The sequence below is a fragment of the Pelecanus crispus genome, chromosome 1 (genome assembly GCF_030463565.1).
Source record: "Pelecanus crispus isolate bPelCri1 chromosome 1, bPelCri1.pri, whole genome shotgun sequence".
NCBI classification, from domain to species: Eukaryota; Metazoa; Chordata; class Aves; order Pelecaniformes; family Pelecanidae; genus Pelecanus; species Pelecanus crispus.
In genome coordinates, this window is record NC_134643.1 from 207999884 (window position 1) to 208071972 (window position 72089).

Below are 72089 nucleotides of genomic sequence, written 5' to 3' on the forward strand. Positions count from 1 at the left end.
TCCAGCCTTCATCACTGGCTTAGGAAAGGGAAGTAACAATACCTGGGAAGTCAAAATACCTGAGCACAGTGGTTTCATTCTGATATTGCTCCAGACTTTCTGGATGGTCCCTATAGCTTGGCAGAAAGCTAAAAGCTGGTACTCTTCAGGCACAGAGAGGGGAGAAAAACAGCAGTGTCAATGCATGCTCCCAAGAGAAAGCAGCTGAAAAAGATTTATTTTTGTCTTCTTGAAAGATATAGCTCATGGTGTGCAACTACCCAGTAAACTGTGTTAGGCTGGGCCTTGGTTGCCTTTCACAGCTGTGGCTCCAAGCTTAACCAGAGCTATTTTTTTTTCTAGCCCATATTATACTGTATCTGGCATTAAGGGGTGCCAAATCCCAGCTCATGTGCACCATGCTAATACACCTGTTTACAGGCTTAAAAACCTGTCTCGTGTATGTTGCTCATTCATGGGTGAAACAGCAGGAAAAGTCTCTACAAGTTTCTCAAGTCCTGCTGGCTATACCTACTCTGAGGGTGGGAGACAATCTACCCAAGACCTATTCCAATGTTTCAGAGATCATTCCAATGTCTCAGAGATCTCTACCCTCCCCCCCAAACCCTAAAGATGACCACGAAGATGGAGATGACTGAGACTCACCACTGTGAGCTTGTGTCAGGGCCCTGAGGGCACTAATAGGCCTTAACAGCCCTGAGCAGCCTAACCTGGGGACTCTACCTCACCCCTTCCCCATGGGCCCAGGAGTCACTTGTAAGCTCAGGCCAGTGCCTGAGTTGTAAGCAGCCCTGTCTCCTCTCATAGCTTATTGACTGGACTTCCTAGACTCCTCCTAGACTTATTACCTTGCCTTGTGTTATGATCACTGACCTGTTGACAGACCCTGGCTCTATCACTACACTGGCCTTGCCCCAATACTGTGGGACTGCACCCTGGTTGCTGCCTGGTCTGTGCTGTGGTCATTCTTAGCTCCTGGCTCATCTTCCCTCATGGAGCGGTCTTGTGTTTGCTGCTCCCTCACAGCTTGCAACAGAAAACACAGGTCCTGCTATAACATCAGAGCAGAGCACGTGGGTGTTGAAGAGTGGTAGAGGCCAGTTTACTGGGATTGGAATAGGTCCATGCCATACCTGAAATTTCATGTTGGTCTAGGAACTGTTGTACGGAGTATGTTTCCCATCCATGGCTGTTCTGGAAGAAGTGGATCAAGGCTTTCTGCAGACTGAAAATGTCAGGCAGGTGTTGGACATGCTGAATGTTTTGGAGCTGGAGGGGAAAATTTAGCATGACACTGCTATCCACGCACTTACGTAAGGAACCAGGTTTGTGTCTGGCATTGTGTGGTACTCAGGAGAAGGGCACTGTACTGGGAAACACAGGGAAATGAATCAACTTAGTGCCCCACTGACACCAACAATGGTGAAGCCACATGATGCCTGTCTCTGCTTTGAAGGAGGAGGAATGTTTCTACAACAAACCTTAGACATGAGCTCCAGAAGAACAGGGTAGCAGTTTCTTTCAACTTGTCTGTGTTCTTGATGAAGAAGATGCACCAGGGTCTGGATGGACGTCTTCTGTTCAAATCTCCACATGTAAGACAGGCCAGCCGGTCCAAGCTTTGGCTGGTCTTTGAAAGGAGTCATCTGGCCATAAGCTATTTGTAAGAGCAGGTTGGAGCCCTGAGGATCTCTCATCTTCTGCTGCTTGACAGAAGTAAGGCTATTCTCCAAAGCCTGTGGAATTTGAAGGGTTGTAGGAGCTGCCTTTTGTCACAAAAGGGTTTGGGAGGACTTACAAATCTTCTCATGAGGGAAGACAATGGTGGCATACCTGGAAGAATGGCTGAGTCAGAGTTTTAAAGCAGGTTTCCCACTGCCTTCGGTCTTCTTGCCTAAGCAAAATGTTCAAGGCCATGTTTTGTCCTGTAGGAAATGCAAGGCAAAATAAGGACCCTCTACCAGTAGACACTAGAATCTGTGCAGAACAGCTGCAGTCATGGGGTGAGAGCCACCAGCTCCAGTGACCATGTGAAAATCAACCTGATGTAAGCCTGCTGGTACCCTCCCAATGCGTGGAATGTACCTTTACAATGTACTGTTGTTCAAGTGCTGGAGAAACAGATGGACAGTCACTGTGGCATCCTCTGTGTTTCTGCTAAGTGCCTTTGCCAGGCATTCAATACCTTTTTCAAGGTGATCCCAGAAGAATTTTGCCACATCCTTTGGCTTCTCTGTCATCAGACTCAGAATCACCTGGAAGACAGGGTGGTTTCTTAATTTAGCTCTCAAGAAAGCTTCCTCCCAGAGTAGGGCAGAAACTATTAATCATAGAGTCATAGAATCATAGAATGCTTTGGGTTGGAAGGGACCTTTAGAGGTCATCTAGCCCAACCCCCCTGCAGTGAGCAGGGACAGCTTTAACTAGATCAGGTTGCTCAGAGCCCCATCCAACCTGACCTTGAATGTTGCCAGGGATGGGGCCTCTGCCACCTCTCTGGGCAACCTCTTCCAGTGCTTCACCACCCTCATTGTAAAACATTTCTACCTTATGTCTAGTCTAAATCTATTCTTCTTTAGTTTAAATCCATTATTCCTTGTCCTGTCACAACAGGCCTTGTTAAAAAGATTCTCCCCATCTTTCCTGTAGGCCCCCTTTAAGTACTGAAAGGCTGCACTAGTGTATCCTTGCAGCCTTCTCTTCTCCAGGCTGAACAACCCCAATTCTTTCAGCCTGGCCTCATAGGAGAGGTGCTCCAGCCCTCGGATCATTTTGGTGGCCCTCCTCTGGACCCACTCCAACAGGTCCATGTCCTTCTTGTGCTGAGGACTCCAGAGCTGGATGCAGTACTCCAGATAAGGTCTTACCAGAGCAGAGTAGAGAGGCAGAATCACCTCCCTTGACCTGCTGGCCACGCTTCTTTTGATGCAGCCCAGGGTACGGTTGGCTTTCTGGGCTGCAAGCGCACATTGCCAGCTCACGTGCAGCTTTTCATCTACCAGTACCCCCAAGTCCTTCTCTGCAGGGCTGCTCTCAATCTTTTCATCCTCCAACCTGTACTGATATTGGAGGTTACCCCATCCCAGGTGCAGGACCTTGCACTTGGCCTTGTTGAACCTCATGAAGTTCACACAGGCCCACCTCTCCAGCTTGTTTAGGTCCTTCTGGATAACATCTCATCCTCCTGGCGTGTCAACCGCACCACTCAGCTTCGTGTTGTCTGCAAACTTGCTGAGGGTGCACTCGATCCCACTGTCTATGTCATTGATGAAGGTGTTAAATAGCACCGGTCCCAGTACAGACCCCTGAGGGACTCCACTTGTCACCGGTCTCCATGTGGACATCGAGCCATTGACTACAACCCTCTGGATGTGACCATCCAGCCAATTCCTTATCCATCCAACAGTCCGCCCATCAAACCCATATCTCTCCAATTTAGAGAGAAGGATGTCATGCTCAGTTGGTTAGAACATGGTGCTAATAACGCCAAGTTCACAGGTTCAATCCCTGCTTACTGCAGGGGGGGTTGGGCTCGATGATCTCTCAAGGTCCCTTCCAACCCAAAGCATTCTATGATTCTATGATTCTATGGGGGACTGTGTCGAACTCTTTACAGAAATCCAAGTAGATGACATCCATTGCTTTTCCCTTGTCCACTGATGCAGTTACTCCTTCATAGAAAGCCACTAGGTTGGTCAGGCAGGACTTGCCCTTGGTGAATCTGTGCTGGCTGTCTCAAATCACCTCCCTGTCCTCCATGTGCCTGAGCATATCTTCTAGGAGTAGGATGTTATAGTTTCTGTGGAGAGGATTATGCAAGACAGTGTTAGATGAGACTTTCCTAAAACACAGGGCACTGTATTCACTTTCTTCTGCATGTGGCACCTAATGGGTCTCTTCCATTTGCCCTCACATAGGGCACCTTTTTTAAGGTGTCCCAGCTGATTTCTCATAGGTCTTACATCATATCTGCTACGCCAGCTTGGATGTTTTGACTCCCCCTAGGGCATGGCACCAGACTTTGGCAATTCAATCTTCTAGTACAAGTCCAAGTAATTTTGGAACATGGGATTTATAGACTCACCAACTTCTTGGGCAGATTATTGCCTCTTGCAGTGTCTTTGCTGATGAATGACAGGGCTGCAGAGGACTGTTCAAATCCAGATGTCGGACTCAGGTCATATATAATGAGTGCTGAAGCAGCCATGGCATCACAGAAGAACCGCACTTTGTCAGTATCTATGTCATTTTCACCTGCAGAAATTGTTGCCAGCTCCACAAATACAGAGATTTCCATTTTGCCTGGAAAAGAAAACAAAACACCAAATAAAAAATCCAAAAATGAAACACATAGTTGAGGAGTTTCATAGCTGAGTCATAGCTGAGGAGTTCACATAGTTGATTCATACAATGCCTCTGGCTGTTGTGACAAGTAGGAACTAACTGATCCCTTTCTATTGCCTCTCTTATCTGATGACTCTATTACATCCCAGTACAACTCACCTTTTATTATGGTTTTGATCCAGGAGATAAAGCCTTTCCTTGTGCATTCAAGAAGTTCCCTCAAAAAGTCCAGTGTCTCTTCTGGAAGGTTGCTCAAACTATTTTTCACCTTCATTAAGTCCTGGGTAATATAATCAAGTCTCTTATTCTTGAATTCCAGCTCTTCCTGCAAAAAAACCCCAAGACATACTGATGTGTGTCCCTTGGTAAGGGAAGAGGGAAGGTAAGCTCTGCCTCTGCCCTTGCACATCAAATTTTCGTCAACCACTCAGGGTCTTTTCCAAAGAGCCACCTCCCCAGAGACTGCTATTCCTTTCATCCAATGTATTTCATAAACCCAGTCTGCCAGTCTGGTTGTTTCAGTACAAGTCCCTGCAGCAGAGTCACAGAGTCATGCTGTAAAACTTATCTGACATCTGCATTGAAGTCCTGATCACTAAAAGGACCTTTCCACAAAATTTACAGGGTCTGCTACAATTTTAAATTTCTAGGGAAACCTGTCCAAAACATGGAAAGCTCTCTGAAGTACAAAAAGTTACATAACATCCAGCTGCTCCTTGGGAGCCACCCATGCAGTGCCCCATCATCGCTACCATAATGGAAAGTATATGACAACTTTTACAGGATTGGAGCAATAAGGCTTGGAGATCTGCAAAGAAGAACATGTGGAAGCCAAATGAAGAGTTTCTGGAGTTGGTAGAGAATATTAGGTTGGGATCTGTTATTTAACTCCTGGAGTTTTTAACTCCTGGTTCTGCCAGAAACTTTCCATGGAGGTTGGGGAAGATAATACTTCCCTGTCTATTCCAAATCACTTGATATGGAATTTGGTTGCTGACACACAGAGATGCCTGCATCCATCAGCCTCACATAGTTGCCTCAGAAGCCCTTGGACATCTCTAATGGCACTGGAGCTTATTTGCAGACAACCAGGAATCTGATTAAGGGTGGGCTGAATCATATTCCTGACTCCACTTACTCCACTATAAAGGTGCCAGGCTAAAAGAGAGACTGTTACTACACTGAAATTTATATTCCAGAAATAAAATTTCATCCACTGTGTCCAGTATGATTTAGTTAAAGGTTAACACACACAAAAGCAGAGGTTCCCCATTCAGACCTGCCAACACAGAAGCCACAAGAGTACTCAGTATAAGCCAGATATCCATGTGTATCCTACATACATATTTTGTTAGGTCATTGAGAATCTGAAAATTTCCATTAAGCTCAAGTGTCTTCCGCAGTTCATCAATCATCTTGGCAGCGTTCACCACTGTAGACAGGGTCAGGTAGTTTTTAATCTTCTCCACTGCGGCATCTACCCAGGCAGCTTTTCCATTCCCTTTCCCTTCGCTCATCTCCATAATTTTAAACTCCTTTGTCAGTTGACTCTCATTTGCTAACTGCTCCTCAAAAAGGCTCTGCACAGTCCCAAGGGTGATGGAAAAGTCTTTGAGGGCCAGGTAGGTACACTGGAAGTCAGCAATGACTGGCTTATAAATGTTTTCTTGCACATCTTTTATCAAGAGAATTGTCTTTTCAGGGATTGTGGCTTTCATTTGCTTTGCTTTTTCCTTCCACAGTGTCTGAAAATAATTGCTTTCCTCTAAGATATAAATTTTTTTCATCATGTTACTGTATCTAGCAAGTAGGTGCAATTTAGGAATTTTCTTCTCGCCATTCACAGAAAATTCATTTACAGACATCTGATCCTTAAAACTTCCTCTTTGTCTGATGCTTTTCTTCAGAGCACTGCTATCCACAAAACAAGGTGGAAACAAAAAAATTAATGCATTTCTCCGTCTAGAAAGACACTTACCCTCTAAGCATGGAAATATTCTGAACCTGAATGCAACACCAAAGAGGGGTGTGCGTGTGTGTGTTTGTGGCAAAATTCTTGGGGATCAACACCAAAACAAATGGTGGGCAAAATCAATTCCTCTATGATTAGGAAAGGAGCTTTCAAACCATGGCCTTGAAACTGTGGTAGTGTGTATACCGTTAGAAAACAACTTGGACCCGAAGAAGAGGTTGAGGAGACTTACCCCACCATTTGGCCCACCCCAGCAGGAGAATCACTTCTATTGATTCTTGCACCCAATCTGAGAACTTCAACATTGGGACATGTATGTTCCACTGTCCAGCCGAAAGAGCTCACTGGGTGAGTCTCCCCAACCAATATACATTTCTGCTCCCTTTTGCTAGCTCTGTCCTTCTCTTCTCAGGTCCTAGATCCTGTCTGAAATGCACTTTCCCCCTACAAACATTTGTCAAAGTAGGTAATCCAACCTTATGTGTCTCTTAGAAAAATGAAATACCTGGCACTGTTTAATCTTCCCCCTTGAGACACATTTTCCCATTATTCTGAACTCCTTCCATATATAAAACCCTACCAGACTTTCCTCATTCCTTTTTTCTTCAAGAGCTCTCTGCTTACTCTCTCCTCGCAGCTATTGCTTGCCACTACAGAGTCATGCAGCACCATTTCCTGGAGGATATGCTACCAGCTTTTTTTTTAGGAGGCAGCTCCCCATTCAAGAACCACATAGTCAGTCCCATCCTCTCAAACAGAATGGGATGATACCTCTTATCACATCCTCTATGCTGCTGCATAGACACAGAAGTGAGCATCTCTGCTGCTTCTGCTCTTCCAATTGCTCAAATTCCTCCCTTTGTACTTTCAGCACTGTTGCTATACAGCTGGAGACAGAGGAATCTGGGGAAAGAAACAAACAAAAAAACCCATGCCCAGACCTCAGATAAAAAGGATTTTTGAGAAAATTATTTGGAGAGAGAGAAGAGCTACCGGAAACATAACCACAGCTATTAAAAAACACATGCTTGAATTTGCACAAAGGCTGTGTGACTTGATCTAAAAGCAGCAGTATCAACCCAGAGCCATTCTGAAATGGTCACTGCCAAAGTCTAAAATACTCTGAGGCACATGTAGGAAGTTTATTATTGCAGAAGAATTTGAAAGAAATTTCTTCCAGGTTTTTGTAAATTTAAGCAGATTTTGAAACTGGCCTGTGATCTTGAAGGTTATACTGTAACCAGCATAAATAGCAACAGGAAAAAAAACCTAAAGCTGCTAAACTAAACTAATCTGAGTGGTGCGGTTGACAGGCCTGAGGGACAGGATGCCATTCAGAAGGACCTGGAGAAGCTCAAGAAGTGGGCCCATATGAACCTCATGAGGTTCAACAAGGCCAAGTGCAAGGTCCTGCACCTGGGACAGGGCAACCCCCGATATCAATACAGGCTGGGGGATGAAGGGATTGAGAGCAGCCCTGAGGAGAAGGACTTGGGGGTACTGGTGGATGAAAAGCTGGATATGAGCCAGTAATATGCACTTGCAGCCCAGAAAGCCAAAGCTTCAAAAGAAGCGTGGCCAGCAGGTTGAGGGAGGTGATTCTCCCCTCTGCTCCACTCCAGTGAGACCCAACCTGTAGTACTGCATCCAACTCTGGAGCACTCAGTACAGGAATGACATGGACCTTTTAGAGCAGGTCCAGAGGAGGGCCACAAAAATGGTCAGAGGGCTGGAGCACCTCTCCTATGAGGCCACGCTGAGAGAGTTGGGGTTGTTCAGCCTGGAGAAGAGAAGGCTGCGAGGAGACCTTATTGCAGCCTTTCAGTGCTTCAAAAGGACTTATAAGAAAGATGGGGACAGACTTTTTAGTAGGGTCTGTAGCACTAGGACAAGGGGTAATGGTTTTAAACTAAAAGAGGGTAGATTCAGGCTAGGTATAAGGAAGAAATTTTTTACAATGAGGGTGGTGAAACACTGGACAGGTTGCCCAGAGAGGTCGTAGATGCCCCATCCCTGGCAACATTCAAGGTCGGGTTGGATGGGGCTCTGAGCAACCTGATCTGGTTGAAGATGTCCCTGCTCATTGCAGGGGCAGTGGACTAGATCACCTTTAATGGTCCCTTCCAACCCAAACCTTTCTATGAGTCTAACAACACAAATACAATTCTATAAATAAATCATAAGAACACTGCAATATTTTAATTGCTATCCATTGTAGAGAAGAAGAGTATTGTTTTCTGTCCTTCATAGAGTTAACAGGGCTTAAAAACATTGCCTGTATTCAAGTTTTATATTTTTTGTCTTCGTGTTTGTTGTCTTACAGAGAATTTTTTGTTTTCTTTGTATTTTAGGTATCTTTCCAATAGAGACATTTTGTATTTGCCTCATTGCATAGGAAAACACACCACATGGAACTACTGTTTTGGGAAATAAGTTTGGGAACTGTGAGCTTACCACAGATGCACAGTATATTCTGAAATAGCACTTCATGTTGCAAGATGATGGACAGTACATTGCAGGGGATGTCTCCTGAGAAAACTCGATGCCTCAAAAAGCAGAAGAAATTGGAAAATTGGGAGATCAGGATTTTTCCTTTTTCATTGATCTGATTTTGAAGCTTGTGCTCTGATTTTTCTGTAAAACAGACGAAATCTAGTGATAGGGCAGTGCTTTCAAAAGAAGCAGTTTCCCCACTGGATTTCTTTTTAACATACATCCTCAGGAAGAGTTAGCAGCTTTGCAGCACCCTGCCTCCAAGCCATGAATTACAAGGGCATCTGTTACAGCCACCTTTGTAGACTGCACAGATTTAGTAATTTTCCAATTAAGTGGCCAACACCAGCATATAGGAAAAATGTTGCTTTGTTCCCATTCAATGCAAAATAGCATTTTTCAATTGTTTCAGGTACATGAAAAACAAAATGTATCTTTAGAGGACCCTGACCTAGCTTTGGTTAGAATCCTCCTTCACACAGGAGACACCTCCGGGGTGCTTAACAACTAGCATTTCTGTTATTTTTTTCATTTTCAGAGAGTAACTTGTTTTAAATATCCTTCATTTAAAAAAATGAAACAGCTCCCATGAATGTGCAACAAAACACCATTTCAACTGCAAAAAGAAATTGACATGCTGCTTAGTTTCTGAAATGAAACATAATTTTTCCAGGATATGTGAATATTTTGTCTCTTCCATTTTGTGTTGGCAACATCTTGGCAGATCTTTGAACAGAGCTGGTGAAACCTCATATTCCCTTCCAGCAAAAGAAAGGACTTGATCGCAAACTTCGCCCAGCTCCATGGCTAAACTTTTGTTTGGTGTGGGATTTTAGTGATACATGCATCAGATGTTGCTTGGCTTTCAGAGCCCCAAACAAGAATTTTAAAAAAGCCACTCTGTGGGAAACTCACTGACAGGAGAGGAGATCATAGATCACAGAAGAGCTGAGCACCTCTGCGAGAATTGGGCCTGTGCTGTCAACAAATCTGTCTACTTTTTCCAACAAGCTCATCTTGTCTGAGAATATTTTCTCAACAGCAGCAGAAAGCACTTTCTGGACACTTGATCTCTCTGTCTTGAGGACTTTGGAAACCATTTTTCCTAACACAGGCTCCTGTAAGGACAAGAAATTTCTCCTCTTAGTTGTAAATCGGCTTTGCAAGACCTGTACCTTTACAGAAAATTCCTCTTCCACTCCATTAACCCACTGCAGGCCAAATAAGCACAGCTAGCAAAGTGGGTCAGCTTGGTGTGGCAGGAGGCAGAAATTCCCAGCTGTGCAAGAAGGGATGGTGGCATTTAGACAGAAACTCTGTACCTCACTTTTCTCAAAGTATTTAATTCTTTGAATGACACAATCTGTAAAGCAGCTCTCCAGATTTGTATTCCAACACTTGTCCTTCTTAATGAATTCCAAATAGAAGTCCAGAAGTTTTCTGCCATCTACCTGCAGGAAAGAAATGCTTAAGCTGCAGTTGCTTTCTGGGGCCTTGCCAAATATCATTGGGTTCTTACAGTGGTTGGAGGAGTTACGCCCCTCTGCACCAGCAAGGAGCTGGCTGCTTCAGTTCCCATCATCCAAACACTGACTGGGACAAAACAGAGCATCCTGGGGTCAGGGAGAAGTCTGAGCATTGCCCCCCTACTTGGAGTTAAGTAACCATAACTTACTTTCTCCAGCCACCTTTCAACCATGCTGTATATCAGGCTTTGCCATTTCTGGGTCCATTCGACACAGAGGATCTCAAACAAGAACAGCTCGTGCCACACCTGTGGCAGAAAAGCAAAGCTGGTCAACTGGGCCTCAAGGTATAGACCTTCCAGGGGGAGTGGTTATCCCCTGTGTGGGTTCTTGCTACTCACATTGATGTTTTCCAGGAACTGCCTATTTTCCATGGGTAGCCTGGGCAAGGATTTTTCCAGCCACTTCTTGATGTAACCTGCAAACTCATTGAACCTTTCTGAGATAAACTGCTGAAATTCCTTGGGAAATAAAAAAAGGAGAGAATTGGCAAGGAGAGCCAGATTTTCACTCTGGCTTTTTATACTTAATTGCTGTGTACGGAGTCAAAAGAAAGTCCTTCCTACAACTATCAAGGCCCTCCAAGAAGAGAAACGGCTGGCACTCTCTGAGATGCTACCAGCTTTGTTGGCACCTCTCTGTCCATGCAAACCCTCCTTATCCACCCCAGCACAAATTCTGACAATGTTAGAATAAGTAACTGAGAAATGTAGCCACATGCTCTGCTGTCACTCCTATAGTTGGCCACATTTGAATGAAGCAAACCTGAACTCCTGCCCCTTCTCAGCTAAAAAGACATGGGTATATGTCTTCATAAAAGCTATGGGTGTTGTTTTTACCTGATTTGCTTGCAATGCATCTGATTTTGCAGCAAACATGGCAAGTATCCATAGCAGTGACATTATCAAGCTAAATGGCACTGTAGGCCAATGCTTTAAGGAAAATGAAAGCAACACATATGTTGACATAAGACATGGAAAGGCATCCTCCTTATTTGTGGGCTTTGTCAGTGGCTCCATACCCCCTGGCAGGCACCTGTGGACACAGAAAAGCACTGTACACCTCTTGTGCTAATTCTAACAATAGCATTTAAAAAACAGTCAACACAACCTTGAGTTTACATGTCCTTCATTTGCTTGACAATGCTATGCAATCTCAGCCAACCAGAGCCACTTGTGTGTCTGAATTTGGAGCTGAATCCCACAACATGAGATAGACATAGACTGACTGACAGGACAGATTCCCCTGTGGACCTCCTTCCCACATGATAGTCCTCAGCCCTAGAGGGGCTTAAAAGATTATGACATACAATGGACAACAAAAATTACTACAACCGCCTTGTTCTGCTCAACCACGAGTCTAACCATTCCTTCCCACCTCCTCCACAGAGCTGTCCTAGTATTTCTCCTCTCAAAAGGTTAGCACTTACAAATCCTTGAATCAGAATGCCATCCTTTCAGCAATGTTGTTCAAAATTCCATTCAAATCCTTTTCCTGAATAGAGAGTAAAAACATACACTGAAAACAACTGTGAAAACACATCCACTCCTAGAGCTGAGGTGGTCTCCTATGAAAACCAATATGTGTGAAACCTTCAGAGAATTTTTTTTCTGCCAATCTTTGATTAAAAAAACCCCCAGCACTTCCAGATGGAAAAGCAGACCTAGCTCCTATTAAAACAATCACTTCAAAACTCACAGAAGCCAGCTGTCTCCAAGATCTTTGGAGTTCAGAGGATGATGTGGGAGGGCTTAACTCAGATTTTTTCAAGTACAAATCAGAGTGTGTTGGGGGCAAATGCTATTATAAGCACCAAGAAGTAGATTTTAAGTGGAATTCCAGGGCCTCAGGGGATATTACAACAGTCTAGTAAAAATGTAAGTGAGAATGACAGAAAGTAAGTTCCCCAAAACAAGTCCAATTTTGATTTAAAAATAATCACTCCCCCAAAAATGCAAGTTAGAACTTCAACTTCCTTCTTTCATCCTTTCCAGCTTTAAAAAAAGTTCCAATTGCTTGATCCCCACAGTGTTCATTTTGGGTACTGCTTTTGGGGACAGGATATAAAAATTGGTTAAAGATTCTGATTAAAAGTCACTCGATACAGCATTTGCTAGCCATTTTCCAACCAGGCCAAAAAACAATGAGATCCCCTTGCCCTTTCTTTTTTGCCACTTCTCTCAAAACATGGGTATTGAGTTCTCACTCCAGATTCCTATGATTCAACTCCTTTGGATTTGTTGAAAACTTCTTCAGGAGCCAGGGAATCTTTCTGGCTTACCTGTACAAAATTGTACAATTTTCCATTGTTATGTTATTGCTAGGAAAGAAATACTAACAAGAAGTTGATCTATTACTGTGTGTATTTTCTGATTGCCTTACATGCACTTGGGATGGTTTACAGACAACTTTAACAATGTGTTGGCACACAGTATACAGCAGGAGCTGAGGTGGAAGCTTGATTTGGAGCAGGGAGTCCTTGGTGAAACTCTTCAGCGCCAACATCTCCAAGACTGTCTTTGCCAGTGGAGAGCAGTTTTCAATGAATGACTTGTGAATCTCTATCATTGCCAGGACTTTCCTGTGAAAATGAACCATCAACAGCAGATGCACTTTGGAGCATCAGGAGGCACTTTGTGCCATCTTATGTGCTCCTGTGGCTGACAAACATGGCACTGGACTTAAAGAAGAGGTGGCTGGACACTGAATGGGATATCTGGGATTTTATAGCAAGTGAATTTACACAGTAAGATGGCGGGTTTTTTGAGGCTTTTAAAGAAGAAATTCTGCTTTTGAGACTTTCAGTCCAGGGGACATCATCTTGTGGGAGTGCACATACATGCCTTTTCTCCCTGTCCAGTTTGCCTGCAGACAGGATATTTTTGAGTGAGTCCACCTTTCTCCCTGTGAAACAAAGACCAAATGAGGATCTAGGGGTAGTTCTCTCCCTAAGGCCACTCCCAACAGTCTGTCTGAATGAGACTGCACAGTCCTCAGGTCAGTCTTCCCCTTCCTCTAATTCACCTTCAAAGACTCTCCTCTTCTCCTAGTTAGAACCCAGGGCAGGAGTAGGATGTATGAGAAAGGCAATGGCTTGCATCCCAGGGAAGAAACGCAAGGTTTCTGGTAGTTGAAAGTCCACAAGCAAAAGCAAAGAAAAATTATTCTAACAGTACAACAGCTTATTTCCCTGACCCAGCCTTGATGCTCTCTCCCTTTCAAACCTACCTCTGCTTCTCTTCATCATTTCTCAGCTGCAACAAGAGTTCTAAGGGAATGGTTTGTGGAAAAGAGGGGTCCTCTGTCTTCTCTGCGATTGCATACAGCAATGGAATCAGCCAAATCCACAAGGTGTTGCCTTTATTACTTAAGCAAATTTCCTTCACAGCTGAAACGTAATTGCTGAAAAGAAAGAGAACCACCAAAAATCATCATCAGTGCTCAGAGCTCCCATAACCACCTCCTAGGATGGCAGTGGGAGCTGTGTGCTTTCCCCTCAACCCAATGGCATTCATCTTGCCAACACGTAGATGCATGAAGGTGTGTGAGAGAGAGTAAGAGCTTGCTTCTAGAGACCTGCAGTCATTCATGTACAACAAATGAATCCCACCCAAGCTTTCCCAAAACAGTCTCCCTCCATAATTTTAGGCAGCAAAGGAAAATCAAAATAAAAATAACTCATATGCTATAGGTTATATCAAAACAGCATGACCAAAAACAGTAAGCTGACTTTGTGGTCTAATATATCCATTTTTGTAGGGCTCAGTTCAGCTATCTAATTCACTTTGAGATGTCTGGGACATCCAAGACAGACCTGAAGGATTTTGAGATATGAACCAGAACTTCTGGGAGATATTAATCCTTCTAAATTGTCAACAGGAGTCTTGGTGAGATAGCACATGGCATCTAAAATGACACCTTTGCCCAGCTGAGTCTTGGATATCCAAAGATTGTAACAGAAGCCCAGACACCTACAGATGTGCAAAAATGTAAGGGACTGAATCTCAAACCAACCCCTGCCAAAAATAAGACCTGTGGCTCTCCTTCCATTGGAGACCTGGCAGAGGCGACAGGCTGCACAGGTTATGGCAGCCAGTGGCAGAAATACAGCTAGGAAGCACTGAAGTGAAGGGGAAAGATTCTTGGGGGACCACATTCTACCTCTATCTTCACGTAATTACTCCATAGAGAAAATGGCCTAATGAACTGAATGACTACAGAAGGATCTGTAACTCAAGAAAGCAGGATGACACTTCTAATTATCTCTTTCCTCTCAGGTGCTTGAATTTGCCTTGAAATGGGCCGATGTCCTGGAAGAGTTTTTCAGCCTTGACAATTACCTCTTTGCTTAGTGGGATGTTATAACAACATGCTGTGTGTAAGGCAAAAAGCAGCCCATCGTCTTTATGCTCCTCTGCCTCCAGGTATCCAATGATCTTGTCCATGAACTGTATCATGTTATCATGTAACTGGACAATGAGAATAAGGAAGGGGAGTTCCACCAAGATAGACAAGACAATTTTACTTGAGATGGGAAGGGTTCAGGAAGGAGGATGGAAGATGGAAGTTGCTAAGAATCATTATTTGGAGGCAAAAGCCTTGCAGTTAGACCACTTAAAGACAGGTTCCTGTCTTTGCAACAACTAACAAATTTCTTAGCTTCCATTGTGTCTCACTGCCCTGGCACTACCCCAGGGACAATGTTTTCCTGGCTGTCACAAGTTTACCAAACAGTTCTTATGTGCTGAATCCACACCAGCACCAGGAACCCACTAGCCACCCATTCTAGGATGCTCAAGCCCCCTCACAGGTGAAGTATAGGTAAACAGATCTTCAGTCTTCCAGCTGAGCTGGGAAATCAAAGGGAATCAAAAGGAATAGTGGAGATTCTGTCAGAGGCATAGCTTAGTATAGGAGTATGACTCCATGACTGAGAAAACCAAAGGGAAGATGAACAACTTTCACCTAAACAGAGGTGCATCACCTATCACTCAACTCCTCTCATTGGGATTTCCCTACAGGTGACTTGCAAGGCATTACTCTGCATCCTGTGCAGCCCAGGTATATTTCAGGCTTCCCACTATGTGTGACCTTCTAGGATACATCCACAATGTAAGACAACATCCCCGCCTAGCTGTTTGTAACCTAGGTACCCAGTCCTCTTCTGGATATACCCTGCTGACTCCCTCTGAGGCAAACCCCAGACCATGCCAGGTTGATGTGGCAGCTCAAACAGGGCTTCCATTAAACAGCACTGGTGGGTTGAGCCTCGCCAACAGCCAAACGCCCACCAAGCTTCTCACTTAATCTCTTCTCCTGTGGGCCAGGATGAAAAAAGAAGGAAGGTGAGAAGACTCATGAACTGAGATAATGACAGTTAAATAGGGAAAGCAAAAGCTGTGCACGTAAATAAAGCAAAAAGAAGAATTCACACAGACTCTTTCCTGGGTGGCAGGGCCTCAGCATGCATAACAGTTGCTTGGGAACACAAATGCCATAACTGTGAACATCCCTCCTTCCTCCTCATTTCTCTGAGCTGTTATTGCTGAGGACAACATCATACGGTATGGAATATCCCTTTGGTCAATTTGGGTCAGCTGTCTTGGCTATGTCCCCTCCCAATCTCTTGTCCACCACCAGCATACTCACTGTGGGGAGCGGCAGGAGAGAGAAAGCCTTGATGCTGTACAAGCACTCTTCAGCAATAGCCAAAATATTCATTTGTTGTCAACACTGTTTTAGCCACAAATGCCAGACACAGCACCATATGCTATGAAGAAAGTTAACTCCATCCCAGTCAAACCTAGTACCATCTCAGACAGAAGCCATGTTGGGATGGGAGTGGACATCAGTGGTCTCCTTTAGCCATGGAGATTTTGCCTTTTTATTGCATTTTCAGGATAGGGATTCACTTCCATGAACGATGAGAATATTGGCTCAAGCTGCACCAGGGGAAGTTTAGGTTGGATATTAGGAAAAATTTCTTCATGGAAAGGGTAGTCAAGCATTGGAACAGGCTGCCCAGAGAGGTGGTGGAGTCACCATCCCTGGAAGTGTTCAAAAAACAGGTAGATGTGGCACTTTGGGACATGGTTTAGTCTAGTCTACCCTTGATTGGTTTAGTGTGGACTTGGTAGTGTAGGTTAATGGTTGGACTGGATGATCTTAAAGGTCTTTTCCAACCTAAACGATTCTATGATTCTATGACTTAAACTTTTCTTCCAGGATCATTGCTTAATCCATGGCAAGAGATGGATGTGTCCAGGGCAAATTTCCACCTGTCCAGCTTAGAAGACAAACCCCTTGTGCCTTGCAGATGGATCTCTGTTGGTAATAAAGGGAGTTGGGGGCGGGGGGGGGGGCTTGCTCAGGTGGACCTGTTCACAGTGAAAGTAGTACTCAGCTCAGGAAAGTAAACACCTGAAAGAAGCAAATTCATCCCAGAGAGGATCCACCATCACAGTTGATAAGGACTGGTAAGTCGTTCCTCTGACTAAACATCAGTGCCTACTGAATGGCTGACTCTCCAATCATTCAGTGACTCTGTTGACTACTTCTCAGCACCTACAACAGGAGCTAGGACATTCAGCATGTATGCACCCAGTTATTTTTCAGTATGCCAATTTTATTTTAGGTGTCTGTGACCTTAAACTGCATCCTACCTTTGGTTCATATCTCTGAGAAATAAGTCAAATGGGAATCTAATTTGAGACTTTAAAATGAGACATGAAAGACAGAACATAATTGCATGTGAAATTCTTCTTTTCCATGCAGGATTCTCAAAAACAGGGTAGTCTGTCCATGACCCAGCCTCAAAGCTAGTTCTACAAATGACACCATCTGGGTCTGATTCCAGCAGAAGATCTCCTTTGACCTTGTCAGGCTTTGGGTCCAACCCAGAAATTGGAAAAAGAAGTGAAAATAAGGTCCAGATTTTTGATGTTCTCTGGCTGTGGTTCAGAACCCTACATGGAATTAGAGGTAGCTGCAGAAATTTCTCTTCAGGGATCTATCTACCTGGGAGCTGCTTGCTACTTTGGCTTGGTGTATACTTACCACTTCCTCAGTAAGATTAGTTGGAGAATAGGGTTCGCCTTTTGCAGCGCCCCCGAGACAGATTTTGAAGCTCTCCCTGTAGATCTTCAGTTTCCTTTCTATATTCTTAAAGCCCTTCTGGAGCTTGATGGGCTGGAGAAATTCATCTGCAAGGTGGTCTATGATACCACAGTTGACTGACTTTTGGGGCATTGTTGTTGAAGACCAAAATTTGAAGGAAGGCAGGTTTTGAAAGTAATCTTTTTTTTTTTTTCATGAAAATAGCACTTCATGTTTTCAAAAATGGTCCATGTTCCTGGGGAGGAATCAGGGTTTGTGAATGAACCTTCAAACCTATAAAGGATGAGTCTTAATCTGGCCCAGAGCTAATGATACCAATTCCTTTATATGAATGCCAAGCCCAACTGAGCCATAACTGAGCCACTAATGCACAAAACTCACCATGCATATTTAAATGTCCAGAGAGGTGGTGCCCAGAGAGGTGGTGGAGTCACCATCCCTGGAAGTGTTCAAACAATGGGTAGATGTGGCACTTCGGGACATGGTTTAGTGGGTACGGTGGTGTTGGGTTGGTGGTTGGACTGATGATCTTAGAGATCCTTTCCAACCTTAATGATTCCTACTTTTTACTTTCATTAAAAAATAATCCAGCCACCAAGCCAGGAAACATGAAATTATTACTCTACCCTTAACTGGTTTAGTGGTGGACTTGGTAGTGTTACGTTAATGGTTGGACTGGATGATCTTAAAGGTTTTTTCCAACCTAAATGATTCTATGATCCTATGATTCTATGATTCTATGAAATTCAGCCCTAGATATCTCACCTGCATGTTAGATGGGCCTGGTGTGCATAGCCCATAGTTAATTCAATTATCCCAACAGTAAGTGTCTACTACTTTTTGAGTCATCCTGGCATATTCAAAACATCTATACAGGGTAGCAGATCTGACACTGCACCTCCAGCTTGCCTGTACCATTCTGGAATGGCAACTGAAGGCCTGATGGCAGATGCAAAGGTGATTCAAGGCTTCATTACACACAATCTCTTGCCCAACAATGAAAAGTCTGAGTTTATTCTGGGGAAAAAGCAAAATAACTTAAACACTCCATCCAGAATAGTTTGTGTTTGTTTTATATAAAGAATTTGTATTAAATAAATAGCCCTTAAGCCTATGTGTCAAAAATCCCCACAATAACAATGCTTTTGTTGTAGGAAGCAGGTGTTGCCCCATTGCAAAGCAAAACAAGGGAGAGTTTATATTCATCTGCTGCATGCAAGGATTTGTTGGTCATACTTCATCCCAGTCCTACCTTTGAAGAAAGTACAACACTTACCATCTGCTTTGATCTCTTCCTTGGGAACGTTTATGACTCGATGTAATTGACTCCCTATATTCTTGGAGTCCATTCCATAAATATGCTCTAAATCATATGATCTCTTTTCACAGTCAGTTGAGACCACATTGATAAGGATAGCATATTTATAAAAAATTGGTCCTCTCTGTAGGTCAGAAATGGGGATCATTGCATGGCCCACAAGCACTTTTTGTCTAGAATAAAGATGATGATGAATTAGGTACTACACCATAAGGAGCTTCCATCAGGTTCAACCCCAGATGGACTTTGGCTGCACAGATGAGTTCACGCAGCAAGAATGAACAACCAACATTCACATTCAAAATGCAGAATTCAACAAAATGCCTCTGGCCTTTACAATGGCACACAAAAACTTAATAATCTGACCTGAGCTTGAAGGTTTATCAGACAGGAGAGAAATAAAAATAACTGGTAAGAAGTCTTGATGTGAACAACCCTGGTCCTAGCCAAAGTTGCAGCTGCCTTGTAAAAAGAATGGGAAATACATCTAGGGATATTCCTGCTGAGTGCTGCAACTGTACCAGAACTGAGGTAACTCTGTTCACTCCGTCTTCTCTTATGCAAGGCATCCGGTGACATTTTAGAAGCTCCATAATGTTTTAGACCTCTGTGCAGATCTGGCAGATCTGACGCAGGACCTACAGAAGTTAGACTTAACACTGTAACTCACCTCTGCAGACACTTACATTTAGCTGAAGCTGAAGCCCAGGCTGGGACCCTAAAGTTGGGGTGAGCTATATGCTTTCCAAAAATGTGACATCAACACAGATTTAGGTATGATATTTACCTTTTTTTCAGAACAGCAAATTTCTGGTATTGTCCAGGTTGCTTGTAAAAAGCAACACAGATCTTGGATGACTCAGAAAACCTGGATTTTTTTGACATCACAGCAACAAACTCTACAGTCATTGTTTCTTCTGTTCAAAGTCTTTCATTGGACAGATATGGATTCTCCAGGCAGCTATTAGAAAAGAAAGAAATAATGTAAGGTCAACACCAAGCCCCCTTCCACCACTGTGTAGCCACTTTCACCTGATGAGCCTCAGGACTTCAGGGCAGCATTCAGACACTCACATGTATTTCTCCCAGCCTCTGGCTGCATCTTCTGGAAGAGGAGTATCTTCTGCATCATTTCTTTCACTCCTGTACAAATATCCTGATTACCATAAAGCATTTTTTATGGTAGGGAAAAGACAGGGAGGTGATTCGAGACAGCCAGCATGGATTCACCAAGGGCAAGTCCTGCCTGACCAACCTAGTGGCTTTCTATGAAGGAGTGACTGCATCAGTGGACAAGGCAAAAGCAATGGATGTCATCTGTTTGGACTTCTGTAAAGCCTTTGACACAGTCCCCCACAACATCCTTCTCTCTAAATTGGGGAGATATGGGTTTGATGGGTGGACTGTTTGGCGGATAAGGAATTGGTTGGATGGTCACATCCAGAGGGTAGTGGTCAACAGCTTGATGTCCAATTGGAGACTGGTGGAGTCCCTCAGGGGTCTGTAGTGGGACCAGTGCTGTTTAATACCTTCATCGATGACACAGACAGTAGGATCGACTGCACCCTCAGCAAGTTTGCAGACGACACGAAGCTGAGTGGTGTGGTTGACATGCCAGAAGGATGAGATGTCATCCAAAGGGACCTGGACAAGCCGGAGAGGTGGGCTTGTGTGAACTTCATGAGGTTCAACAAGGCCAAGTGCAAGGTCCTGCACCTGGGATGGGGCAACCCCTGATATCAGTACAGGCTGGGGGATGAAGGGATTGAGAGCAGCCCTGCAGAGAAGGACTTGGGGGTACTGGTAGATGAAAAGCTGCACATGAGCCGGCAATATGCACTTGCAGCCCAGAAAGCCAACCGTACCCTGGGCTGCATCAAAAGAAGTGTGGCCAGCAGGTCGAGGGAGGTGATTCTGCCTCTCTACTCTGCTCTGGTGAGACCCAACCTGTAGTACTGCATCCAACTCTGGAGCACTCAGTACAGGAATGACATGGACCTGTTGGAGTGGGTCCAGAGGTCTGAGGGCTGGAGCAACTCTCTTATGAGGCCAGGCTGAGAGAGCTGGGGTTGTTCAGCCTGGAGAAGAGAAGGCTGCGAGGAGACCTTATTGTGGTCTTTCAGTACTTAAAGGGGGCCTATAGGAAGGATGGGGAGAATCTTTTTAGTAAGGCCTGTTATAACAGGACAAGGAATAATGGATTTAAACTAAAGAAGAATAGATTTAGACTAGACATAAGGTAGAAATGTTTTACAATGAGGGTGGTGAAGCACTGGAAGAGGTTGCCCAGAGAGGTGGCAGAGGCCCCATCCCTGGCAACATTCAAGGTTGGGTTGGATGGGGCTCTGAGCAACCTGATCTAGTTAAAGCTGTCCCTGCTCACTGCAGGGGGGTTGGGCTAGATGACCTCTAAAGGTCCCTTCCAACCCAAAGCATTCTAAGTTTCTATGATTCTATGATTTACAGTGGTGCCAGCTGCCTACATGCAAGTATCAAGCCACTGTGAATAACTCAGGTACAGACAGCATGCTGTCGACCAGGGCACATTGCAAGGAGACCAGCTCCTGTCCTGGAGAGTCTCTGCCTGTCTCCATCTCCATCTGCTGGTGGAGGAAGGATTTTAAGGGTGGAGTAGCATTACAGTACTAAAGCTACACCTCCTCCCAAAGACAGCTCTTTTCCCAGCAAGCTCCTCGAAGGCGGATGGGAGATCCCACAGCATATATCTCCACATCAACAAACCTGCTATTGGGTCCCAGGTTTTCTTTGCTTTCACGGTCATCTGCAAGTGAGGAGAATGCTTGGGTTAACATCAGCAGAAGATGCACCAAGCCAAGAAAAACTAGAAGACAGTTACATACTGGGGATGGGAGAAAAGCTCTTGAAGTTAAAATCCTCAAAGCTTGGGTATGGTTCTCTGGGTCTTTGAACGAAGAATCCCAGCCCACTTGTTGTGTGACCTCCTACCTATCTTGCCAAGCTCCATCAATGCTTGGTACAGCTTTCCTGGGGATAGGGAGGTGAAGCAATCTGTGCTGCTGGGAGCAAGGGTGGGGGCAGGGAATGAGCCTAAGGACAATAGCACACCCCACATTGGTGGAGTTATGGATGGGGGGACAATGGGTGGAAGGACGACATGTACAGTTATGCTGAACAATCAACTTTGAGGCTTCTCTTACCTATTGTCTTTCTCCTCCATGGTAGGAGGAGGTTCATGGTAGCAAGCCAAGTACCTCTAGGTATTCAAACATTTTACATGTGGCGTTGCCAGAAGCCTCTGACTCCCAGGCAGACCCTGCACACTCAGGCCCGCTCTTCACAACAATCAGCATCAGATTTGCATTAGAACAGAGATGGGAATGCTAAAATTTACTCATCAGTTACCTCTTCTATTACAGTTTATTTGCTCCACTGGTTCCTCTGTCCTCTGGTGACCCCGGATCTTTTTCTTGGAAAATAAAGTTTCAAAGTTAACACTCCTGCCCCCCCCCACCCCGCCCCCGCCCCCAGCAATGATTCAAACCCAAAAGGCCAAATGACACAGGAGGCACAGGGCCAGGGAGGGTCCAGAGCTGAAGAAGCCATTCAGCCTTTCTTCCAAGATTTCTTTTCATAGCTTCTGCTTTGCACACAGCAAATTATGAGTGCAAAGAGCAGAGCTGCATCTCAGCATAACTGCAAGTGAACTCAGGGAGTCACCTTGCAAACTCCATGCTAGTGACCCCCCATATCCAAATTAACAATGCTATCCTGCATGTTATAGGGATAGAAAATACAGCCCTCATCCATTGTCCTCAGGGGTCCCCAAGGAGTTCAGCCATGACTGAGTTTGATCTTTGACAGTTACAGTGTGATTCCACTCAGAAGGTGTTCCTTGAATGCTGGGAGTCCTGGGTTTCTGGGTTTCAAGCCCCACTTGACTGGAACCAGCACTCAGACAATGCTCCCTCTCCGCTGATGCAGCAGACTGCTGTTGGTATGCTGGAACTTGTTGGGTATGGGTCTCCTCCTCGGGTGGGACTGCTGAGCCACAGAAAGAAGAATATGTGTGCTAATAGCCATAATTAGTTTCCCTCCTGTGTGCTGCATCAGCCCAGGTCTCCATCAGTGCAAAAGGGCTTTTGGAGAAACTCCAGCATCTGAGACTATGTCAAAACAAAGCATGGCTGTGGCCAGGCCAGGAAATAACTCCAACTGCAGCAGGCAAGAAAAAGAGATAAACAGTGTAGGGCCTAATATTGTTTGTCTCAGAGCAGGAATGCTGGCAGTACAGAGATCCCAGGTTTTTAGGATATTTTAGCCCAATCCAGTAATGCCCAAATGTTCACAAGAGGTTCTGAAATTTGAAAGCATACTTGCACTCACTGTTTTTACCCTGCTCCTAGACTGTAATACATCAATACAGTCTGTTAGACCAGAACTTTTATAGTTTGACAGTGGGGTTGATCACAAGCAGAAAGACGACAAATTCAGTGGGAAGTCTTGAATTTTCAAGCAAAGATTTTACTTTTTATGTGAACAAAATCAAATGGTCTTTTGCAGTATTTGGCTTTCTCCAAACTGTTTTCTCACAATAGATTTATTCCATGGGAAAGAAACAGGTCAGACCTCCAATTCTACGTTTTTGTTTGTTTTATATGGATGAAAAAAAGAAGCAAGACGCCTGATTTCATTTGCTGTGATGATGGTGATAAAGAAGGCAAAGTCAAAGAAAAAGTTCCCAGAACTATGCTGAAGACATAAAACAACTGGATATTGAGTGGATGTGGGCACATGGAAATCTCTTTAGAGTACAAGCTGCTCCGTGGTATTGTCAGAGCCACCCTTTTATTTCTGCCTCTTCTACCCCAAAAACATTTCCAGAGCCCAGTGCTGGGGCACAGCATCCCTTTGGGATTACCAGCTTGGAAGAGCAAGCAAGAACCATACTCAGGCTTCTTAATGGGGCCTTTTGAGTGAGACAGGAAGAGGCAAATCTTTTTGTTAGCATTAAATATCTCAGTTTAAGGGTGTCAATCACCAATAATAGGAAAGTGGCCTAGGTAAAGCCTGTGTGACTTCTGTCACAAGTTTTTTGGCCTGAGTATGTTCATTTGACATCAGTGATAATCAATTAAAAACTCTCACCTTATTAGCTCTGGCAGAGGTGTCATCTCTGGACTTGGGGGATGATTTCTGTCCAGCAGGGTGATCTCCCAAGAGTTCTGCACTTGTTGCGTGTGCCTGGAGTTTCTCTTTCTCTAACAGCATTCAGAGCTGAGCATGAAGTGAGATCAAGGTTTCCACCTGATTCCATCACTGGTGCCTGCCCTCCCCTCGGTGATCCAAAGCCACTGGCTGGCCAGCAGAGAGGCACACAGGAAGCCTTGGGGCCCATGACACTGATTGCAGGAAGCTGCAGACTAACCTGTCAGAGAACTGGGTAGAGCAAAGATTGTCCAGGAGGGGTCTCAACCAGGCCACTTTTTAGGGGTGCTCCCTGAAAAGGACAAATCCCAGGGCTGGCCCCATCTTTTGTCTCACAGGCTCTCTTGTTGGGAGCTAGGAAGTGAATTAATGATGTTGTAACACAGGCAGTGAGGGGAGCAAGCAGCAGGGTAATATATAGGAAAGAGCAGATTGAACTCCTCAAGATTGAATACTGACCTTCTTTTTGCCTGGGTTTTCCTAACCATTTCTGCTTCATCAAGATATTCCTCAGTCACTCTGTACCTGAATTGCTGGACTGTATCTCCCAGGAGTTGCTGTCATATGCAGTTGAGGGGTCACTTCTCACCCATCCCAGGGATGAACTGGTATCACAGCCTACCTTTGGGAATATTTCAGAAATCAGGATACACTCTTCAGAGAGGGTCATGGGGGAGCAGGTTCCACAGGGAGGGACTATGAATTCCAGCTCTGGGGATGTAATGAATGTGGTTGTATTGTTCCCAACCACTTTGCCCCACCATTAACCCCTTTCCACACAGCTGTGGTTAAGATATTCTACAACCTGCAAGCATCCACTCATTTTTCCAGCTTCTCTGTGGGACACCAAATAGGGTAAAGCTCAGGTCTTACAGGGTGTGTCCCTGGATTCCCCTGCAGCTCCAGATCCTGGCTAAGTGATGCTCAGAAATCATGTAACTTGACCACCCTGAACCTAGAGAAACAAGGTTCCCACCTCAATATTCAGTCCTACAACTTATACCTGGGATGCAAGCACAGTGTCTGTCGGATGGTTTGTGCAGAGAGGTTGCTGCTTGTTGATTTTCAGTGCTGCAGATTTCGCTCCTGGTGCAAGAAAATGGATGTATTGAGCACATTGTCTATCTTCACTGTATCTGCTACAATGATGCTAAGCCCTCTCACTTTGCTCCTAATAACGAAGGAGCATCAATTGCTTTTAAAATGCTCCCCTTTTCCAGTTAGAATCTGCTGAAAGGTCTGAGTTGGGCCAGCAGTCGCAAAGCCCAAGTTTCCACCCTAGTGGGTGGACTCATCTGAGCCAGCTAAAAGCTGGCATATCTAATCCAAGCCAGTTATCTAGATTTAGTAGAAACAGGTTAACAATAGTGCAGGCAAACAAAATGTCATTGAAAAAGATAAAAGAGAAGCACATGGAGAAGAAGACAAGAAGGACTGATCTGGGGCAGGGCTTGCACCGAGTTTTATGAAGTCAGGAAGCTCTGACTCCTGCTGCTGAAATTCTGCCACATTCTGCCCCTTTCAAGGAAAACCACCCAGGAACAAACTTGTCTGTGTCAAAATCATGTGGTAAGAGCAGATTGTGCCTGTGACGTGATGGCCAGCCAGATGTCCAGCCTGCTGACAGCACCGTAAAAACATGTACATCAGCACTGCCCCTGCCCATTGCTTGGGACTAGCATACAGATGTAAAGGCAGGGTGTGTGTCCCCACTGGGGACAAAGTGTATCACAGGGCCTTCAGTGCAAGTTGTGGCATCTTCTGCTTCTAGTTCTGCAGACTCCCTGATTAAATCCCTGGTGTAGGAGGGAAGAGACTGGCTGTCACACAAGTGACACGCTGTTTCTTGCAGACAGCTTTTCTTTGGACCTAGAAAGAGTGCACAGTTTGTCATCTTTGTCTTTTTTCTTTTTTCTTTTTCTTTTTTTTTTTTTTTTTTTTTTTCCCCTTACAAAGTGAAGCAGCCTTTTTCTTCTGGTAGCACTGATGGGAGATCAGCTTTGTATACATTTATATACATTTCCTTATAAATAACATTCAGGTATTTTAAACACAGAATGAAGTTCACCCTCCATTAGAGAAGCTGGAAGTCTTCAATAGGCAAATACACTTTTATAGTTAGTTTTACTGGGCTTTCCATTACTGTATTAAGGAGGAAGTTGCTAGATGAGAGACACCAGGAGTGGCTTGGTGGCTGTTTAATGTCCACCCACAACATTTCCTGTTACCTCTTTTCTCATGTAGCTGGTCGCTGCCACCTTCCTGGACAGATGGAGGTGCAGGATAAGGTTTCTCTCTGCTTTCACCCTCTCTCTCACTCTCTGCACTCTCCTTTGTGGCAGCTCAAACCTGGGCAGCCAAGGAGGAAACTTCAGCAACAAGACTTGCATCTTCAAAGATAAAGGTCTAAAGAAAAGCTTAAAGGATCACAAAGATCAGCCTGAGAAGCCCAGGTCTAGTCATCTTACCTCCCCCCCGCCCCCCATGCAATGAGGAGGAGAACCTCATTTAGTGGCTACAACCCCACTGGTTTCAAATCCCTCTTCAAGCCATGTAGGGGTTTGCCAACACCTCTGAGAATGCTCAGGAGCATGGAAAAATCAGGTGTTTTTTACACCCTCTCCTGGAAATGCAACTTCATGGGTGCATTTTGAGGAACTTCTACGGACTGTGGCTTTGCAGATGAATGCAGTTCAGCTCAGTCCAGCTCTGCTTTGTGAAAGCGAAAGAAAAAGAGCTGAAGTTTCTGTCCTGGAGTGTCTCTCTGTGCATTGCTTCACTCTTTTTCTGATGTCCTTCCCTTCTTCCACCCTGATACTACTCTCAGCCATATGCTCATCTCTCCCCCCCCCCCCCCCCGCAGCTTGGTCTCTAAAAGCTTAAAACCTGCTCAATTCCTTTCCCATGCTTGCAGTTACATTTTTCCTCCAAAACAGTGAAACTAGAAGACAATTCAAAAGACAATTAATTTTTCCCCTTTCCTGCTAAGTATTTTTCCTGCAATGCGGAAAGGGGCAAGAGCAGCACATTTGGAACAGCCCTGTAAACCCTCCTGCCTCTGCTTGAGGTGCACAGGGAGACCAGGCACCCTGTTCTGGCCTGGTCATGAATTGGGATGGGGGAAACCGAGGCAGGGGTGGTCTCCCCTTGCACTCACCCAGGCAGGGAGGCTCTCTTAGCCCCGCTGGGTGCCTGGGCAGCCTGTAGACCAGAGGCTGGAGGTGGCAGCTCGAGGGTGGCCGAGGCTCTGCATGGCGAGCCCTGGGGCCAAGCCAGGTGCAAGAGAAGGGGTGAAGCCCTGGGAGATACATAAGGCTCCGTGGAGACCCTGCAGGGAGGAAAGCACCCACAGAAACATCCCCCCCCAAAGCCTCACACTTCCCTTGGGTTTAAAGTCTGCAAAGACCTGAGTGAAACCCCAGGGCAGGACCCTGCCCCAGCCCCTACCTTGTCTTGCAGATGCCTCCCCAGGTGCATCTCCCCATCGGGCTGGGCTGCCAGTGCCTCTTACACACACCTGGATCTGCTGACTGCCATTTCTCAGAAATCAGTGGAAAGTGAAACAAACGGTCAAGAGGCGGTGGAGCACTGCTTGTTTCCCATCACAAAGCAGATGAGGAAATTCCTCAGCAAGAACATAAGCCAGGGTCTGCAGGGCTGTGAGGGGCCCGCCCCAGGGTGTGTGGCTGCCCTGCGGATCCCCAGGGATCCTTACACCACAGATATTCCTCCACCCCTCATGCTAATCCCTCTGTGCCCCAGGGATCCTCAGGTTGTCTCAGCCCTACAAATAGCCTTGTGCCTCCAGGGACCTGGGGGCTTTCTTCCGCTCACCCCCCTCCAGCTCTGGCTGTCCCCAGGATCATGAGGTCCCTGCCACATGTCCCATGTGGTCCTTCTACACAAGTCCCCAGATATCTTTGATGTGTCTTAGTCCCATAGATCCCCTCATGGCCCAGGGTCCCTCAGTCCCTCCCTGGTCCAATGGATGCTCTAGATCCCAGCCATGACCATCTCTCCTTGCACATGGAGCCAAAAGCCAGAGCTCAATGCTCCACTTCCCAGCATGGTGGAGCAGTGCCAGCTGAAGAACATGCCCAAGGCCACCAGCAAGGTTGCTATCAGGAGGGCAGTAGGCCTTGAGGCTGCTCGAGGTGATCCTCAGGCTGCTGTGGGGAGCCCTGATCTGCAGCCTCCCCTGCAAATCCCTCGAGGTCCTGACTGACAACCCTGGACAGGCTCAGCGGGTCACCCAGCTCATCCTCACCCATGGTGGGTGCCTAGGATGCTCCACAGGGTACCCAGGTGTCCATTGAAATTAGACCTTTATAGTGTTGTGTTTGGCCATACAAACTTACAACTCTGTGAATCCAGAAAATTCAGTTTCGCTTCCTGCTAAAAAGGCAGAAGATACCATGTTTGTCCAGACCTTGCCTCACCACCCAAAGTCCATGCCCAAGTCATTGCAGAACAATTTCTACTTCATTCCCTCTTCTGCCACTCAGAAAGAAATAAAAGAAACTATGTCAATACGTGAGAGAGAATAGCAGGTGAATTAAATATGAGACATTTCTAAATTCAGCAGAGCGTAACGGCAGCTGGACCTCGTCTGTCCAGGAAGAGCACCCTACCCATAGAAAGCATGTTTGGAGCAAGAGAAAAGCTCAGCATAGCAATAAGACTGCTGTCTCAGACAAGTAGGGAGAGGGTGACATACCAATGAACCAAGGGGAGATGTGCAAACGAGGCCAAGGGGACTGCAGCCCATGGGCAAGCATTGACCATCTAACGCTTGCTCGCCCTTGCATGACAACAGAGATGTTGAGCTGTCAAACAGTTGCTGGCCAGTGTCTTATCCATTGCAGCCTTATCCAGCCCCACTGAACAGACAAATTGCCCCCAGCTCAGCTCATGCTTCACCCCAGAGTGCCAACAGCTTGGACAGGACGGTTGGTCTCCATGCTGTGCTCCTCGGGCTTCGCCCCCAACCTGGCAGGGTCCTCTGCACTTCTGAGCTTCATACCCACATGTTGGGTGGCCAGTGCCCAGCCCTGGGCCCACAGGTGGTGAAAGGCACGTGCAGAGCTGGCTGCCAAGACCCACTCCTGGTCCCAGGACTCACTGGTGCCCTCTGGCAGAACAACCACTGTTTCTGATACCTTCTGCCAGAATGGGGTCTGATGTACCTGCCAGTCAAATTCAGAGAAAAGGCATTTCTAGGCTCTTTAGGAAAAGCACACAGGAGCTGCCAGTCTGTCACTCAAAACAGCTTATAAGAAAAAGAGTTGAAAAACTGCCAGTATTGACTTTTTTTTTTCCGTATTTGCTACTTAATACAGCTGCAAAGGTGAGAAAAGAAGAACACTGAGCTTGAAGCAAAACCAGAGCATTACAATGTTCTCTTTGAACCTATGTCTGTGTTACTGTGTTGAAGCTCTTGCTTGGTTTATGTTTTAGGGTGTACATTTTTCTAAAGCTTGTATTTTAAGTCTAATTCTTTTCCTTTTTCTTTTTCTTTTCTTTTCTTTTTTTTTTTTTTTTTTTTTTTAAAGAAGCCAACCAATCAGCTCATCAAAAGATGACACTGGAAAAGTAAAATTTCCCTGTAGAGTTTTCAGTGTTCAAAGCCCTAAATCATGCTGAGAACCACAGAAATCAGCATTACAATACATCATATTAAACAAGCTCTTTGCATCAAGGGATTCTGCAAACACAGTAGCAGATATTACAGGATAGATTTTGCCTGTTTCCTTATCAAAAAGCAAAGATAAAGCCTGGTTCTGTAACAGAAGCTACACTGCCTAGGAGAGTATTGTCTCTGTTAACTTTAAATTGACATTTGCCTTATCACATTAATTTTATTTCATCATTGTACCAAACTGTAAGAGTAGGGAAACATTCCAAGTTATCATGTTAAAATCCATATCACTATTCCAGGTAGCACTTATGGTAGCCTATGAGCACATCAGCTGAATGACCTGTCATTTTTATGTAATTTTTATTTACTCAAAGCATTCTTGCCTGAGTAATCCTTTTGTGCGCCTGTGTGTGGCAAGGGTCAGGTAGGAAGAGCTCTTCTGCTGGGGTTTTCAAGTAGCAAAGTTATTTAGTCCTGGTGATAGGCTAAAGTAAGTACTTACAAAAAGTCCAAGCCCCTTGAGCTAAAAGAGATTATGTAGTCTGATATCTTATCTCCTGATCTTTTAGGAGCTGCCACTTCATTTTACCACTAAAAGCGATACCATGGGGAATGATTTGTGTGGCAATGGATACAGACTAGCTGACTGAAATAGAACAGTTTATTGAAATGGGGTGTTAGGAGGTGTCAGCCCTTAAAAGGTTTTCAGCTCTGCAGAAGTACAAGTAGAAGAAACTAGGTGCTTGAGAGGCCCATATCTTTTGATGTAAATGAATTAATTGCAGGTAGGATGATATATGCAGCAGCTAGTTCTTTACCAAGAAAAGATTATAGTGATTTTGCTTGTTAGAAAAATATCCCTCCTGAAGACATGGCATTTCTGTAAATTCACAGTGCTTGGGCTTACTTAGGAGGATTGGTTTTGGGTAGCAACCAAGTGCAAGCTTTAAGCTGCAAAGTAATACTGCTATAGTGTCAAAAAGTGCTGAAGCAGGCATGATGTATGTGAGAGACATGGCTAACCTGTAAAATTCAGATACTGTAGTGCAGAAAGAAAACTAGATCAGGAAAGGCTTGAAAAAATGAATGTGTAAAGGTGAAAATGTATGTGTAGAACGTATACATATGTTTTGATATGTTTCTAAATCTTCCCCTTAGCTTGCCACTGCAATTACCATCTTACTTTGCCATGCCATGTTAGAAAGCTAAAGAGTACTAGCATGCCATGACAGGTCATGAGCTAAAGCTGGTCTTGTGGCTCTCCCTTGATGGGGAGCAACTGCTTTGACTTAGTACTGAAGAGGTATTAACTCATGTCTGTGTTCACTTTCTGTTGTATGAACATAGGACCTCCCCAAAGCAAATTTGAGAGAGTTCGACAGTATAGGAATAGCACAAAATACCTTGTTTAAACTTCCTGTAAAGTTTACCCTCTGCTCTCTTGAATAGCCCAGCTCTTGCCCCATGCACCATAGACATCTTAAATATTCCGTGTCCTCACCAGTCAGGAGTTTGGTCTAGAAAACACAATTCTCAGGCCCCTCGTAATCCCATCATTCTTTGAGAGGGTTGAGGAGTCACTACAGCCAACTGCTCAGCTTCTTTCCCTTTCCCTTCACTATTGGTGATTTCAGTCAAAGTTTCATACCTAAATATCATTGAGAATCTGGTCCCAAATCCCCAAACGCCTCTTGAAAATGAGCTTTTGAAACTGGTGTTCAAGACATTGAAACATGCAGCAGGATAACCCTTCATTTTCCTCATAAAAAATCAAATCCTTCTTAATTTGATATGTGTAGACTTCAAAATCATTGTGTTTTAAATAATGAGTTTGTACTTCTGTAAAATCTGATGTTCCTTTTTTAATCCCTGAGGGGTTGATTTTGTTCCTTCCCCTGATCACCTCCCCCTGCTTTTTATTTTATCTCTTCTTATTTCAGAGAGCCTTAGTCTTGTTGCATTTTCTGGGGAGTGAATGTTCTGGTGTAGTAATGCTGCCTAATGTCTGTACCAAAGCTTAAGCAAACCCAAACATTTGCATCTGAGATGTATGAGGCTCCTCATCTAAGGACTATTTTAATCATGGTGCTGTTTTCACAGTCATTTTACTAAACCATTAAGAGATTAAGAATCATTAAGAATGACTCTCAGGAATCTGGAAAAAACCCCACCCTAATACATTTGCAAAAAAACCCTTACAACATTTATTTTAAATAAAAGGAAATCCTGCCATGGCAATACTGTGATTAAAATGCCATGAAAAGGCTTTAATAAACAACAGAGACAACTTAGGTATCTCTTGCTTTAATGACGGCTGATTAATTATCATATGGAGCTTATGCTGAATGTTATTTGGACAAATTAGGAAGTCTGCCTTAGGCCATTAGACAATGTACTCCTGGTGCTGCACAAAATGGATGTGTGCTGAACAATGACAGGATCTGATTCAAAAAGCTGAAAGCAAGCCAAAGCAACTGTAGTTGTTTGCTCTGTAAATTGTCCCAGGGGCTTCATCTGCAGGAGGAAATTACAGGTTTGCAATTGCCCATTAGCACAGCTGTACCAGTAGGTTTTGTGAGAGTTAGTCGTAAGCACAGAGGACACATTTTAATTCTAGAGCTTCTTGCCTCCTTTGGGTAAGGTTAGAGGATGGAGCTAAACATCCCTGTATCTGGTTTGTGGCACCTCACTTTGAGAGGCTGACAGCACGTGCAAGTAATGCAGTAGCGCAGACATTCAAGTGCACTAAGGCACCTCTCAAGCCATGCAAGAGCTCAAATAGAGAAACTTAGGCACTGTTTCTGAAAGATCTTGTGCAGGCTGTGCTATGCAATTTTCATAGCTTGTTCTGAAGCTTATTTAGTTGTCAGTATTTTCTTTCCTAATTCTTCACTGACATTGTGCTTTACAACACTACCTAAAGTTTTGCAAAATACTCAGAATGAAATCAGCAAAATTCATATGCCAAATTTAGGGATTAGTCTGATAAATTGTGGGTGCAACTTATTTGTTTGCACACACAGAGACCCAGGAACTATGCTTGGTCTATAGCCATGTAGATTTTTCCTCACTGCTGTAAAACTTACAGAAGTCTCAAGTTCTAATTCTGCAAACCATTTTTTAGCCCTGTAAATATCAGTACAAGTTCTTCTGTTTTCTTATCATGCAGTTTTAATGAGCAATAACCTTTAATCTTATTTTCAATGGGCAGGGTTCAAACTGCAGTTCTGTTCTCCCGAGCATTTTAGCAAAGGTGATTTTCTTAGTGTGGCATGCTCCCCTGGCAGCATCTCATCAGTAATCTTTCTTTCTTAAGAAAGAGAAATAAGCTCTTAACTCCTTCAGGTAACTAAAGACTCTGTTAAATCATTTTGGCATATTAAGAATAGATCAGGAGAACAGTGAAACTCTTTTTCCCCTCTATTATGATCTGAATTATTCTTCTCGGCACTTACCATTGACCAATGTGCCTTTTCCTTCCCTTAGGGCATTTTCGGTGTAGTCTCTGTGTGATGATCTTTTTCTGATGGCAAAAAGCAATACCTTTTCAAAGAGCAAGTCACTTTGAGGGCACACGGGCTATGTTTATGATATTATACTTGGGCACATTTTCTTTTGTCATTGGGATTTACAGCACAGTTAATATTTCTCCATATTTAATCCTAAGTGACTGCCCAAATCTACATTCTTGGCACCGCTTTTCCCTGAAGAAGGGAGCAAATGGTTACTGCTGGTGCTGCCCAGCTCAGGTCCTTCCAAATGGTGTAAATCAGAGCTACACAGCTGGTACATAGGTTCTGCTCAGGACCTGCTCACCTTGTTTGTAGTCATGCTCACATACAAACAACAAATCCAACTGTTGCCTGATGTTGTACTTTCTGTATGTTAACAGAGATTCCCCCACCCAGCAAATTGCTCACTCACCAGATGGTATCACTTCTACCATGACTGGCCAGGTGACATGACTTACTCTGCTATGGCAACCTCCCAGACCACATTGCCCTTCTCCTGAGAGGCATAAGATGCTCCTGACCCTGACCCTGACCCTGACCCTGACCCTGACCCTGACCCTGACCCTGACCCTTCCAGGGTCCACTAGGCCTCTAGTGTCATTGGGTAGATAATGGTGCGTCCCTTTTAGTGATTTTCACCTAGTGGTTTCAGACTGGGCAAGTGGAACATTTTGTTAGCCCAAAGGCTCAGTGAGTTTTTCTGCAGGGAGGCATTAGCCTGCACAGATATAGATAGCGCTGTCTCCCTCCTGCAGGTTGCCAAGAACAAGTGAGCACTTGCTCACAAAAGAGAACAAGCAGCTTATCAGTTACTCAATAAGGACCAAAGCTTTCCTTGCATGAAGACTTCAGAAGTTTCATACATACAGGCCCCTTACTCAAATATTATCCATATTTCAGTGAGCACTGCTGAAAACACCTCTTTTGTCTGTGCCTCAGTCTGATGTACAGTCACAGGACAGCAGGGTAAGAACCTCTTTGTCAAAGCAACCACTACAGTCCAGCCCATCCCTCTTCTGTGCCTGAGACATCTGATCTAAAGGAATGATATCTGTGTATATATCAAAGGACAGGAAGGGGGGTGGTGCTTAATAAGGGTGTATTGGACAGTGTGGGTCCTGAGCGTGATATACATGGTATGGAATAAGGGCTGGAGAATGTGTTGATTTTAGCTAGGATAGAGTTAAATAGTAGCTTGTACGGGGCTATGTTTTGGATTTGTGCTGAAAACTGTGTTGATAACACAGGGATGTTTTGGTTATCGCTGAACAGTGCTTACACAGAGTCAAGGCCTTTTCTGCTTCTCTCTCTGCCCCACCAGCGAGTAGGCTGGGGGTGCAGAAGGAGCTGGGAGGGGACACAGCTGGGACAGCTGACCCCAACTGACCAAAGGGATATTCCATACCATATGACACCGTGCTTAGCAATAAAAAGCTGGGGGAAGAAGAAGGAAAGGGAGGAATGTTTGGAGTTATGGCATTATGCATGATGGACCCTTCCAATTCTTGCCTCCATTTACCTGGAAGGGAGTGAGCAAGTGCCTTTGTGGTGCTTAGTTGCCGGCTGGGGTTAAGCCACGACACCTGGACACCTAGCTTGGATACTATGGTTCTCCTTTCCCCTCTAGATTTTCATCAAGGCTTTGCCCTGTGAGGGAATTGTTTGTTGCTGATGTCAACAGAGAGAGACAAAGCAGCCATGATAATTGTTTTATTCCAAGTACTCAGAGATACCTACCAATCTACTGTTGGCTTAGCACTCTGAGTGGGCAGAGCTGGTGGCTGACCTGGTGTCTGCACAATTACGGATGTGAAGAAACTTCAGTCTCTGTCTATAACTGTCAACAAACCTCTGAGTCTAATGTACAATCACTTTAGCTTTTAGCGGCACAGATGAACATAGAGCTGGTGTCTACTGCCAAACACCTAAGCAGAATTGTGGACTCCGCTGGAGGATGCTTGGAAGATGTAAATGATCATATAGGAGCATCTGCTGCCATGTTGCAGGCTCTTGTGTGGCCCGTGCAGAGCCACAGTGACACAAAGCTTTCCATAAAGCTATAGATTTACTGGACTGTGGTTGTACCATAACACAGAGCAGGGAAACAAGTATTCACTGCTTTGGATTGGGGTGGAGCAGCAGACGATAACCGTATCAGACAGTATGTTAAGATCAGCAATGAATGGTTCACAGCTGAAGCTTGTACCTTTTCAACCAAGACAGGCTAGAAAGTAGTGGCTTCCTTAGCATTATTATTAATGTTAGAATTCCCAAGTGCATCCACCAAGGTGCGTGACTGTGTGGCCAGTGTCACCATCTCTGGGAAGGGGATAAATGTTCAGCCAAACTTCTCTTAAGCACTGGGCAGGAGGCTGACTTTCGTACTACTTGATTCCTGAGGGATTTGATTCAGTGAAGGTGACTTTGGTGACTTCAAAGTCTGTCCTGAAATGGCTTAAAACCAGCACTTGACCTATGTAAAAATATGCTAGTCTGGGCAATATCTTCAGGCTCTAAATGTATTCAGATTTTTTTTTAACTAAAAAACTCTCCAGAACATCAAAATATATGTAAAGCTATTACCTTACAAGTGCATCCATCAGGTTAGCTCAGCAAGTGTTTTCTTCCAAAACTCCTCTTCCATGTGTCAAAAGGGAATAAAGACCTCTGTAGCTGTAAGAAACTGAGAAAAAAGATCAATCCTTTGAATATCCTACTTTTCTACAACATTTCCATAGCCTGTAGTGTTTATGCTTTAATATTTGTTCACTGCCACTTTGTAATCTTGGGTTTATTCTGTTAAAGGCCATGCCCTTCTCTTCTCAGAGGGAGCTGCTGCTGTTTAGCCGTTGTTTTTTGATGAGATTCATTCGGGTAGTCAGTGACCTTTCCTATACCCCCTATTGATTGTCTGGAATGGCTCGGCCTGACAAGGTGAAAATAGCTACAATGTTTTATTGTTTCTAGTACTTGTTTATTTACCCGGTTATGCAATGCACTTATAGACTGGTCGGCTGATTGATTTAGTGCTGCTTTGTACCGCTGTCGGTGCCCTTCTGGGCAACAGGACTGGAAAAGGACTTTCTGCAGCTGAGAGCTCATGCCAGTGTCCATGCATTAACAAACTGCATGTAAGGCATTTCGGTCGAAACCATCCCGTGTAAGCCATGGCTGTCCATTTGCCCAGGGTTTGTGATTGCAAATCTAGGCTTATACATGCTGTAAGACTGCCAGCTGGCAGTGCAGAGAGTTACTGCTGAGACAGGCTTGTGTCAAAAGCAGTATAAATGAAACAGGGAAAATGTATTGTTAAACATAATAAAAGAACCACTCTAACTTCTGTAACTGCTGTGTAACAACCTCTCAAAGAGCAAAGTGACACAGGACAAAACCATGTCTTCCTCCAGCAATGCTTGTTTCTGGGATTATTCTGCAGAGGCCTAGGAGAGAGAACTCGGCTAACTGGACAGAGTGGGACTCTATGGTCAAAGTGTGACTGCAAAATGTGCATGAATGGGGGAGACCTTATGTTGCCCTGACAATCCAAGGGTAAACCAGTTACGATGATCCAGAAGCTACAACATGGTTTTTCACCTCTGCAGCTAACTTGGGACAGCTGTCCCATATAAGCAGTATGAATCCTTTGACAAGAAGTGAGTGAAGGTGAGGTCTGGGCTGTCACAGGGCAATAGGCCAGTCAAACACTGTTGTACAGCATGGTCTTCCACAGTCCCTGGCATTTAGGAGCAGATGGTGGCCACTGGAAGAGCAGAGACACATATGAAACAAAGGAAAAGGAAGGAGAGGAATAGTTAGATTTGGGATCTGGGGAGTGGGCAGTACTAAGCTTATAGATGCTCATGTTCCTCTCTTAGGTCAGATGCCTTTTGTCATACTTTTAGGCAAGAAGTTATCAACTGACCACTCAAGAAAGAATAAACTTTCTTCTAGTGACTCATTCACCATGATACTCTGAAACATATGTACGTGCACTGACCCACATCTCGTATCTGTCTCATGTCAATAAACACTAATGATGCAAAGCTCTGGATGGTGTGCGTGCAGGTACCGTGTTACTCCTCTTGGCTGAAATGCCATATGAGGGTAATTAACCACAGTGGGGTAACATTGCATCTGGGATGACTGATCCTCAAAGTCATTCTTAAGGAGATAGGTGATACCATCCCCTTAAGGGTTGGAACGAGCTGCCTTGAAACACTCAAGGGAAAAGTTTCTTCTGCCTCTTAGTGCTAATCAGGAAAAGAGAAGAACGCCTCAGAGGAAGAACTGTATCCTACTGGAGGTGCCTAGTTCCATCAGAGAAAGTCAAAGTCGTGGTGTCTGTGGAAGAAGCTGGTTTAGGATCACAGTTCAACCAGTGAAATCCAAGCAAGGACCATCCAAGTACAGGACTTCTGAAAAATGGAGAAGAAACCTACTGGGAGGATTTTGTGGGTCGCAAGGAAAGTTGTGACTTCTTGATCAAAAGGAAGAGGCCTAAGGTGGAGCTAAGGGTGCAAACTATTTAGCAAAGTTAGTATGGACGTATGGACATATGGGCAATCTGTATCCAGAAGACCTGGAAGCTCAGCAGAATGTTCAGGTGGAGAAGAGAGAGCTTCTGTCTGGACAGGTGAACACAGTGGACAGCTCCATCTTTCAGAACTGAGGAAGTAATATTGAAAGAACTAAGAAAAAGGGGATGAGGTCTCCAGAAGGTGGAAATGATAGCCCTTAATATTGGAACCAGCCTAATTCAGAGCTGCAGTTCCACCGAGTTTCAGAAGAATCTCCACCTTCAATACTGCTCAGGTATTTTCTCATGCTCTCCTATATACACCACTTCTTAACGGGGATGTATAATGCATTTGCTCTGTGGCCCGATTTCAGCAGCTTTGGTTTCCAGTACTGCTGACAGCCCACTTGGCTCCTTTCTCTGATGGATGAAATGCAGAGAGGTTGCACCAAAATCAGACAAAGTACCACTTTGACACTTCTTCCCTAAGACGTCTGTGTACTCATCCCTGTGAGAGTGGCTTTATAGCTGTCTTTCAAGGTCAAAACAACACTGAGGCAGGAAATGCCTCACTTTCTGGCCAGGAATAAATCTGAAGCCCAACTAACTTCCCAGGCTCAACATGGTCTGAAAGGCATGTCTCATGGGGGCATCTCAGTTTGATTCAGAGGAAAGTAAATTGGCATAGCAACCTGCACAATGCTACCAGCATCAGAAAGGAGACAGACCCGCAGGTATCTACCAAAAATAGATATGATCCATCAAACATAGGAATACGTGCTGTGCTGGGACAGGTTCACATTTAGGGGGGACTGGTCTGTTTTGGAAAATTGTCGATATCATCCACATCTGATTCAGTGGCAAGTTGCAGGTTATCACTAAGCCATCTTTCTCTCCTTTTTCTTATTGAGCTGCCCTTTTTCTTTTCATAGCCTGACTCAGAATCTACCCAGAAACAGTTTTTATATAAAGAGGTCATAACATTTTTTGCACCAATTTTTTTGCAACCAGTATTTGTACTATTACACTTCATATCTGCAGCCCCACATTCCCCCTGCTCAGTGAACTGAATGCCCCTAAAAAACTGAAATATGCTGCTTTCATTTCTAAAAGAATGAAGCTAGGACTCTCGCTCTGCATCACTGAGGTGATGTTCTCCATTTTCCTCCAATCTGAATCTGTAACAGTGCATGCACTGCAGGTGATGGAAGTGTTCACAGGGTTAGGCCAGGCTGGATTTAAGGATAAGTCATCAAAATGGGCATGACTTATATACCAGAAGTCCTGAGCTATTTCCTGTGGGCTTCTGAACTTCTGGCCTTTCCTGCCAATATGGGTCCTAAAATCCATTCAACACACATGGGAACACCAACTGGTGTCCCCCACGGTTACTCTCCTCACACCTAGGAAAGCATCAGAGAAAGGATGAGCCTTTTGATTAAGAGATGTGGGTGGAAGTAGGCTGGAAAAGACACCTAGTTAAAGGACATCTCTGGCTGATGCATGGGAAAGGTGGTCACTAAAGAGTGTGTAGAAAGACACCATGTTGGTTTAAAAGATTTTAGCCTATCTGAAAGGCACATTAGTTATTGGGAATGGGACCTAACCATTAATTTTTTGGCCATGTATGGACCTTTAATACCTCACAGGTTCTGCCTGAGATGCCCGTTTCCTTCCTTCCTTCCTCACTGTGTTGCCTGCATTTCTTACACTGGCAGCAGGACAGGACAGCCTCTTCCTCATTGCTGGGCACAGTAGGTCACAGTGTGATGAGCCCATCGGCTACGTGCAAATGGGAAGGCCTAGGGAGATCCTGATGGCAGGGACCTACATGCAGGGGGCCCCTACGATGAGGCATCCTCAGCATGGAGACCTTCACCTAAGACATGGGACCAGGCACACATGTGAATTGTGATACTACGATTCTGTGTGTAGCAGATGTGCTCCAGCCAGGCATTCCAATGCATAAGGTTTCACACTGAGTAACTTGAGAGATCTCCAGTTACTGTAGATAGTAAACACCTAGATGCCTACCCTTATGTATTTTCATGCCAATTGATCTCTATCAGCATCTGAAATTAAAAAAGAAAATCTCATCTCCTGGTTCCTCCCTGCATGGTCACAACAGGTCTGGCAGTGTGGTCATCGCTGCAGAATATGCTCCAGAGGTATCAGTCACCACCTGCAACTTCTCAAGCATGTGCCTTTGCAGTGCCACTTCCAGTCTTTCAACACTGGGTGGCACCAACAATATGAAGAATCAAGGCCACAGCTCTAGCCTTTCCCTGTTCAAAGGGAGTTGTGATCCTGGGAGGGGTGAGGTGCTATCAGTTTATTTGTTTATGGTCTTGACACAGTGAATGTAAGGAAAAAATTATTCTAGCAAGAGACCTCAGGTAATGGTAGGATTAGGAGCAGGTGAGGATATAAGATAGGAAGACTGTCTGTAAAGTTTGATTACTTCCACTGTGGAACTATTTCAGCTAAAAAAAAAACCCACCTATGGTTAAAGGGTTTTTTTTTTTTATCTTCTTGTCATGACTAAACCCTATCCTCAGGCACAGACAAAAAAAGAGACAGAAAAGCAGTGGACAGGTAGGGCCAGTCCCAGGCTCTGTGACAGTATTGTCCATGTCTCAGAGACCGCTGGAGCCACCATTGGCCCTTGCAGCTCCCCTGCTCCTTCCATCTTCAGCCGCATCGCCCTGTGCACCAGCCAGCAAAGCAGGACCCAAGCAAGAGGCAGAGGCCCTCCATCAGCAAGTCACTCTTTCTCATACCTCATCTAACATGGGATGCTAATGGCATTCCTTTAGCAGATGAGACCAAGTTCTTTAGGAAAAATACTCTGCATTCAAATTTTTTTGGGGAGCTTAGAGACAGAAGTTTCTAGATGCCAAACTGGAGGAAAGCCATGTGCTCGTTATTGATTTCTTATTGCTGGCTATGATAAATTCCAAGAGTGTAGCAACACAGACCAGAAAGTTGTGGAGGAGCTGCTGTCTTACGGAGTACTTTGTATGCCTTCCTTAACATCTGTCATTTGTGACCAATGCCACCGAATGCAGTTATCCAATAAGATGCCAGACTGTCAGCATTTCATTAAAATATGCTGCAGGGAGTAGTTCAGTAAACTACTTAGCATGCCAAATGCATAGTATGTGCCAACATATTTATCGTATAATGTTCTTAAGAGCTGCAAGCCTCTGTTCATTGGGAGTAATCAATTCCATTTTCATATGCAGTGGACCTTGAACCCTGCTCTGCACTCACATCGCAACAATTTAATTTTTTCAAGGGACAATCAGAATAAGTAGATGCAGTACCTCTACCAGGAGCTTTGGCAGTAAGCTTTATTGATATTCTGGACTTTAAAAAGCCCCACAGATCTCTGCACACTGTGGGAAGGATCTAAAAATACATAATAAAAGCATGATTAGTACAGCATGCAACAAGGTGAGGAGTACATGCTGCTGAACAGAAATAAGGTCTTGACAATGTAAAAGCGACAAAGCCAAATAAAGTAATTCAGCAACAAGACTATTAAGCTCACCCTTATTGCAATATGAAATAAAGGACAGTTATGTTTTTAGTGGAGCTGAAAGAACCTACCCCAGTGACTGGTAATTAATAGTTCAAGGAGACCTTCAGTCCCCTGTTCAACCTTCGGACTGCCTCATTAGACATTGTTAGTTACTGGGACATGCAAATTCTGTGTGTAAAAAAGCACCGGTTTTCATACACTCAGTGACTTTTCTCATCTCTTCTTTCCTTTCTGTCTGACTACCCTAAAGTGCTTACCGAGTCTCTGTTCCCAGGCAATTACTTGTTGGCAATTACTTCTCCCACAGCTGAAATAAGGTCTCTCCTCTGATATTGAAAGCTAAGCAGCACTTTGTTAAGCCAGGACTTGTGTGTGTATTCAGCAACCCTCCATGACCTCTCTCCATGGGAAGCCTGGCTCCTGAACCTTAGGGTTTTCATCTTCACTAGGTATAAGGTGCTGCCAAATAGTTGTAGTCAAACCCTGAGGCCAGCAAAGGGGCATCAGCATGTTCCTGACCCTTCGGCCCCTAACCCTTCTCATCCCTGGCAATGGGCTCCAGTGCCCCAATGCCCAAATCACTTGATAGGGCAGACAGAAAATGCCTGTGGTATCACATATCTCTTTAAATCCTAAAATGCCACTCTGGCTCTATAGCAACACTAACAGGCATCATCTGGTTTGGTTTTGTTTGGTTTTGTTTTTGGTTTGTTTTTTTTTTTTTTTTTTATAGCTGGGAGGCTCACAGAAGCCCTACTGCAGTGTTTTGCAGCTACAGTTAAACGATGCAAACCTAGAAATGAGTCTGAGGTAAAATCTCATCTGTTACACCTCTGCTCCCAGACCCATGCTCCTGGGGGCTTTATTTCAGATCTCAGTGAGATCTGTAGAGAGCTTTACAACCTTGAAATTCAGACTGCATATTAGGATCCCAAAAGACGGTGTGGAAACCCAGCTCTAAGCTTCAAAAATCAATAAAATAGGGCATGTAGAACATACCGACACACCAAGACTTGCAGAGACTGTGTATACATACAAACATCCTCATAAAATCAGACAAGGGTTTTTTCCCCCAAATGGGTGTCTTCTCAGGATGAGCTTGCTGAAGGGGAAAGTGTGGGGAGGAGTGGAAGGAAAGAAGGGAGGGAGCCCAGGAATAAATTCGATTTAAGTGTGCACAGAAGAGGCAACGAAACCCATAAACGTATCCAGAGTGATTAAAGGTAATTGAAGCAAAGGACACTTAAAGCTCTGAAACCCACCAGGCTCTGCCAAGCAGAGCTGAAGACAAATAAGGGCTTATGATCTGGGTGAGACAGTTTGCTGTGTGCTCGTCTCTCCTGGCACTGCTGTCTATTCCCCTGAGGCAAATGGGCTTGTTTGCTGCTCTAGGAAAGATACTGGCCTAGAGTGCTACCTGGAAAGCAGCTCCTGTGCTGCTGCGTAGCCCTGATGTATATGGAATAAAAGGTGCTCTTTAACTATACACAGGGCTCAGAATGGCCAGACTGTGTGCACCAGGCCAGATGCTTCAAGTGTTTACTGCTTTGCCCACATTTACAACATCCAAGCCCAAACTGCAGGTATTTAGTGTGCCATTACTCCCTCTCTTGACCCTGTATTTTGGATGCACTGGCCTGGCCCCGCAGCTGGAGGATACACGACAGTGATACCTTGCAGGGCAGCAAGGCACCACAGCTCCTTCCCTGAGCTGAGAGTGCAGGTTCAGACCTCGATTGTTTGGGGGAGAATATTTGAGCAGTCAGCTCATATTACAGTCTTAATCTCAGCAGAAATGTAATGAATAAATTCTTCTCCTTCTGCATTATGTAAATAATTTTCTGGGCTGTGTCAGCTCTTCTGCAAGTGAGAGCTTGGTTTAATCACTTGAGAGAGGATCTGACTGACACAGAAGCAGATCTGCTGAATATAGGAGTGCACAGTCTGGTAGAGTTGCTTTTCAGAGCAAAGTTTTCAGACTTCTTTTATTTTCACCTGCTATTTTGTTTCATACCTTCAATACAGCAGAAACGAAAAAAAGAGTCAATGACTGGGGAAGGAAAGGCTGCATCAGACTAAGAATACATTTGAAGGGCTGTGTTTACTTCACTCATATCACAGGACCACAGTGAGACTTTGGTCATACACTTCCTGTGCAGTTTTTAACAGGGGAATTGATGTTTGGCAGTTATATTTAACTGGCAAATTTTTGTTGTTAATCATAGAGTCTGTTAGGGTAATAGGTTGCTTATAATCATGCTGCTTACTGGTGTATCTATGACACTGTATGACACACAGTTCCCACGTCTTTAGTACAGTAATACATTCTTTCTTCCCTTTTTTCTTTCCTCCTCTCCTCTCTCTTTCATCTCTTTCCTTCCTCCTCCCTCCCTCTCTTCCTTTCCTCTTTCCTCCCTTTTCCCTCTTCACCCTCCCTCCTGTCCTCCTTTCCTTGCGTTGTCTTGCCTTTCCTTTCCCCTTTCCTTTCCCCTTTCCCCTTTCCCCTTTTTCCCCTTTCCTCCTTTCCTTTCCTTTCCTTTCCTTTCCTTTCCTTTCCTTTCCTTTCCTTTCCTTTCCTTTCCTTTCCTTTCCTTTCCTTTCCTTTCCTTTCCTTTCCTTTCCTTTCCTTTCCTTTCCTTTCCTTTCCTTTCCTTTCCTTTCCTTTCCTTTCCTTTCCTTTCCTTTCCTTTCCTTTCCTTTTCCTTTCCTTTCCTTTCCTTTCCTTTCCTTTCCTTTCCTTTCCTTTCCTTTCCTTTCCTTTCCTTTCCTCTCCTCTCCTCTCCTCTCCTCTCTCCTCTCCTCTCCTCTCCTCTCCTCTCCTCTCCTCTCCTCTCCTCTCCTCTCCTCTCCTCTCCTCTCCTCTCTCTCCTCTCCTCTCCTCTCCTCTCCTCTCCTCTCCTCTCCTCTCCTCTCCTCTCCTCTTTCCATTCCTTCTCTCCCTCTGCTCTTGTGGTGTGCAGACACAGGTACCAGTCGCTGGTGGTCCCTGGTGAGCTGACTGACTTTGTGAGTTTGGCTTCACTTTATGTGTTGCTACTGGAATGGCTTTCAAAGACTGATGATAGATTCTCCTCCCTTTTAAACTGCTTTCCCTGTTAGTGATGGCTACAGTTGCCAATGGGCTATAGTGCAGTCAGAAAGTGAAGAGCAATCATGATGCAGCTGGGAATGTCTCCATTTCTTCCTTCACACTTGGCCACATCTGGAGTGCTGTGTCCAGTTCTGGGCTCCCCAGTTCAAGAAAGACAAGGAACTACTGGAGAGAGTCCAGCATGGCCAGCAGGTCGAGGGAGGTGATTCTGCCCCTCTACTCTGCTCTGGTGAGACCTCACCTGCAGTACTGCGTCCAGCTCTGGGGCCCTCAGCACAAGAAGGACATGGACCTGCTGGAGCGGGTCCAGAAGAGGGCCACCAAAATGATCCAAGGGCTGGAACACCTCTCCTATGAGGCCAGGCTGGGAGAGTTGGGGTTGTTCAGCCTGGAGAAGAGAAGGCTGCGAGGAGACCTTATTGCAACCTTCCAATACTTAAAGGAGGCCTACAGGAAAGATGGGGAGAATCTTTTTAATAAGGCCTGTTGTGACAGGACAAGGAATAATGGATTTAAACTAAAGAAGAATAGATTTAGACTAGACATTAGAAAGAAGTTTTTTACAATGAGGGTGGTAAAGCCCTGGAAGAGGTTGCCCAGAGAGGTGGTAGAGGCCCCATCCCTGGCAACATTCCAGGTGAGGTTGGACGGGGCTCTGAGCCCTGATCTGGTTAAAGCTGTCCCTGCTCACTGCAGGGGGGTTGGGCTAGATGACCTCTAAAGGTCCCTTCCAACCCAAAGCATTCTATGATTCTATGATTCTAGGGCTATGAAGATGGTTAGGGGACTGGAGCACCTCTTTTATGAGGAAAGGCTGAGAGAGCTGGGTCTGTTTAGCCTGGAGGAGACTGAGAAGGGATCTTATCAATACTTACAAATATCTTAAGGGTGGGTGTCCGGAAGATGGGGCCAGACTCCTTTCAGTGGCGCCCAGCGACAGGACAAGGGGGCAACGGGCACAAACTGAAACACAGGAAGTTCCATCTGAATATGAGGAAAAACTTCTTTACTTTGAGGGTGACAGAGCATTGGAACAGGCTGCTCACAGAGGCTGTAGAGTCTCCATCTCTGGACATACTCAAAACCCAGCTGGATGCGATCCTGTGCAACCTGCTCCAGGTGAATCTGCTTTAGCAGGGGTAGGCGTTGGACCAGATGATCTCCAGAGGTCCCTTCCACCCCCAACCATTCTGTGATTCTGTGATTCTGTAACTTCTCTGAGTTTGTCACCTACAACTTCTGATGGGCAGGACTTGAAAATGTATAAAAATTTTGGCGAAGAAAGGGGCCATACTTTTGCAGAGAGATTTTGTGGCACGGCCCTCCTCCTGCTGCTTTTTTAATTAGTTTTGCTTCTACCCAGCAAGGGGGGTAATGAGAGCCTCTTCCTTTCTGTTTGGTTTTCTGTGGTTTTTTTACAGATTGTGCCTATTGTCAGTGCAGGAAACAATTTGCTATGCTCTTTTTTTTTTTTTTTTTTTTTTTCTTCTTTTTTTGTAGCTCTTACCAGTTTCACAGGTTCTGGCTTCTTTTCAGTGGTTCAGCTACACTTTTCATGGCCTGGGAAAGATAGATGTGAGAGAAGAACACACTGGCCCTGGTGGAGCTTGTGGCATGTAGTGGGGAGGCAGTCTCTGAAACTGTGACTCCTCTGGTCCAGCCAGCCAGCCCTGCATGACACTTGTTCACCACCTAGCAATGTTTCAATACCTTGCACTGAATTTATTTACTGGCGGGTGTGCCAGGGAAGCAGACATGGCATTTATCAGGTGCCAGTTAGCAAATTCTGCTACTTTTGCCAGTACATTGAAGAGCCACTGCTGTATTAGGAAAAAGATGTTATATACAGAGTACCTATTAATAGTCTTATCTCTGTCCACAGTGAATCAGTGTGAAATGCTCAGGCTTCTACCCAAACTGCAAATTCAAAATGCTGTTTGGGTTGAGCAGACCACAGGGCAAGCTCCTAATGCGATGTCACTCTTCAGCCACCCATACTGAAGCTCCAGGTGATAAAGATCGTTCCTGAACTCATCCATCAGTCTCTGCACTGCCTGCCATTGCTGTCCTTGTCCGAGCAATGGCTATTCCCTTTTCCTTGTTTTTTTTCCCCCAGCACCACAGGTTGGAGGATATGGCTGTTCCTGAGGAGGTGGGTTTTGCCCTCCTACTGACAGGCACTGCCTGTGCCCTTCTCTGACCCAAACCTCCTTCCTACCTGCTTTGTATTCCAGTTCAATCACCAGTGTTAGTGGCACTAAATGCTGTCTAGCCATCCATCACAAGACATTCAGGGCATCCATTATGATATGATTCATTTGAGCAATCTATGTTCATTATTAATCTTTCCTTACTGCAGGCTAAAGTAACCCTGGCTTGTAAGGTCTCTGTTCCTTTCAAAGCTGGCTTTACTATCATTGCATTTTCTGCTGTATCTGCTTGCTTGCTTGCTTGTTTGTGCTTTGCAGAGTGTTGTCCTTCTTCATGTCTTCTGAACTGTGCCATTCATCCTGGAAGATGTTTATTGGGGATTAATATGCAGCCAATTGCTGTTGTGCCCTCAGCTTCTGAAAGTCTGCTTTGGAATATAGCTCATCCCTTCACCAGGCTGAAGGGGTTAAATACATAAATCTTGTTCTTCTTTCCAAAGTTCTTGCTCTCTTGCCACCAAAAAAAGGAATTTGGATCCTTAAAAGAACAGGGACAGGCTGTGGTTTTTCTACCTTGTGCTTTTTAGTGTTAAGCTAAACTAATTCCACCTGGTTTCCCCACTGACCATCCAGACACTGCTGGTGAGCTCTGTGTGCAGCTCTTGAATGTGCTTGTGCACCCTTGCAGGTTACTCATTCTTCAAGGTTGGTTCCATTTTGCCCTCAAGTACAGCAGGACATTTCATGAGATTAAAACACATCTGTGCCCAGCCAGTGCACTGGGGAGGGACAAGGTGCAGGAAGCCTCTATTTCTAGCCCAGATATGGTTACTAATGAGGGGACAACAAAAATAGGTGGTGGAACTCCAAGAATGTGACAAGGAGATGAGCTGACCATAGGCAGCACATGGGACCCCTTTGAGTAGGGACACCAAATCCTGGCCATTGACTGGGATGCCCAGTTGCACCCTAGGAGTTACAGAGAATGAATATGCCACCAAATGGTCCTGGGTCTGCTACCAAGCCCTGCTTGCTTCCCCCACAGCAAGGAAGACACTTTCACCCAGCACCTGTCAGAACATCTGCTCAAACCACCTTCCCTCTTCCCCCTTCCCAAACACAAGAGCTCTAATTGATGCTCCTAAACAGTTACAGTAAGGGATGGACAAGCCCACATCATCTCTGATTTATTAGGAAAAAACCTTAGGATTTTTTTTTTTTTCTTAAAGCAGGGTGGAATAGCCAAAGGCCAGTACATTCTGTTTTATTCAGGGTTAAATCACACCAACACTGGTTTGATTTACCTACTGACAAATGGCTTACAAATGTGGCCAAATGTCAATGAGCAGTAATTTTTTTTTTTTTTTATGGGGCATTTATATTCTGTATGGGGGGAATTTAGAAAAAAAAAATCTTGAGAACCAATGATCCCACATATTTCAATAACTGTGATTTTTTTGGTTATTGAGAGCTAGGTTGTCCCCTCCCTGCAAGGCAGAATCAGTGATGTGCATTTTTATCTACCTAGGAGCAGAAAGAACATTAGCTCCCTTTGCCTCCATTGCACTGAAAGAAACTGCATTTTACATTTTAGAGAAGTGCAGACTGCAACAACAGAACTGGAAGTGAAGGAGCTGGGAATAAAAGGCAAGTACCTCTCAGGAGAAAAGTAGGTTAAAATACTGTGTTATTTTAGCAGGTGAATTCCTAGAAGATGATTGGGGAAGCTGTCACAACCTGACTGAGGTCACCACTGAGTGATACCTGCAGAAAGACAGTAATACATCACCTGTACAGCTTTAAAATCTGTAAGCAACTTCCTTGCATTTAATATGCTCTGACCTGAGCTCCAGCGATGCCCTGTTTAGGGCAGGCAGAGTGTGCCCTCTGTGTGTGACTGGAGTCCCAGCTTGGAAAGGTTCCCCTTGTCTTCCATGGGTGACAACCTTCATTAAAAAGGCACTAAGCTCACATTAATCTCCCCTTATTCTAGTGCCTGCTCCCTCGCATACTAAAATCCTCTTTTGGCTCGTTCAGTTGGTGATGAGAGCACGTCTTCCAGATGACAGTATCTGTAGCACACACACAGCCCCCTCCGTCTCGAGAATGCTGAAATCAACCCAAATGCCAGAGCTGCTCTTTAAAATATTAAATACACAAATATTTTACAAATAGTATTTTAGCTGTGAATAATAACCTGGTAGTGCCTGGGAGAGACAGACAATTTACATCCGCCCTTTCCATATGAGCTGTTTTGCTGTGACTTCCAGATGCCAAATAAATTATTAATCAAGTCTGAAAAATACACGGGAGCCTTCCTTCCTGAGAGGAAGGGTGATGCTAATCACCAGATGGATTTGGCATGTAAGTCACATTGCCACTAAATAACTAATCAACATCTTTCACCACTATTTTATTGTGTTCAGAGTTTACCTGTCTAACTTGGAATATGTCGCAGGTGTGCACTAATTCATCCTTTTTCAGTACCACCACTGGTTATGTACATTTGCCCCAGCATGGGCACAGTGACACATGTGGACACAATCTACAGGGCAGATGGCAGGACTGCACAGCATGCTGGTGGGGCATGAGCACAAGAGAAAAATCCTGTAGATCTGTGTGTTTTGGGCTGGGTTTTTTCCATTTGAGCTGTGATTAATGGCTGCATCAGACATCACAAAGCAAAGGATGCAGTTTGTGAACACCCCTGCACTTACTTCAGGACAAGATGGTAGAGAAAAGGAGAAATTTCTGGTATTTGCATTACTTTTACAGTGTCACAGACTTGTATTTCTTTCTTAGCACAGGGCAGAGAACACAGAATAGGAGACAACGCAGAATAAACACATTGATTGGACTGTTAAATTATGCCCTGAGTTAGCTGAGGGTTTCCATTTTCAAAAGAAGTGGACTCCAAGAGTCTCACCATGCAAGCAAATCCACCAGGAAAGGCTGAAGACAGTGGTCAACACTGTCAACCACTGACGGTGTTACCACTGACAGTGGTCAACCACTGGTCCACCAAGTGATCTTGTAAAAGTCTCTCCTAACGCAAAGACGATTCGCATGGCTTGCTTTCCAGCTAGAGGCTAATACAGAAGAAAACATTATTCGGTCTCAGGCACTCTTGGTTTTTGGGCTGTATCTTGTGCCCTAACATTTCCATTCAAAGCCTGATCAAGACATAGCTGTGGAGTTGGGTGCTCACATCTCCGTGATCCTGGTATCTACCCAGAAAGCCCAGACCTTTAAAGCATGGCTGAGAGAACTGATGATAAGTACTGCTAAACACAAACTGGCCTTTGGTTGTCTCCAGGAACACAACCCTAGAGTTCCTCTACTGCTAGTCCGGCATCAAAGGGAGCAAAGGCTATGACATTTGTGCATAAATCACTCTTCTGTGGTACACAAAGGGACAGAGGAACAAACCAAGTGCTTTCCCTGCAGATTCTGCTGCTGCTTTCTTTTAAAACACATTTAGATTAATCTTCTAAGTGTCCAATTCTACCCTGAGTATTTTATATCAATAGAAATACATTACTGCAACCAGAATGCACACCAGAGAACCCACAAATACATTCACACACAACATATCTTGAGATGCATAATACTATTTCTTCACTCTTCTGTATGTCCCAAGCTCCCAGTATGTCAGAATCACCTCTTGGCACCCTGTTTAGTGATAATAAATCAGGCTCAGCTGCTATGATCCAGAGCCAGTGAGCATCCTTGGTATGTAGCTTGCTGCCAACCCATCCTCTGCTGATCCAAGGGTTCACATGTGTGTGTGTATTCGTAGTGCCTCATTTCCTAATGAAGTGAGTCATTAGGAAGTCAGACAGATGAAATCCCAGCAAAACAATACCAATTAATTTTCTTACCCCTTTTTCCAATCGGAGCATGGTATAGTGCATCTTTCTTCAGTGTGACCATCACCTCATTGTATTAGGTACTGTATAAAAGCAAGTACAAAAAGCCTCTGTCTCAAGCAAGTAACAACCTACATATAAATTAAGAGGCAACACATGGTAGAGTGAAACGGCAATATCAGGCTGCCAGAAAGGGGTCTCGGTGCATGGGTGCCTGCTTTCATATAACAGCAAAAGAGACATTTATACAACTTATTGTTTACAGCATAAATAGTTGGTGATGATGAAAGAACCCCAGAGACCTTGTAAACTAAATCATACCAAAAAAGACTCTCCATGAAGACCATAAGCTGGCAAAAGCTTATACCATGTATTCTGATCCCTTTCTTTAAACAGAAAAATACCTTCCTAATTAATGATTGATGGTATTAATGTAATGAAAGACTTTTATATCATCAAACTCCATTCTTCCCAGAAGGCTTTGATACATAGCGATATATATCCAGACCAACACATGCCTTTACAGTGAGTGAAGACACCAAACCTCTCTCTTGTACAAGAGCGTCTGCTGGTTTGATCATTACTCCCAGGAAGTAGCCAAGCAGTTAGAGCCAGTTCCTAGCAATGGAAGAAATACTAGAAACAAGGCAACATAAATCACTAGAAGACAAATGAAAATGGAAAATTTGCGTTTTCCCTTTGTCTTTCTCCTCTCTTTTTCTTTCACACACTTTATTTCAGGGAGGAGAGAAAGAGAAGATTTCATCAGCCAAACAGAAGACATCTCTGGTACTTGCAAAGATGGCATGGATCCCAGCAGCCAGTGGGCCATCTCCTTCAAGATGTGCAAGAGGAGGCTGAACACAGGGAAGGCTCTTCATCCTGTATTCATGTCTGCTGTACACCATGTTTGCTATAGGCATATTATCATGTTCTGCATAATCCCCAATGATCTTTCAAGAGATACTGTCCTTTATCATAGAAGACATAAAAGACATCCATTTTTCATGTGATCAGAAGCAGAAAAACATCATTCAAAATGGATCATTCACCTATTTGTGAAATTAATGCTAGCATGTCACTCAAATTTTTGTTTTGTTTAGGTGATTAATTTGCCTAGGTTACATGGTATACAGGTATGATAAACAATCGGTTCTCTCTCTTGCAATATTATTTTCTGATCATGATATTTTTAAGAAGTCTGTAGATCAGCACATATGACATATAAATGTGCCTCCAGAGACAGACAGAGGGAGAGACTTCCTGAACAGAAACTTCTTGGTGATTCCTATTTCATGGAATATGATACTCCAAAAAGCTGATCCTTGAACCTAATTACGAATGCTAAAAAAACCCCAAAACCAAAAAAACAACAACAAAAAAAAGACAAATTCAAGCTTTTAAGCATCTCAAAGGCCATGGAAGTGAGTCTCAAGAACAGGACTTGATGTGAGCTTGAAGAGGCTCTGGTTATGTGCTGACCTTGCTGACAAACAAACAAGGTAGAAGTTGCAAGGTGCAAGATTGGCATTTTGTTATGATGACTTTTATTTGGTATGGTATAAAACAATTCTGGGAAACATTCTGATAAATAGCAGCATAATAGTGAGCAAATACTTCTTATAACTCCTCACACAAACAATAACTCTCTTGTAGAAGCTGCAAAGAAAATACATGGCAGCATTTTTCAGAACAGCTGGTTTTGGAAGAATTTAACTACAAACACAGTACAGAGGGATGAATTTAGCAGGATGACTTAGGGGGTCTTAAACCTCACCTACTGCCTTCCTCTTCCCTCTCTACTAGCACTGCTTGCTTGCGTGAGATTGCTCTGGGCCAGGGCACATAGGCAGCCCTCCTCCCTTTCAGTGCCTCTCTGCACATGATAAATGGGCTTTGGCCCATTGAAGCAAGTGGAAAAGCTCTTGTTTCAAGGTGATTTGGACTGAGTCCCTTGACTATCTTTGCAAGAGAGTTCTCCTTGAAGAGGTTCACAAGGAAATGGTATCTGTCATTACCTCTGCGCTCTTACCTGCCTGTTGAACCAAATTCTAATAATGCGTACACATGCACCCTTGGAAGCCTCCATATGCAAGTTTTACAAGCAAATGCAGTCCTGTGGGCTCCACAGACTTGCCTGCTTGCCTACGGGTTTTGAGCAGAATTGATTCAGATCTAAACTGAAGGCTCTCACTGTGCCTATTAATCACCTTTCCTCACGCAGCTTTTTTGCAGCTGCCACCACATACACTCCTTGGGCACCGATCCACCATTATGCACCTCCCAAAGTCACTCCATAATCGCTAGTGCTGATTTTTTATCCTAGGTAGTAGGACAAATCTTCTAGGGCAGCTATAAATGATAACTAACTTACGTAATTAGCCTGACACTTCACTGCACTCTCAGTCAGTTGACTACTGATTTAGATTATAATGATACTTTAGTAATGTTCAGATCAATCAACTTGCTGCCCAAGATATTATTTATATCTTTGTGTAGATAATAAAACCAGAAGGAGCCACTGTGATTATATATTCTGACCCCGCAGAAGGCTCTGGGTCAAGACCTGAGCCCCAAAAGTACTACACCATATATTGTACAAAACCATCCTGTTTTCAGTGATGGATAACTTAATGGCAAGCCTTGGGAAGCTGCTCCAATGTTACTCAGAAGAGTGGCTAAGATCAGATGGGTTTGTGTGAAAAAAATCCTTATGAATTTGTAATTACTATGTAATTTGAAACATGTCTAAAAAGAAAGATAAAAGGGAAGCATTCACATGCATAGGGAGTAGCGTATAAAGAATGCAGATTTCCTTTTATATCCCTATTACTGTGTATGATCCTCTCCAGCTTCTATAATTGCCCTCTGTGCGATTATCTTCAGCACAATACAACATTTTTTAAGTCAATGCAGACTAAAATTGTATTGTAATACAGTAGCTGCTTTGTCTCCAGTGGATCTTTAGTAAATTTGTGGTCAGCAGCAGTGCTATTTGGTAAATAATATAAACCCATGACAGGTTTGCTCAAAGCAAGAAAAGCCTCAGGGTGACTGAGGTGTAAGAAACAGCTCTGAATGAGCAATTCAGATGGAGGAGGCATTTAAATAATTAACTTCCTTTTGATAGGATTTTCCTGCTGCAGTGGCAGAAAGGATAAACAATTAGTAACTGAAACACTCTTTCTTGCCTGAGCTGTCCCTGACTGTAGGAAATAATGGGCTTTACTCCAGGAGGGGAACGGCACTCGGACTATCTTCATAGCTGAAGAAGAACTTTCTTTATAAAGGAGGAGAGAAGGGGAGATAAAGTGGCTGTAGGCTCCGTGCACAGGAGGGTGTGGGCTGAGTTGGGCTGTTTTCCTGTTGCTTACTATTTCTCCTTGGTGCTGTGGCAGAAGTGGCAGTGAAGTGTGAGGCTGTGCCCAGCGGGACTGCTGTGGGCAGAGGGAACCCATGCAGGCAAGTACCGCCACCGAGGATGGGGTGACAGCATGGCACCTTCGCCACCTATGAGCTGACACCTGCCCATGCCAGCCATGGTGCTCAGCCTCTGCTGTGCTGCTTCCAGACCATCCCTGGGCAATCGATATCTTCCAGGAGCGGGGCTGGGATAAGGGCCGGAGGTCTTTCAGACAGAACAACAAAATAGACGGAAATGAAAAGGGAAGGAGAGGTAGGTGGATGGCTCAGCTGCAGTGTAAACATGCTTCACAAAACTTCCCAAGTGCAACCAATAATAACAGGCAGCAGCAGCAGTCTCCAGTGCTGGCCTGCCTACCTAGCCGGTCGTGATGCACATCTGGCTGCAGAAGGCCGTGTACGTTAGACAGTGTTCACTTATGCAAACAGGAGATATCCATCCCCTTTAAATACAAATTGTGTGAAACTGTAGGATATCATCCAAAAAAAGGATAAGCCCAAAAACTGTCTTTTGAATTGTCTTCTGCTTGATTTGAAAATGGGGGAGGATCAGTAGTCTGTGCAGCAAATGCCTTTTGCTGCAGACACCTACAGAAAAGCCATTCCATGACCCATTTATACAAATCAAACCACATGGCAATACCCAGAATTTAGTTAGTTTTCTCCTAACACTGTTAATTAAGAAACTGTTTTGACCATTCACTGGGTACCACTTCAAAAAATAATCCTCATATCTTACAAATGCCAAGCTGAGGACTATTAATATCTTCAGTTTACTGTTGCTACCTCATTCAATTTCATCCTTATCATTTGCTTTTGGGGATTTGCTTAAAGATAATCAGGAAAAGAACAAATTACATTAAGGCACATGGTTGGGAATAAGGCTAAGAAAACATAATAAAAAGTATTGATGAGAAATGCAGACCACGTATGTGTTTGTAGTCAAATGCCGAGCAGTATATAACTGAATGGTAGTCCTGGTTTCTTTAATACTGCATTTACAGCAGCCGTTACAGAAAAGCAAACACAGCCACATGTGCACAAACATGCACAACACACACACACACACACACACTCTACAAAATCACCCTCTGAAAATCAGCCCAGTCTGAAGGAACCGGAGCTAAAGGGAGGGGGGGAGTCCAAGAGAAGAGAAACCGTAGGAACTGACTGAAGCTTGCCAAATCTTGATGGTGCTTTTCTGCCCATAAGTCTCTGGTCTCTGTCTGACTATGACAGAACACTTTTTCAACAGTTTCCAATTTCTTCCACACTTCAAAGAGGTTGTTCTGGGCAAAAATGGACAGAACTCTACCTTGTTTTCTGTTAAATCTGGAAGACTGTAAATCCGGAAGAGGAAAGTATTTTGGGGCATCTTCCAGGAGACAGACATACTTAGCTCAGCCCTGCCCAAGAGACCTTTATATGGTTATGACTGAATCCTTCCCCAAAGAGGAAGAGAAGAAGCAGGACCAGGGTCTAAAGACCCAGAAAGGATAGCACATGCAGCCATGGGCAAGGAAAGGATGATGGGTGGTTCAGGTCTGGGGAGGAGGAAGAAGGCAGGGAGAGATGTTAGGTCTTCATGCCAAGGAAAAGAGATGGAGGAAGGGGAGGAGACAGAGGTGTCAGGTGGGACCCCAGGAGGTCACACAGCTCCTTTTGCACAACAAAGAAGAGAGCAGAGGTCAGCAGTCAGTGAACAGGGAAAACAACAGTGTTTTGTGGCACAGGGACTAGTGGCCCAGTGGACAGGGTAGGACAGGCTGCAAGGTTTCACTGCAATGCGTGGTGTGGGCTAACCCACATGGCTCCACCCTTGGCAAAATTGTGGGGGTGTTCACAAAGCCCAGTCTTAGCAGAATGACCTGGTTAAAAGCAGCTGCATGGGTGGGTGCATACAGCATGTGGGAGCAGAATACCCCAAACTGCCTTCATTTGCCCAAAACTGAGCATGTTAAAGAAGACAGCAGTAATTAGCTGGATTGAACAGTGACCAGGGAATTACAGAGACACTTCTAAACAAAGAAGGAGTCAGCTTAAGAAGGCTTATGAGTGAAATATAAAAATTTGTAACAGCAGGGAGACACCTTGGGGTGTGAACAGCAGCAGTCAAAAGTTGGTGTGACGCTGCCAGAATTACCACCAGCATCCCAACCTCTGCTGAGGCTGGGCAGAGCAGTCGCCCTGTTGGACACCATGATGAGACCATGTCCAGCCGGTGGGGTGACAGCACAGGGTGCTGCAGTGGAGACACACACCTGAGGTGCCTGTGTGTGACCCTGGGGGGTCTTTGTCACTGGTGTGTGTGTGGGGAGCACCCACATCTCACAGGGGGTGTGTGAGAGTAGGGGAACCCCCATTGCCAGGAGAGAGGTCAGTGCTGGTGGCCCATGTGGCCTCTGAGGAGCAACTGTGCACACTGTGGGATTAAAGCTTTGCGAGATTAGTTATGAAGGCTATTTTGAAATCTGTAGGTGTTTATTAACATTTCATAGGCGTCTAGTGCTGTGGTTTGTCTGTCATATTACTGATATTGATCCTGCATGTACAGTTCACTGATTGCCAGTTAATTATATGTTATTTAAAAAATCTAAAAATTGCTTTGATGCTGATTTGATTTAAACCACATGAGCTGAGCAGTTTTTCCCTGTGACAGAGGATAGAGGAGCTCTTACAGAAAACAGAAAGGGTACAAGCTGCCCTAGTGCTGCCCCAGCTCTCACACAGGACTCAGCAGGGGCAGCCACAGACAATCCACGAGCAGCATGAGGGCATATCCCAAGCTAGGGGGATGTTACACAAGTTGGGGTGAGGCTGTGAGAGGCAGAGACCCACCATGGCTCACTGGGGCTGGCTGGGACCGGCCACACGCCCGCAGCTCCCTCCCAGGAACGACTCTGGGAGTTCCCTTGGAAGAGCATGGTGTGCACCTCCCAGCTCTTCCATGCATGCAGAAATTTGTGTCTTGGCCCCGCAGCTTGTAACATGCTTTCGATCTGCACCAGGGCAAGGGCAGACAGTCACACTGGGGGAAATATTTCTTACACTGTGTACACCGTGCTGTGCTCTAGTGAAGACAAGTATGGACCATTGTAGCTCCCCTGGTCCAGGTGGGCTCTGTTCCTCATCCTGTGATGGGATGACGTGGGTGAGAAGACACTTGCTTTGCATTCACACCCATGATCCAGATGGTGGTCCATTTAGGTCAGTCAGGGGATTTTATCTCCTCCTTGGGCCCATATGCAGCCCTCTAGTCCAGATTGCTACCCTAATTCCCTTCCTATGAAGGAACAGGCACCCCTAATATGCTCAAACTGGCTTCATGGCAGGTTTTAGTCAGAACATGATGGAAGCTTGCAGGCACACACTGAATCATGCAAAGCTTCAGTGAGATAAAAAGATGGGTGTCGTTCCAGGGGTTGTGCTTGCAGCCCCCTTTGCAGACGTTCATCACCAAAGGTGTCGCCAGACAAGTTGTCTCATTTCTTTGGCTGAAGTGAGTGAACGTGATGAACAATTCTGCCCATGCTGTGCCTGAGAGAAGTGTTTCAGTAAACTTTACCCTGTGCTGATAGGACACTACTGAAGAGCCCACTGCATCAGCTGGCACTGCTCCTCCTGTGCACCTTCTGCAAGCAGCTTCAGGGGTTGCTGTGAAGTGAGCAGTCACTTAAAAAGGAGGTAAGAAACACATTTCCCCCTAGTTTCTGCAGGTTCCCTGAGTCCTCGGGCTGGGAGCACTGTGCAGCTGGCAAACGAGGTACCGCTGGCTATAGGGTCCTCGTGCACTTCTCTGACAGCAAGGGCACGGGTAGCTAAACAGCAGAGCAGCCACCAACAGCTCTTTGAAAACTTGCAGTGTCTGGGATGGAAAACTCAAAGAAGTTTGCGTCTATTGAGCATTTTCTGCCCATTTCATTTTAGTCTATCACAGCTTGAAAGGCAAAGTTTGTGCTTTGGTTTGCATGTCATGAAGGACTGGCTTCATTTTTACCTTGGGACAGATCTCCGGTCAGGGCAAAACAGCTGGGCTACACCACATTACAGAGGACTTGCGTTGCTGCACCATCTCCACAGCCTCATAACTCACACATCACCTTGCTTTTGTCCTACAGCTTTATTTCTCTGAAGCATTTACATGCAGATTACAAGCTGACATTTATAAGACTACAAGTAAAACACATGTCTATGCGTCTTTGAATGCAAACACTGCTTCACCCAGCCCCCCACTGACCTGAACCAGTGCTTGGCATTAGAAAGGATGGGAGTTTCCAAAGAAACCCACGCAAACAAAGAGTTGAGGAAGGAAGAGAGACAGACAGACAAAAGCCTAAGAGCAGCCGCATGCAGAAGGGCATAATGGAAATGTTTGTGACAGTTGTATAATGAATAACTAAGCCTTTGGAAAAAAAAACATTTTTACAACTTGGATGGTGAAAATGGCCTCATCGATATTTTCCCCTCAGATAAATCACTCAGTACCTTGGGGTGGGTAGCAGTTATGCTCACTTCTCACCACGCCAAGGGAAATGGCATAAGGAGGGTGCCCTGCTCACTGGGCGAGGGGCAGGGGAGCAGATCAGGCTACAGAGAGCTGAGACAAGGTGAACATCACTTGTTATAGACAGACTTTGAAAAGTATATTGAAAATGATCAGGGGAAGCAATAAAGATGTAACTCATGCAGGTTGGTACTCCTGTCCACAACCGTGGTCTAGCTTCTACAAGCCTGACACCTGCAGTGTTGAACAGACACTTGAACCTAGTGATGATTACATGGAGGCAGAGAAGGCTCTTGGGCAGCTGTCATCTATCACACACTTCAGACAGAGTGGGGGAAACACAGAAACTATTAGCTGAGCAACAAGGACTTTTTCTGCTGAGACAGTTCCATCTCAGTGGTAATGACTGTAGCAAAAATGTAAAAAGATTCATTTGCAAACAACAAAGCCTGCAGGGTAGATCAACAGTAGCCCTGACTAAATGGAGTTAGTCCCTCAACAGTGATGCTACAGGCTCTCCTGTAGCTCCCTGGTCCCCTGTGGTGTGGGGTTACTCCCATGGGCACACAGGGCTCAGTGTGGTGTTGGGACCACCAAGGCCATACACCTGTGGGTTTTATGGGATCAACAGTTGATATCCACAAAGCAGGAGTGGGAGTCTGTGTCTGATCTGGTCTCCATACAGCTGATAGGGAGAAACAGGGCCACAGGGATGCAATTTGTCCTGTCCGTACCTTTCAGAAAGCATAAAATGAGACCCTGTGCTCTCCAATTTCTCTCATCAGGTAAGAACCTCACTGAGCTCCAAAGGGAGCCTGGGTTGTAGTTGCCTGCCCTGTAGACATACAGGCTTAGGGAAAATTAATCTTTTCCTTCTGCCTTGCTTTCTTTTTGAGCTGTGAGAGGGAGCAGGACTCAGTGCAACTGTCAGTATGTCATCTTGTACAAGATGCTATGAAGAAACATCTGCCCAAAGCTCCTGACACTTAGACGGGCAAGACGAAGAGGAGGAGCAGTACTGGGAGCTGCCCATAGAACTGGCCTGTAGTAGACTGGCACTAGGAGTTTCAGGTCAGTGCCTTCTTGATCATATACCATACTCTACCCCATAAGGTACAGGTTGGTCTCAGACCTTTTCCCACACTTCAGCAAGGATGGACAGGGCATGCTGTTGCAGGTACCTTCCTGGTTGCAAACATGTTGAAGCCCATAACTCCAAGATACTTCCACCTGGGATTGCAGGGTGCAGCCCTGTTCTAAAGCTTCCTTCATCAGAGGGGAATGAAGAATTCAGCTTTAATACCTATAACTGCAAATAGTCTAAAATTAAGCCCTGAGCTTATAAAACTATCTGAATAAATACCATTTATTAGACAGCACAAGGCTTCCAGTACTGCCACAACAAATTTGGAAGAGCACTGCCCTTCTCCTGCCTGATGCCTTCCCAGAAGCAACAAAAGCACAGCTCAGCTGCAGACACCAAGCAAAACTGCCACTACCCCATCCATCCCTGGGGAGTGACAAGCAGGGCCACCTCAGACGCAATCTGCCTCTGAAGAAAGTGTATTTATTTAAATATTATTCAGGATGTGATTCAGTTGTCTGTGCCTAGGCATCTGATGTTATTTTGGGCTTCTGTACAGAAATATCTTTTGGGACCCCATACATAAAACAAAGTGGAGGAGCCATGCACACTGTGCATTGCAAGTTCATGTCATCCACCTGCGTCATAGAAGACAGCTGCAGCATCTCCACCTTAGGCCAACACCTGCAGCTGTGCCTGTTCCTCCTTACGGGTAGTCATCTGAAAATCCCTGGGGACAGGGGGAGGAGTGAGGAGGAAGATGGAGATAATAATAGTTGAATAATTTATTCAATGAGATTCATGGAATTTGGGGACTAATACATTCTATGAATAATATTTTCATTCTTTTCCCAACTCCAACATTAACAGAAGATATGAATAATGATTGAAGCAAACACTTGAATTATATGATAATGCTATTGAACTTTGGAAGCATGTATTACATGAAGTGAGGGGACTCTAATTCTGCCTGTTGCCAGTTTGATGTAGATGTTCTCAAAAATGGTGAAATATGTATTTGACACTTTGGCCTTTCCTCACAGAAAGTTTGCACTCAGATTACCTGACAATAAGAATCAATCAATCACTCACATGCTGTTTCTCTTCCAGAAAATTGCTAACAATTGCTTTCTTTCAGCACTTCAGAAATTACATCCCTAGAGATGGCAGACCTCTCATCTTTACAGTCCCCTCTCGCCACAGGGTGGCATGTCCTTGTGACTGGGAAGGAAACTCGTTCCTCAGGGGTACTGCAACCTGCCACTGCTCCGCAGCAACATGTGCTGACAGCCCCCGACATTGCAGCAGCTCTCTCTGCAGCAGTTGCAGACATCGTAGGGGGATGCCGGCCAGGCTCTTCCCATATCTCATCCCTCCCAACACCTCCTCACCATTGGAGGTGCCTGACAAATGTGGACTCTAGACACAAGGGCAAAAGGAAGATTAACCAGTCCCTGTGAAGTTTGGCCATGAAATCCAAGCTACAGTCAGATGTGATTCTACAGGTTTTCTGCTGCTGTTCCCCGACCATTGAAGGCCAGAGCCACTGACTTCAGCATGCGGTAGCTAACAGTCTGTTTCCAAACTGCATGAAGAAGTACTTCCTAATAAAATCAAAACAATCTAAGACTTTATTACCTGGATAGATTTTAGCCCTAAACAAATTATAATGTCCTCTTATCTTTGGCTTAATAGAGGAGCTGGAGAGTCAAAGGACATTTCTCATCCAGCCTAAGAAGCTGTGGATGAACAATAACATGTCTGTTATATTACTAGCCGGAGCAGATTTAATGACTCCAAACAACATGGGACCTACTGCATCTCCTGCTATACTGTGAATAAGGTTCATTTCTGAAACTAAAAGATTACATGAATTCCTGATATCAGTTCACTAACACCAAATGCACAACACCATTTGACACCAGTGGTGAAAGATCATGCTAAAGAAAAAGAAAAACAGCCAATAATTTTCACCCTCCAAAATCCATAACCTAACTGATAACTGAGCTTGCTGCAAGGGACTGACTGTCATTCATCAGCTAAGTGTCGAATTCATCAGTTCCAGGAGGACCTCTACTCAGTCAGAAACGAATATGGTTCATACACATATTTAATTATAACTTTAAAAGTAGAGAGGAATTTAACAGAACATTAGGGAGTGATGAATAAATTATAATGGCATTAATGAGGCCAATGCTTATATCTAAAGGGAAAAGTCCCAGAGGGTTCAGGGAGCTGCAAAGTTACTAATAACTTATTAATTTTGGAGTTGGTAGTAGATAGAAAATTAAACATGCTAAATATGAGTATGCACTGTGATTTCTGCTGCAGAAGACAAAGTCTTTCAGCATATTATACTATGGGGTATCATTTATAAAGCCAGAGAAGTAATTATTCTTTTTTATATGTCTTTAGGAAAGATTGCAGCTGGATAGCTGTATGCACTTCTAGGCACTTGGCTACAGGAGGATACTGATAAACCAGAAGAAATTTGAGAGATTCCAACTATGAGAAAAGAAAATGACAAAAAGGCTCTGATAAAAAGAGTAGGGGACAAATCTTCTTCAGAAAGATGGAAAGAACTATATATGAACAGAAAACAAAGCTGGTGGGAAATTATATGACACTGAGAAGAAAAAAAATATGTAGCAAACAAGTCAAAAGTCACTGGAAAAAAGATTTCTTTACCAAACAAATGTGCAAAATTGCCATCACTTCTTACATGAAGTAAAAACCACAAGGTGATGAATCAGAACAAAGCTCCCAAAGAGCCAGGACATTTTCAGAATCTGTGTGTCTTAAATTTATTAAGTTGTGCCCTGAGGCTTCCTGCCTTTACTTCTTGACTTAAGACCATAACTGGCAAATATTTACCTAAGCAAGTATCTTCGTGTCCCTAAGGTTTTCAATTCAGTTCAGCAGATTTTGTGCATGTGAATGACCTGGTTGATCTGCTCAGGTGTGACACAGCCACTTTGCACTTCACTGCCATCCTGCTGGCAAAGTCAGCCCCATTGCAGCATCACTCCAGCACAACCATCCCAGTGTCAATGTGATCACACAGAGCGGCAAAACTGGGATAAATTCACACATATCACATATTTTCTGAGAAGCTGGTGCTCCAGAGAGACATATGTATAAAAAAGAGAGAATGGTGAAGGAAAAGGAACATGGATGGTCACCGATCTCCTGCCTAATTGAAATAAGAGGTAGTAACTAAAGTTAGAGCAAGCAGAGGTCAGGGTAGGCAGCACTGTGAACCACCCTGCACAGCACACTGTCACAATATGTGGGTTAAAAAAAAAAAAAAAAAACCAGCTGTAATCTGCCTTTATCCTTCTAAGCCCCTGAGTGTGCTGTGGGCCTTTTGACTTTAGCGAGGATTTGAGCCACCATAATAAAAAAAGGTGTTTGAAAATGGAGTATGTGATATTTTACATTCACAGAAAGAATGAAAATATTAAATAACAGCTGAACAACTGGAATTGCTCCTTACAGAGCTCCCCACATGGTACTGGGGACTCCGTCTTCAACTGGTTGAGGTGATGGGATCTTTTTCAGTTAATACCTAATGGATGCACAGGGAAAATAGGAAAGCCCCAAAGTAGCTAAATGACATGTATTTCTGGGGAGCTCTCTAATATTTGCCTTAAATGAGGATTTTCTGTCACCTGAATGTGACAATACAACTTGAAGTGAAATATTAGGGAGGACTGTGAAAGATTCGTAATGACCTGAGTCTAAATGATGTCCTCAGGAACATTTCCCACGAAAACCCAGGTCCCAGGTGGGGACAGAGAGAACCTGGCTTTAGGCAATCTGCCCAATGCAGACAGCACATTCACAGGAGCCATTTTCCTGGCCATGGGGGACAGGTAGTCCTCTTGCCACCCTGGCCTGTTCCCAGCAGCTCATCTAAATGACTTTGGGATGGTTCATTTTCCCCAATGGCTCTTCTGCCCTTTGTCTGACAATGTTTCTGTTTGGGCTTTGGCCTTACATAGCAGAGTGGAGTCCCAGAAAAGAAAGAGTCAGAGGGTATCCACATCCCAAGATCATGGTCACGGCAATGGTAGGATGGTCTGCCTGAAAAGACTGACAGACCAGTTCAAGGGCTACATTAGCCAATGCTCTGTCTCAAAAGAAGACCAGTATGAAGTCACAGGACCACAGGACAGCTCAGACTGGAAGGGACCTCAGGAGGTCTCTGCTCCAACGTCCTGCTCACAGCAGGCTCAGCTCTGAGGTCAGACAGACCAGGCTGCTCAGGGCTTCATCCAGAGGGGGCTTGAAAACCTCCAAACACTGCACAACCTGTACAACTGTCTAACTGTCCTCATGGAGAAAAAGTTTCTCCTTATATCCAGGCTGAACTTCTCCTGTTTCAGCTTCTCCTTATTGTTTCTCACCTCCCTCCCAGCATGACTGTGAAAAACCCATCTCCATCTCCTTGAGGACCTCTCCACAGGCACTGGGGGCTGCTGTTAGGTGCCCCCAAAGCTGTCTGCTCCAGAGTGAACAAACCCAGGTTCCCCATCATCTTGGGGTCCTCACCTGAACTCACTCATTTATCAATGTCTTTTTTCTTTTGGGACACAAACACACACACACACACACAAATCTGGATGGAGTATCTAGATGTGGTCTAGATGTCAATAGAGGGGAATAATGACTTCCCTTGATCTCTATTTCTGTTCCTGTTCATACAGCCCAGGCTGCCGTTGGCCATAGTTGTTGCTGGGACTTGCTGCTGGTCCATGTCCTGCTCGCTGCCCACCAGGACCTCCAGGGCCTTTCCCACAGAGCTGCTCCTTGGGCAGTCTCAAGCCTGTGTTGTTGCAAAGGGTCCTTCCATCCAGGTGAAGGACTCTGCATTTGTCATTGATGAATTTCATGATGTTCCTGTCAGCACCTTCCTCCAGGTCCCTTGGGATGGCAGCCCTGCTCTTGAACCTATCAAGTGGTGACTCAATTTGATGTCATTGCAAACTTGATGACCAAGCACTCTGTTGTCTCCTCCAACCCATTGGTAAAGATTTTAAATGGGTCCCTGGGACAGGTCCGAGGACAGACCACTATGGTGTTCCCTTTGTTGCCAATCTCCAGGTAAAGATAAGTTATTACCCATTACGGTCTAAACCCAACCAGCCATCCAGATTATAAACCATCTGACTTTTTCCCATCCCTACCATAGCATCTAATCTTTGATACGAGAATATGATGGGAAATACCTTGAATGCCTTGCTAAGTTCAATGAAAATGACATCTACTGCTCTCTCCTCATCCTAAAACGGTCATTATAGGAGGCAATCAGGTTGACCAGTGATGACTGACCCTTGGTAAATCCATGCTGACTGCTGTCAGTCACTTCCTTCTCCTTCCTGCACCCAGAAATATGATCTGAGAGGACCTGCTCCATGACCTTTCCAGGGACCAAAGAGAGTCTGACTGGCTTGTTCCCTGGGTTGTCCTCTGGCCTTTTCTGAAGGTGTTGTTTTGAAGTTGTTTCAGAAGAAGATATAAGGAAGACCTTATTTAGACCTCTAAAGCTAGACATGGGGTTAAAAATCATTTCCCAAATTATCATTAGTCATCATTACACACAGGTATGTCTGAGACCCATTCAACAGTGCTTGAGAGTTTGCTCAGTTTTGACCACAACATTACAATACAGCAATTAATTCCAGCTTGCATGCAAAAGCATTTTCTCTTCTGTCTCCACCAGGTATGGTGAGAAGATGAGGGTGTTTGGTATACCACCGTGTAGAGCTCCCTGTGTAAAATCTGATAATATGGGAAATTACAGCAAAGAAATGTTTCTCTCTTTGATGCAAACCCCATATTTTTAGAGAGATGATTAGGCTGTTCTTAAGAAGCTGTTGCAGCTTCAGCTTTTTAACATCTTCTTTGTGGGCAGATTTATTATAGTCTTTTAATCACAAAAAGATAACATCAAAAGGTTTACAGAAGTTCATGAGTCTCCATGCCCAAATTGCAAGGCATCTGGGGCTAATTTACAACTTCAAACTGAAAAAACAAAATGCAAATATCAAGCACAGCTCCTCGTACGCTTCTAGGAAGAAAAAAGAAAAAAATCAAATAAGATCATGCAATTTCTCCTGGAAAAAATTATGTTGGAATTCCTGGAGAACATATTGAAATATATGTGGCTCCATGCACAAACCTCACCAACTCAAATGACAGAAATTTGGTTGACATTACAGGACTAGTCAGGATGCTATAAGCACTGCAAGTGAAATACCATCCCTTTTACAGATCAGTCAGACATATAATGGAACATCTATACATCCTGCAGACACCAAAGAGAGATGAAGGCCTTTGCCATACCTCAGGGTGCAGACTTGGAACAACTGCCGGAAGCTGCATGCTAATGAGTGCTTTATTAAATAGCTATTGTTAGATGCAAAATTCACGTTGCTCAATTGAGATCCACTGGTGGGTGTGCGTAAAAGATTGGAATGAAGATGATTAAACTGGAAAAGGTGCTATATTTGTGTCACTATAAAAATTACAGTAGCAGTTAACTTATCTGAAGCTAATAATGACTTATTAGCCTTCCAAACAAATCTAAGCTGGAGGTTAATACTACAGTATATTTCTTGTAATCATTTTTGTATTACTTAGTTCCAACCTGCAACTTGCTTGGAAAAAATTACTATCAATTTCATCTCTTTGCTCTATCTAACTGAACATGAGTTCAGATAGTTGACTTGATAGTCTATTTTAATTACTTTAGGTAAGATCTGAGTAATAAAATAAGGCTATACCTACACCTTTGCCAAACAGCAACAAGATTTTGTACCCAAAAGCCTGTGTGAATCATTTAAGAAATAGCTTTTTGGAAATAATCAAATATTGCTTCTAGTCACCCTGTAAGTCTAGTCTACCCTTCATTGGTTTAGTGTGGACTTGGTAATGTTAGGTTAATGGTTGGACTGGATAATCTTAAAGGTCTTTTCCAACCTAAACGATTTTATGATTCTATGATTCTAAGCTATTCTGTCACTCTACTATGCTGCTGCTTATTCATATTTACCTCCATTCTATCCCATACTTCTATACGTATTACTTTTCAGTGAAATGCATAATAATCAGTTTGACATAATCTTTCTTTTTTTTTAAGATTAATAAGTAGTTCTGGGTTAAAATTGAAAAAGCATTATGGCCCTGTTCTCATCCAGTTTTCTCCAGTGCTGAAGGAACCAAAAAGAGGCTTATATAAAATGGAAAAAAAAAAAAAAAATCTACTGAAGAGTTGGTTTGTCCTATAAAAATAAAACAAGCCTGCTGCAGTGTTATTATTTTGTCTTGTGTAGCAGGCTGTTATCTTCTGAAACAATATTCACCTGTGAGAGAGGAGGGAATTCCTTCCACTTGCTTTCATCCTCAAAAAGCTAGCTGCCTAGACTAAGCCATATAGCATTTCCAGAAGGAGCTTTTGCTCCAAATTGCAGAATGGTTTGCCATTCAGACAGGCTCCTCTCTCTTCTCTGACTTCTGGAAACCCTAGTCAACTCACTTGAACTGGATGCTTTACTTTTAGACAGCTTGAATTGCATTTGAGGATGTAAGACATTCTACTTATACCTAGGAAGCTTAGTTCATAAGAAGAGTAAAGTGTCATTAATAAAATGTGAAAATGACACAGTAGTGATTTTCTATGGCTGAGATCTTATAAATACTTCTGAAGGTGCATAACTTAACCCCCAGAAATAGTCCTACTCATGTCAGGAGAACTAATCCCATGAACAGAGGTACAAGTGTAAGTGTATGCAGGATTATATGAGGTATATGCAGTAAACAGTAGGAAATTTTCGTTGCATTTGCCTTTTCTGTTGGAAGAGACCTTGGTATAAGGAAATTGTTTAAAACTCTAAAACTTAATTTTGTTGTATCAAGACCACGCAATTCAAGTTGGAAAAGAAAAGATGAATGGAAGGTTGTGCTTTATACAGGAGGTGTTCTCTTCCAGTTAACCAAATGAAAAAGAGTATGTCACTATATGATTAATAGCTAAACATAATATAGTGCTGAATAAATAATCACTGTAAATATAGCTATCTTCACAGCAGGGAAGCCTTAACACAAATAACAGCAGGCTAGCTGACAGCCAGAGAGATTACAGTATTTCATTTTCAGACACAAGTCTCAGTCGGAGTGGCTGTGGTCAGCAAGAAACTGTTTCTAATATGTTTGGCTGGACCTTGAATTTAATCTGTTGACTGCTGCCAGATTTATCGGGCAGGCTTTAATGGTCCATCAATTTTAATGGACTGTTAATGAACACAGCAGATTATAATTCGGAAGGACACCAGGAACAGAGAAACAGGACAGTATAGGCAGCAATGGTTTGATGTAGACAGCAGTGATGGGAAAGGGGTATCTCAGTTACATGTAAAATATTACTATTCTCTTTCCATATCATCTGAGAATACAGCAAGTGTAAACCCAAAATATCTCTTTATAGCTGCCTGCAGTGGCAATATTTAGTCCCATTGCCTACATCAGAAATAAAACTTCCTCCATAGTTTCAGGCTGGCCACAAAAATACATAATGAAAAAATGAGTTACATAACACTGTCTTAAAAATACAAAGGCAGACCACAGAAGAGAGCAAATTCAATCTTGCCTGCTCAGACTGCTCTGTTTCCCATCCCTGCAGGTGGAATACATCTGGCCAACTCCTCCGCAGCTGAGCACATCATTTACACCAGTCTCCAGGCTTTGTCCTGAGCCAATTCCTTCCTCAGAAGAAACCATACTGCCTATCTTCAACACCCCTCTCCAGATAAATGTGCTTTTCCCAAGGGCCCATGTCCTGGTTTTGGCTGGGATAGAGTTAATTTTCTTCCTAGTAGCAGGCATAGTGCTGTGTTTTGGATTTAGTAGGAGAAGAATGTTGATAACACACTGATGTTTTTTAGTTGTTGCTAAGTACTGCTTACACTGGTCAAGGGCTTTTCAGCTTCCCATGCTCTGCCAGGTGCACAAGAAACTGGGAGGGGGCACAGCCAGGATAGTTGATCCAAACTGACCAAAGGGCTATTCCATACCATATGACATCATGCTTGGTATATAAAGGGGGGCAGTTGGCCAGGGGGCAGTGATCGCTGCTCGGGAACTGTCTGGGTACCGGTTGGTGGGTGATGAGCAATTGCATTGTGCATCACTTGCTTTGTATATTATTATTATTATTGTTATTATTATATCATTATTATTATTACTACTATTGTACTGTATTTTATTTCAATTATTAAACTGTTCTTATCTCAACCCAGGAGTGTTTCTCACTCTTACATTTCTGATTCTCTCCCCCATCCCACTGGGGCAGGTGGAGTGAGCGAGAGGCTGTGTGGTGCTTAGTTGCTGGCTGGGGCTAAACCACGACAGCCCAGTAGGTAAGACCCCCAGACATTTGAACCCCTTTGGCTTTTGAAAAGGATTTAGAAAACCTTGAAATGGGAACCTGGTGCACAGACTCTCTACAGCAGACTCTGACAGCAAAGAAATAAAGGTAAAAACAGGCACGTGGCAGTTTTAGACTCCTCACCATGTACACACTGTATTGGTGCAACAGATGCTGTTCCTGTACAGGAAGATCATGTTTGTAGTGCTAAAATGTTGTCCAGACAGGCAATATAGTATAATTACGAATGACAAATAGTTACAGCAGTGTAAAAGCCATATGTACTGTTTCCTGTGTGCATATTGGTTTTCATGTTCAAGAAAGATAAGTTCAGCCTGGCCCAAGTCCAGGTTATACACCTAGGAGAAGTGGGGAATGGAGAGATGATCATACAAGACATGACAGGAAGAATTTAGTTTGTTTAACCCAGGAAAGTAAAGACTGAGAAGAGAAACATTTTCTATTTATATGCAATATCAGGGGGTAGACATCTACCAAGAGAAAAGGTGCAGGGCAGTGCTAGCAGAAGAAAAAATGAGTATAGCCATGAATAGGTTGCAGCAGAAAATTAAATCATTTCCACCCATAAGAATGATGTCCTGGCAGCAGCTTTTCAACAGGAACAATGTGAGCAAAAATAATGAAGTTACTTTTAAGATGCAATTCAGTATTTTTAAGGAGGGGATTATATAATGTGGTGGCCTGTGAATATCAAGGGACAGAGCTCCATGAGTCCAAAAGTCCCTTCCCATCCCACATTTCCCATAGCCAACATGTCATGATGCTGGTTTGACTGTGCAGAAAGGTTACAGGCTCTGCTTTTCATACATGTTACATTCTTCTTAGACAGAGCCGGTTACATGATGCAAAGAACAGGGGCGGTGAGTCCTCAGAAACACGATGTCCTTGGGAAAGCTGGAGAAACTGCTAAGTTATTTTTTTAATTAAAAACATGTTTCCCAAGTGTCCCTGTTTTTGAAAGCTGATACATGCTGAAATTAAAATCAGCAGTTCTACATTCATATGAATAGTGTTCAGCTGGAGATGGAAGCAAAGACAGAGTAATTTCAAGGGAGCTGGTGAATCAGAAGCACAGTGCAGACTTAGACCAAGCAAGCCATTTTTGAGGGCACCAATGGGTAAAACTAAAAGGTTCAATGTGTGGGCTCATAAAATTCCTCAACAACCTCAGTTCATTTTGCAGAACTCGGGGCTTTACAACATTAGAAAGCTTGTGAGAAGAAGCTATCCCCTGGATCCTACCTCCCTTTGATTGTCACTGTTGGGTGGGGGAGAAACAGTAGATAAAAATGCTGCTGGTTTAGCTTTTTGGCACTTCATTTTTTAATGGTGACCAGAACTCAAAAACCTGGATAAAACTGGAAAACATTTTGAAAAAGGGGGAAATGTTCTCATTTAGAAAACTAACAAAATCCCTATTTTCTCTGAAAGGCTTTACCCCTTCCTAATGCAATCCTCTCTTCCGTAGGAATTTCAAGGAAATCTGCAAGTGCAAATGAATGAACCAGTAGTCAGGATAAAATGTTGAGAACAGATAGTAGCTCCTCAGACAGAAGGTTTACTCACGTCGATGTTTCCCGTGGTGAGTGTGTGGCAGGCTCCAGCGCTGCCTGGTGTAACCCTGGGAGCAGGGATTGACACGAGACTTCCGAGAGCAGCTCCGATAAACATCCTGCCCTTGGGGCTACTCTCACAGCTGAATCAAACCCTGATGGTTTTGAAGCTCTCAGTTTACAAAACAAACTTGTGTAAATGTTTAATTCCTCCAAAAACACAGTGGGTTATGGCAGCTGCTTAGCAAAACTAGGAGATACTGGAGCAACACTTTCTGCAGCTCTGCAGCCTGGCCCTCGCTAACCAGCAGCCGTTCTCCCATGGCATGTAAGTGACAGTCCATCATGACCTAGAGGACAGCCATCTGCTCCTCCCAGTCACAGAGGAGTGGAAGAGCATCCTTGTTGAATATGAGGGCTTCAGAAATGCAAAAGCCCTTGAGACTCGGGGCGTTATTTATAAGACACCAGTGAATCAGAGGCCCAGAGGCTTCAGCTGGAGCTTGGGGGTGAGATGAGAACGCTGTCTCTCTCCAAATGGTTGCCGCTAGCCTGAGACTGGCCTAAAGGCTGGGCTCAGCACAGGGCTGCAGCCCTTCCACTCTGTTTCAGACTGGGGTTAGGGTGACCAGCTGGTACAGCCAGGGGAAATCTTTAAGCTCTCTGCAGGGCAGATGTAGTCCTGTTTGGTTGGATCCTGTGTTTTGCATAATTCCTTCCAGGCGTTCCAGTCCCTTTGCAGCTGCACCATGGGGCCGGTTTGGGCTGATGAGGCAGCCTGGGGTCCTTCCAAGAGAGTCTCAGTGCAATGAAACTCAGTGACAAAGAGGATTTTCACGGAGCCACAGGTTTGGCACATACCAAAGTTCAGGACACTCCTATTCAGAAGGCAGAGTAAAAACACGATGTGTTTGCACATACATAACCCCTGCTATTTTCTCTCTCTACAGGTACATTTTCATTTAAACTCTAGCTGATTTCCACCATATCAGATCTCAGAGATGTACCTCTGTAATACATCTCTGTGATCCCTGGGCTGGCTGTTGGTGCTTTTTATTATTATAGATCTTCATCATCAGTGAAGGAAGTGGTGTTTAAGAATATATATACATTTTTACTCTCTCAGATGCTTTACAGATTGCAGGCATACTGTAATCTACTGTCTCCATGGTTTGCAGGACTTATTCCTCCTGCACAGACACCTTGTCATAATCCCAAGGGTGGCACCTACGCAACCGCTTGAAATACAAACTGCAGCTGTGGCAGAAGCCACGAAAGCTTCAGGACATTTGACCTTCTTTTTAAGTCTTCCAAGAAGAAAGACCAGGATGCTTCCCATGGGTCCTGTCAAGTGTTCTTGGTGCATCTGAACACAGACGTCGCTTCTTCTCCTGTTAGTGCATTACACCCACATTTAGATTAGCTCATGCCTGACCTTGTCTCTGGGGTGGACTAAACTAGCAGGTTGCTCCTGGACCCTTCGCTGCTCTTTGCATTGCCTCAAAGGCAGCCCAGGACAGAGCAGCTGGTGAGAGCACGGCTCTGGTCTGACACAAAGCCTAGCTCTGGGGTAGGGCTTCATGCAGGTCTGCAGGCCAGGGGAAGAGAAAGAGAGGGCACAACTGTGCTGTGGCACATCTGTCTGCAGTTGTTAGAGCTTTCCTTTCCTGCAGGCTGAACCTAGAGCTGCTACACCTCTGTAGAAGTCACTGGGGATGAGCCCAGAGTGGGGGAGACTTACCAATGTCTCTTGCTACATCCTGCTCACATTTCTCCTCCAGGGAACCAGCCCGGGCATCTA